Raw genomic sequence first — 72,089 nt, 5'->3', positions numbered from 1 at the left:
AAATTTAGAACTTTTTTTTTTCGATTTATGACGATTTTAATAATAATTTAAAAAGAAGAAACATATGTGATTAAAATATTACAATAAAAGTTTTAAATTCTTTAAAATTTGATTTAATTACTTTTCCTTATTTTGAACGGCACTTAATATAGTTCATAGAAGTTTACCTGAGTACCAGCGGTCAACGACCACATGACTAGGTACATGTACTTTTATTTTTAATATTTTGAAAAAAAAATAGGCTTTCTTACTAAAACTAGAGTAGCAATCGAAATCACAATTGAGGATGAGGATAGGTAGGTGTAGTGTAGAGGAATAGTCAAAAGCCAAAAGGCATGCTGGCGGTTGGTAAACAAAATACACCTGGTCAAAATTGTTAGACGCTATCTAAATTATATTGTCAACTGAAGAGGTAGGTTCCCGCAAAGCCCAGTTGGACCCGCAAGACTCACCTTGAAGAGGTACGTCTGCGCAAAGACCAACTGGATCCGCAGGAGCCACCATGCTCAGAGATGAAGACCTTACACGCAGTAAGCCAGCTGTCCCAGCATGAAAGCCCCCCTTGGTACAGTACCCTGCCTGTCCCCGCAGCTGTGGGTACAAGCCAAGAAGGAAGGCTACCCGCACTAACAGTAAGGCTACACGCATAAGGCACTAACTCTTATACTTCAGGAATGTCACCTGAAGAAGGAATGAGCAGGGCGGGAATATTCCCGCCCAAAAGAGCCAGTCCGTACGCTTCTAGAAGATCTTTTGTACTATTCCTACCAAGGTATGGACAAATAGACAATATCTGACAAAAGCAACCCATGAACCAATCACAGGGTGACAGCTCACTGACAATAGTACGAGGAGGAGCACGCTCCAGTACAAAATGTCATTATCAGCCGTTGCCTACCCACCAACACCCATCGTGGCACGAACGTAGCCCATAGTTGGTGGAAAAGGAATATTATATACAGCTGGCCGTACCTGCTTGGAAACCTACCTTCGGCTATAAATACTCCAACACCCTGGAACGGTATGATCATCTTCTCTCTAGCTATTTCTCTCTATATACACTTATATTCAGAGCAACCTAGTCTGATTTTCACGCCGGAGGGTGGTCACAAGGAGGAACCCCCCCCCCCCACACCTTCTCAGTGACGAGCTTACGGTGTCTGTTTTGCAGGTTGAGAAGAATAACCCTCGTGGGAAACATCTACTTAACCCTAAGATTATCCTTAATCTGTCGGGGTCACTTAGTGTTTCTTTATTGGCGCCATCCGTGCATTAAGCTAGAACTTTTCTTTTTCTCAGTTTTTTCAAACTTCTGGAAAGATGGTTAAGGTTACTCCGATGCCAAAGCCACCGTGTAACCAAGAAACTCCGGTAACCACAACCCCAGCTACTGGGTGGAATACCAGTGAATACACGATTGTTACGAACACTACCCCGGTTACCCAAGCCGGGGCAAGTGCAGTAAACAATCCTCTCCTGGGATTCATTGATACCCAGTTGGGGAGACAACAGACGAGACTTCCCCGACAAACACCAGAACAAGTTAAAGCTTGGGCGGAAGCACGTCAGAAAGAATTCCAAGCCGAGTTGGACGAACGTTTACGTTCACTCCAACAGGCCAATGATCAATTCGTAAGCACTCGACAACAGCTCAACATGAGCAATGATTGCGAGTATGTGGATGAAGATTGGGAAAAATCTGACAGTGACGCAAACCCACGTCATAAGGCGAAAGGGAAGCGTAAAGAAATAGACTTCTACTCGAGAAGAAATTTCGAAGAAGCTTTCGAATCAAAGAACACGGGGGTAACCCACGTGACTTCTCCAAAACTTTCAGACCAACTGTTGCGAATGCGGGAACGTCCAAATTTGCAAGGGACATTGCGGAAGCAATCGCTCCAAAGAGTGCCAAACAGATGTCCAACATAGGCACTTACGATGACATATCTGACCCGGACGATCACATGAACAGATTTATAGCGGGGGCAACCGTCAGTAATTGGACGGAACCCACATGGTGTTACATGTTCCAAATGACGCTCGTCGGGGCAGCCAGAGCGTGGTTTGATCGTCTACCGGTCCACCACATCTACGATTGGGCAGACTTCCAGCACAAGTTCAGCCAGCACTTCAGTCAACAAAGAAAATATACTGAAGAGCAATGGACGATCCTCAACTGCATCCGAGAGGAGACGAATCTTTGCTAGACTTCATCACTCGCTTCAACTCAAAGAAGCTAAGTCTGGGCACCATTAGCGAAGATCTTGTTCGCGCCGCTTTCATCCAAGGCACTGAGTACCCAGAGCTCATCCGCACGTTGACAGGTAAATACGGCATGCCATCCACGTGGGATGCCATCATGACGGCAGCTAAACGCTTTGCCGAAACGGAGAAGCAACTGGGTAGAAATCTTCCCCAGAGCACAAACCTCTACACTCAGAGAACAAGAGAAAATAACGTCCGTACCGCCCGACATAACAAAAAGAGGAAGCTTGGTATTTGGCAGTCAAGGGTTAACTTTGACACCTCATCCAGCTCTCGCCCTCTCTTAGGCGGAAGGGACAACATGCAGTCGTCGAACCGGAATCCCAGATGGACGCCACTCACCAAAAGCGTCACCGAGATATTTGCCACCGAGAAACTCCCATGGCCAAAGGCTCCAATAATCCGACAGCGTCATAACGCTGATCAGAGCAAATCCTGTGACTTCCACGGGACAAAAGGCCACACCACTGAAGAATGCACATACTTGAAGGATGTCGTCAAAACATTCATCAAAGATGGGAAACTCACGCACCTCGTGGCGTCAATCAGAAACGGAGGGAGAAAAGACATTCGGTACAAGGGCAATGGACGGAAGCCCGTCGACATAAGCATTCACATGGTTCATGGCTATCAGAGAAAGAAAACGACGAACAACAGAGCCAAGTGCGTGGAAGGAAGCAGAAGTGCGCTTCCCGCGTGTGCCAGGGGGGGCCCAGCAAAGAAGGCCCCATAGTCATCAAAAGCCAGCTGGGGCACTGCATCACCTCCCGCACCCTTGCTGATAATGGCGCTTCATCAACGGTCATGTATAGGCAGTTCTTCGACAAGCTAGACGACGAAGACAAAGAGCGCCTAGAAACAGTTTACGCCTTGATGGAAGGGTTTGACGGCAGCACAAACACCCACTTGGGAATCCTATCTTTCCCCAAGTCAAGGAACTCCTTGACGCAGGCATCGTAAGCGTTAGTAAATATCAAACATGGGTTGCAAATCCCGTCATGGTACCAAAATCCAACAAACAATGGCGCATGTGCATAGATTTCAAAGACCTAAACAAAGCATGCCCTAAGGATTGTTACCCGTTACCCAAAATTGACCTTAAGGTAGATTCATTAGCACCGTTTCACCTTAAATGCTTCCTTGATGCGTATAAAGGGTACCATCAAATCCACATGGCTGTTGACGATCAGGATAAAACCGCATTTCGTACGCCCGATGGCATATTTTGTTACCAAATGATGCCATTCGGACTAAAGAACGCCGGATCCACATACCAACGCCTGATGGACAAAGAGTTTCATACCCAAATCGGGAGGAACTTGGAAGTTTACATGGATGACTTGGTCATCAAAAGCCTCGAGCCAGAGGCGATGTTGAAAGACATCGAAGAAACTTTCAACACGCTCAGAAAGATAAACATGAAGCTCAACCCGAGCAAGTGTTCCTTTGGGATGGAAGATGGGAAGTTCTTAGGAGTCATCGTTACCAAAGATGGCTTCAGAGCGAACCCTGACAAGGTTGAAGCCATTATGAAAATGGAATCACCTACTACCATCAAACAGGCTCAGACACTGAATGGACGACTAGTCGCACTCAACCGCTTTTTGGCAAACCATGCGGATAGGTCGTTCCCATTCGTGTCAACATTGAGAAATTGTTTGAAGAAAACGCACTTCCGCTGGACACCAGAAGCGGAAGCAGCTTTTCAAGAGATTCGGTCACGCTTGGTCGAACTCCCAACACTCACAGCACCAGAAGTGGGGGAGGAATTAATTCTCTACCTCTCCGCCACAGACAGAGCAACCGGGGCAGTCCTACTAGTAGAACGAAAGGGCATCCAGATGCCCATCTACTATGTAAGCCGCGTCTTAACAGACGTGGAAACCCGGTACTCCACCCTGGAAAAATTAGTCTTAGCGCTTGTACAGGCTTCACGCAGGCTAAAACGATATTTCCAAGGTCACCCAATCACCATTCTCACCAACTTCAAACTTGCAAACGTTCTTGGCAAACCCGAGTTGTCAGGGCGCCTAGCCAAATGGGAAATTGAGTTGGGAGAATACGCGATAAAGTACAAGCCAAGACCAACCATAAAAGGCCAGGTCTTGGCCGACTTTATTGCAGAAGTCCCCGCTTCGCGGGAAAAAGAGTGCCAGGAAGAGGCTCAACCCTCTCCAGCACAAGACATTGACGATGTCTGGCGACTCTATACTTATGGAGCAGCCAACAATGAAGGTTCAGGCGCAGGGTTGAAACTAACTAACCCAGCAGGCCAAGAGTACACTTACGCTATTCGGCTGGATTTTCCAAGTACGAATAACGAAGCGGAGTACGAAGCATTCTTGGCCGGATTAAGAATTGCGCGTAAGATGGGGGTGAAAAACTTGGAAGCCCACGTGGATTCAATGTTAGTAGCCAACCAGATAAACGGGACATACATGGCCGTGAACGACACAATGGCCCTGTACCTCGCACAAGCAAAAACCCTTATGCGTGATTTCAACGATTGCAAAGTTGTGCACATCAAGCGAAGCGAAAACAAATCTGCGGATGCGTTAAGCAAGCTTGCATCGTTAGCCTTCACCCACTTGGGAAAGGACATCCGCGTTGAACTTCTTGGAGCACCATCAGTCCCGCATAAGGAAATTTGTGTCATCCAAACCGGCACGGAAACATGGATGACGCCAATCATAAATTACCTTGCGACGGGTGTATTACCAGAGTCAAAGACACATGCAAGAAAGATACGCTGTAAATCACTGAACTATCAACTTGTTGATGACATACTTTACAGGCGTAATTTTCTTGGCCCACTCCTCAGATGCGTTGACGACCAAGATGCCGACTACCTCATAAGGGAAGTACACGAAGGCATCTGTGGAGTACACGCAGGTCCACGCGCAGTTGTAGCTAAGCTAAACAACGCGGGATACTTTTGGCGGGGGAAGCGCACGGATGCGCTGGCCTACATCAGAAAATGTAGGTCCTGCCAGCTCTACGCACCCAACACGCATCGCCCGAAGAACGAACTTGTTCCAGTCACTTCTTCATGGCCATTCTAGAAGTGGGCCATCGATGTTACAGGCCCATTTCCCACAGCAGCAGGGAACGTTCAGTTCCTAGTGGTAGCCATCGACTACTTCACCAAGTGGATAGAAGCAAAACCCCTAGCCCAAACAACCGCAAAACATATCAAAAAATTTATTTGGGAATTTATTATTTGTCGTTTTGGACTTCCACAGAATTTGGTGTGCGATAACGGCACCAACTTTGCTGACCAGAAGCTACAAAGTGGCTGAAAAAGCTTCAAATCACCCACATCTTTACCTCAGTGGCACACCCGCAGGGTAATGGTGAGGTGGAAAGAGCAAACAAGAGCATCGTCGACGGCATAAAGAAAAGACTCTTGGAGCATAGATCCGGCTGGGTGGACGAAGTTCCACATGTCCTTTGGGCAAACAGAACGCTGAAAAAAGCAAGCACGGGCGAAACCCCGATCAGCCTCACCTATGGCACTGAAGCCATGGTTCCAATCGAGATTGGTCTACCCTCACCAAGAGTCATAACTCAACCAGAAGACAATGATGCGGAAAGACGGTTAGATATTATGCTAACCGAAGAGCGCAAAGACTTAGCCGCAACGCGTGAAGAGAACTACAAGCGACAAATGCAAAAGTACTACAGCACGCGGGTGAAACTCTGCAACTTCAATGTCGGAGACTACATACTGCGTAACAACGAGGCGTCGAACCTGGAGCGCCCAGGAATGCTGGCCCCGTTCTGGGAAGGGCCATACATTATTAAAGAAGTTCTGGGAAAGGGCGCATACCGGCTCGAAAGGCTCGATGGCACCCCCATCCCAAGAACATGGAATGGAGCTCAATTACGCAGATGCTACATGTAGATCAATTCCTAACTTGTAACGAACAGGCCTAGAGCCACTTCTAATGGAAATGATTCTCCTTATCACATTGATGTTGATAGCCTTACCTTTATACTTATGAACTGACCACACTGATATGCCGGTATTCACCGCATAAATAAGTGAGGGAGGAAGTAAGTCGTTGCGTGTGGAAAGCGGCACAACCCGTATAAACACAAAAATAGTAAAAATTTCTAAGGGGAAGATGAGGAAAACCTTCACGCAGGTTAGATATAGATGAAGTTTGGTCATCCTACTAAGTGAAAGTGACGGTCCTATCCGCACAATCATGATAGAGGAAACAGAACACTAACCTATTATCTGACACGCGTCGAAAGGTTAACTTATTCAAAACACTTAGAAAATTGCGAAGTTAAACTAAAATATGCATGAGCAAATCATATAATGTTTACAAGGCAAGACATTAACAAAACATTTATATTCACGATAAAAGCTGTTCAAATATTACAAAATGGCTAAGGTATCTACCCGCCTACAAAAAGTACAAATCTATCATAACGGCTTGGAGGAATCAAGATTCAGGCTTCGGGACCACTCCCTCCAAACCCACTTGAACCCGCACCATCAGTTGGCTGTGGCTGTTCAAGGAAAGCTTTGAGAACAGCTAGCCCGTCATCAGCAGCAACAACTTCATTAACCTTCTCCACAACCGGATGAGAGAAAGCAGCATACTGGTTCACAGCTTGGTCATAGGCAGCCTCAGTATCAACATCGTGTAAAGGAAATTTGGAAGGCGAGATGCCTTTCTCTGCAAATCCTAGGCCAAGTAAGAAACCAGCTTTCTCTCCATCCTCATGAGAAGCGTTGAGGGCTGCGCTCATGGCATCATCATAGGATGTGTTCGCGAAAATCCGATGCGCAACTTACAAAAAATAAAAAATAAAAAAACTTTTCTAAGTATAAAGAAAAAGAGCAAAAAGCAAAGAATTATGGAGCTATGCGTACCTGCGGCAACGCTTCTCGTAGAAGCCAATCGTTGTTGGACAAGGACTCTTGAAGGGTAGCTTGAGCTTGATCGTGTGCGCGTTCAGCCTCATTCTTATTAAGGTTGGCAAGCAACACTTCCTTGGCAGCAGCCTCCTCAACGCCTTTAAGCTTGCGCTCAGTGCGATCAAGCATACCCCTCTGATCAAAGAGCTCCTGTAGCTTCTTGGCGTCCTCCAAAGCCAAAGCCTCATGAGCCTGCTGAAGCTTCTCCAGTTTGGCTTTCAGTTCTTCATTCTCAGCGCGTAGAGGCTCAGCAACGGCTTCAGCTTTTGTGGCCCTTTCAGTGGCATTACGCGCCATTTCCTTAGCCAACCTAAGTTGTTCATTAACAACTTGAGTAGTCTTGGAACGTGCCTCATGCCTAGCTTGCATTTCGGCCTCAAGATCCTTAAAGGCCTTCTCTTTCTTAGCAGCGGTGGCGGCAAGCTTCTTGTTCTCTTCTCTCAGCGATCGCACCTGAGCCCCCTCCAAGCTACGCGCAGTCCTTAACTTATCGTTTTCACGACAAAGTAATTCGACACGCGGCTGCATCCAGGCAAGTAGAATTCGGAGCTCGGTGGACAACCTGCCTTCCTGGTAGCTAACCATTGCCTCCCCCAATGCACCACATGGAGCGGCATGGCGCGTCTAGTCGACGCAGTCTGCGGCCGTCCTGAGAGTTGTTCCTCGGCGGATATTCCACCTTGGAGCATAAACCTCATTGGAATCCGAAACTGCGAAAACAGAAAACAGTTAGGAAAAAATGACAAGGATGGATAACAGGCCAAAGCAACCCCACGCACCTGTAGGGTCGATAACAGGCCGATAGCCGCTAAACCCATCACCCGAACCTAAAGGATATCCATCCAAGAGGTCAAGGAGATGGGAAGGAGGCAAAGATTGGACCCCCTCATCAACAGAGGTAAGTCTAGAGGTCCCAACTCTAAACATACCTGAGGAACCGGCCAAGGACGAAGTAGTCGTTGACGCCGAATGTGACACTGTAGAAGCCACTGAGGTAAAGACCATCGGAGATGAACTCATTTGAGATGAACTCATAACCGTGGTAGCCGCTGCAGATGAGCTCACAGAAAAAGTAACCGCCGGTCCGGTGAATGATGTAGTAAATATGGCACTGACGGCCGGCGAAGAAGTTGAACTGCTCAACGCAGCAACGAAAGTGGACACCATCGTCGGCACAGCAGCCATGACAGACGACGTCATAACCGGAACAGTTGCTTCAACAGTATAAGCAACTGAACCAGTACCAGAAACAGGCGCAGCCGCCTGGGTCATCGCCTTGGATAGGTTGACCAAACCTGTCGTCGTGGGTCCCGAACCACTTCCTCCCACACCGCTCTCCTCAAAAACAGATAAGTCCACTCTTGCATAAAGAAAAACCAAAGATATAAAAAACAAAGGCGGAAGGAAATGCGGAAAAGGTACACAATATACTTACTGGTTTTCTTAATCTTGAAAGCCCTGACAGGCGGAGATGGACCCGATGAAACTGGCCTCTTCACGCCAGTTACCTTCGCAAAGCTTGGCGGCTCGGAAGTGACAGCCGTTGTCTCAACCTCTGAGACAATGGTCTCGTCACCACCACCAAGGTTCCTCGCCGCCTCCTCACTCTCAGTCTCGGAATCAGACTGATCCCCCAAGTCAACGAAGGGAGCAACATTCGTTTTGCCCTTCACGCCAGCCGCCTTCTTTTCCCTTACGATAAAAGGCCCATCTGCGGATCCCTCATCAGAAGATGACAAGATCAGAGGAATTCCAACAGAAGTGTAAGCATGAAGAGGACGAGGATTAAAGAACTCCTTACCTGGCCGAGTGGCACTTAAAATCTCATGGCCTGGCGGGTAGACCTCTACGAATCTATCCGCAGTCTTCTCTAAAATGGGCAACTCGTTCTCATCAAGATCACGAGTACCCAACCGCGCGGGACCACCAGTCTCCCGCGGGTGCAACAACGACTGTAAGTCGTTCCCCTCTGAAATAAAAATGATAACAATGTTAGAAGGAAATCCTAAACCAACACAAAAGACGGAGCATACATAAGGAATATAGTTCAAACCGTATTCAAGAACGATGGGTATTTGCGGCGTCCCAGACCTGGCGTCCTTCCACACGCGGCTCATCCCAAGCATGACCATCCCAGACTCCGCGAAGCGATAAACAGGAGTCCGAATCTGGGAAATCTTGGTGAACCACTCCGTCTCCTGGTAATTGGAAGCCGAAGGATTAGGGAGTGCCCTCCCATTCTTGAACGTCATCGCAATGGGAACGACGCGAGCGGAAATGTAGAAAAACTCACGCTTCCAAGAGTGGAGACTACGCTCGGTAGTGCAGATCTTCAAATCCTTGATCCGAGTGACAAGGGTATACCAACCCTGGACGCACCTCCAGGTATAGAAGGTCATCAGGCGGTCGACTCGAGGCTCGATATCCAAAATACGGCACACCCATTCGAAATGGCGAACTTTAGCAATTGCCATTGGGTGCACCTCTGTCAAATGAACACCGTGTTTCTCTAAAACACGGTATACGAACTTCGTTAATGGGAATCTTAGATTCCCATATATGAAGAACGAAGCGTAAACCCCTATCTTGCCCTTAGGGGCGTCGTATACCGTCTGGTCGGCCTCCGGGAACTCTGGCTCATAGGGCTCCAGCATGAACTTCTTGACGATGTAATGGTGTACATCGACAGAAAGAGTACACTGACACTCGCCAGCAGTACTCTTATCGTCCTTATCGGACGTAGACGTCGGGTTCTCGGGGTAAACGTCGGACTCCTCGACGTTAACCTCTGGGTCATGAGAAGAAGACATTTTTTAATGTTGAGGAAAGAAAGCGGTTTCAGGAGAATGCTTGCCGGAAAATATGAGTATTCGCCGGAAATCGCTTAAAAGGAAGAGTGAAGTGAAGATAATGGACGAAATACACCCTCTCCCCCTTATATACTCATCGCAACGAATGCGATGAATTTAATGCGGATGAGAGAGAGCGCAGGCGCAATGACACGGTGACACGTGGATAAAGCAAGCTGGCAACAGGTGTCGGAATGGCGCGTCATGAAACTCGCGCCCACGCGCCTGAAAAAGCGTCCTGATTGACCACATGCTGTCACGTCGTCATAACTTCTTGCACATCCTGAAACCGTCAGAAGACGCCAATGTCCCTTCAACCGTTTGGACTGTCCTTATCCTTTCACCAACTCTCCGAGTTTCAAAAAGATTCAAAAATAAGAGGGAATATACCCCCTTACCTTGGAAAGCAAGAAACCATAAGACAAGTGCGGGTACAGTGCCAAGGCGAAACCCTTAACATACTTAGCACTTGCAGGGAATTTAAACCAAGAAGATCGATCTTATGGGCCATGCTTGCGGAAAGAGAAATAACACCCCCGCATGGCGGGAACGTTGAGAACTAGATTGTTTGAAGCTTCAAGGTGGAATTGGTTGTTTAACATAACTGATCACTATGTCTAAAACTACCAAAACCTCGTGGAGAATCTACACAAGTGAAACTCAACGCTCCCGACTTGCGAAGAGGTTACGCACCTACCCGCATCATACCCAAAGATCAGGCTGGAAAAGTCGGGAATTTTCTGCAAGTGACATTAGGAAAACTGCGGGAAGAATCCCCACGGAGAACCTTAAAAAACGAAAACCCCCTTTTCGAAACCCCTTGCTTAAAAGTCCAAAAGTTCCCCTCACTTATTAACAATTCATGAGAAGAACAATGGACTGGGGGGACTTGAAGAGGTAGGTCCCCGCAAAGCCCAGTTGGACCCGCAAGACTCACCTTGAAGAGGTACGTCTGCGCAAAGACCAACTGGATCCGCAGGAGCCACCATGCTCAGAGATGAAGACCTTACACGCAGTAAGCCAGCTGTCCCCGCAGGAAAGCCCCCCTTGGTACAGTACCCTGCCTGTCCCCGCAGCTGTGGGTACAAGCCAAGAAGGAAGGCTACCCGCACTAACCAGTAAGGCTACACGCATAAGGCACTAACTCTTATACTTCAGCAATGTCACCTGAAGAAGGAATGAGCAGGGCGGGAATATTCCTGCCCAAAAGAGCCAGTCCGTACGCTTCTAGAAGATCTTTTGTACTATACCTACCAAGGTATGGACAAATAGACAAGATCTGACAAAAGCAACCCATGAACCAATCACAGGGTGACAGCTCACTGACAATAGTACGAGGAGGAGCACGCTCCAGTACAAAATGTCACTATCAGCCGCTGCCTACCCACCAACTCCCATCGTGGCACGAACGTAGCCCATAATTGGTGGAAAAGGAATATTATATACAGCTGGCCGTACCTGCTTGGAAACCTACCTTCGGCTATAAATACTCCAACACCCTGGAACGGTATGATCATCTTCTCTCTAGCTATTTCTCTCTATATACACTTATATTCAGAGCAACCTAGTCTGATTCTCACGCCGGAGGGTGGTCACAAGGAGGAACCCCCCCCCCCCCTTCTCAGTGACGAGCTTACGGTGTCTGGTTTGCAGGTTGAGAAGAATAACCATCTTTGCCGGACCTAACCCTCGTGGGATCCATCTACTTAACCCTAAGATTATCCTTAATCTGTCGGGGTCACTTAGTGTTTCTTCATGAACTTATACTATCTAAGATTCGGGTTACAAGTTAGAACCCAGTTGACACTAATGATCTAGTTTTGGGTCGGTATCGATTTGTACGTTTAACTTATTTTACCATAAGAAAGTCTTTAGTCTAACATTATCAAACTGTTAAATAAAGTTTTGTCCACGTGGTGAGGATTCAAATTCCGTTGGTGATAAAGAAAATTGTGTAATTTAATCCGTTCAAAAGAAAGAAAAAAAACCTGCTTATTTTTTACATTCAAAAACAGTTTATTAGAATTGAGTTTATTTTATATATTTAATTGTGTTTAAACTGACTTTCGCTCCTACTAAATTACAAACCCACTCAACTATTCTTTTGCTGGATGACCATCTTTGTTTCCATTTATGCTTCCGGTTAAGATATGTTCGGATTCGCTTATTTTATGATTAATGCTCATAGTAATAGTGTGCTGTGTAACACGTAACCTATTTTATGCAGAGAATCGAAAGACTCACATAAGCACGTGTAACTCTTTAACTTGTATACCGGATAAATGCGTAACGGCATCTTTTTTTCTCTCTATCAGTAGATCTGATTATGCACTTAAAAGAATAATCATGCCACTCATTCGAAAAAAATATGGAGTAATCAATATCGTAACAATCATTTGTTAGAACAAAATTTGTAAATTTAAACTAATAAAAAAATTCAATTTAAAATGTATAATCTAGGGTTATTCATTGAAATACCGAATTTGATTTTAATAACATAAACCATAATCTATTTGTCGATGGTAACACATACCAACAACATGATCAATAACACTTCTAACTTTCAATGATAGACATTCTCAGTTGAACAAGTTAGAAGTGCTATCTACCGAGTCGGTAGATAGCTGGCAATAAACTTGAATCCGTATGAATACTTTAAGTACCAGGTAATCTTGTACGAGACCATGAATGAAATTACTTTTGCACTTTTTTATGGATACGAGACATGCATGAGATATAGAACCTAGCCACAAGCTAACATATACTCATTTATTCGATTATTTACCCGATATAATTTTCTTTCTCTTTTACATAATTTACGTTTACATGTCATTTTAAACACATATACCATATTTGTTTCAAGTATACATACAGTATATATACCTCATAATTTCCTTTTTTTTCTTTTTATTTTAAATACCATATTATAAACTCTCAATAGATACCCATAGGGCTGTTTAACGGTTCGGAATCGTGAGAATCGAACCGGAATCGAAAATGACTAAAAAACAGAACTGTAACGTATTATAGTAAACTACTCGGTTCTGGAACCGGTAAGGTTGGTTCTCACTAATCGGTTTTGTGTCAGAATCGGTTCGGTCGTTTATTTATCAAATAAGTTAGGCAAACTTTGCAAATTGCAAAACAAATTTATATAATTGTATGTATTCTTTCACGGTAAAATTAATTTAAATTACAACATGAACATCATATTTTTGATTAAAACATAATTATTGAAGTTAAATAAATCATTAGCAACAATAGATTAAATAAAAATATCATCATTTTATATTATATAACCTTGAAAACTTGAATCAAAGTTGATCAAATAAATCATTAGCAACAATAGATTAAATAAAAATATCATCATTTTATATTATATAACCTTGAAAACTTGAATCAAAGTTGATCTTGGCTGCAAGGTATTGAATGCAAAGAAAAAATATTTGAATTTCAAACTGATTGAATAGATGTCGGTTAATAAGTTATCTTATTAAAAATGGGGATTGGTAAAATTAATTTAAAAAGGTTTTTTAATATTATGGTTCTTAGGTTTTACGTCTATAACCGTCGGTTTAAATGAGTTTTTAATATTATGTTCCGAACCATTTCTTGCTCACCCCTATAAACACGTTAGGTCATCAGATAGATACCCGATGAGTTTTGACTCATATTATGAATAGACTATGAACGAATTGATTAATTTCCATAAATCAAATTGTAATAATTTTGACTTAAAAATACCCATTATAATAATCATTAATCAAACACCCTCTTGGTGAAAAAAATAAATCATCAATCATTCAAACTTTCAAAGTACAAGAAACAAACTCTCAAACTCTATCATCAGATCATCTTCTTCAACCTTCACCTCTGCAATTAATCACCAGTCAACACTCAACACCCACTCAATTACACCCCTATTAAATCCACACCCACCTCTTCAATCACAATATTAATACAACCCCACCAACCAAACCAAACCCAATTCTTTTTTTTTTATGGATTACTCAGAAAAACCGATTGAAGAACGAGCGTTTGATTCTTTAGGATATGGGTTCGATTTCGCAAGCGATTTCAGGCTAAAGTTTGCGAAATGTTGCCCGGGTGGTGGGCGGCTGGTGGAGCTTGATGAGTCAAGAAAAAGAGATATTGTGTTGCCTGGAAGTGGTGCAGTGGTTTCTGGGGTGTCTGTGGATATTCATTGTGATAAAGGAGAGCATGTTAGGTTTAAATCTGATGTTTTGGAGTTTAATTAGGTATGTTTTTGTATCTTTTTGTATAAAGTTTTGATCTTTGGTTTGATATGAACCCTAAATATTTATAAGAAATTGTTTAATCTGAGAGTTTTGTAAAATGTTTTTTTTTCAATACTTTTCAAGAAATGGTTCAATTTTGACAAAATTGTGAATGTGTATGCAAAAAAATTGGAAAAAAAGTACTGTCTAAAATTTGAACTTTGGTAAGATATGAGCTTTAAAGATATGACAAGTTAAATATAATGTTTTGGAGTTTAATCAGGTATGTTTTGTGATTTTTTTTGTATAAATTTTGAACTTTGGGTAGATATGAGCCCTAAAACATATAAAAAGTTGAACTTTGATATGTATCATATGATAAGAAATTTAATGTGATTTTTTGGTATTATCTAGCTAGAATTTTGGAAAAAGTATTGAACTTTGGGTAGATATGAACCCTAAATGTATAAGAAATTTAATCTAAATTTGTGGTGAAAACTTTTAAGTTTTGTGTGTGTTTTAAATAATCTTTTTTTTTCAATACTTTGCAAGAAATGGCTCGATTTTGACAAAATTGTGAATGTGTATGCAAAAAAATAGAAAAAAAAATCTGTGTAAAAATTGAACTTTGGTTAGATAGGAGCCCTAAACATATAACTCAAAGTCTCAAAGTTTGAATTGATATGAAGTTTAATCCAAATTTTTTGTATAATCTTTTTTGGAGTTTTATGTATATGTGTTATATGTATTTTTTTTATTGGAGGTTGATTTATTGAACATATGTTGCATAGTGAAACTGTGAAAGCATGTAGTTGTTATTAAACTATTGGAGTGATTTTTGTTTTTGATATATTGGGCTTTGCTTTCGATTGCAAATGAATCATGATTTGGATGTAAAATCTGTAAGGACGCTATACTTTGCAAGAAATAAATCAATTTCGATAAAATTGGGAATGTATATTGTGTAAAAAGAAAGAAAGAAGGACATCTTTCTTGAGACGTATCGTCTAAAATTTGCTCATTAACATGTAGTTTATTCGCAACAGAATTTGAAGTTTAATGGGAATGTATATGTGCATAAATAGAAAGAAAACAACACATCTTTCTTGACACGTATTGTCTACAATTTATTCATTAACATGTGGTTTGTATGCAACAAAGAAATATGTATAATGAGAATGTATGTATGCGTAAAAAGAAAGAAAAAAACACATCTTTCTTGACTCATGCTGTCTAAAATTTGCTCATTATCGAGTTATCGGTTTATCATGTAGTTTATTTGCAACAAAAATTTAAATAAAATGGCTTAAAAAGTGAAGTACTTTGCTATAATGATAATCCTTGAACTTGATTTGGTATTGAGCGTTAACGCGCCATTTTTCATGCTAACTAAGAATTTCCTTTTCCTCGTCTTTTTAATAATATTATTTTGCAGATGTCGGAGTTACTTAATCAAAACGCATCGGTACAAGGAAAAGTGCCTTCAGGGTACTTCAATGCATTCTTTGATTTAAGTGGCGCGTGGTTAAACGATGCTGCAGAAGTTAAACATCTTGCCTTTGATGCTTATTATATCTCTATATACTCTTTACACCTTACCGCATCTCCATTAGTACTCTGCGACAAAGTTAAAAAGGCGGTTCCTACTCATTGGAATCCAGCATTATTAGCCAGGTTTAAAAATATACAACATTTATATTGTTTCTAATTGTAGATGCTATATAATGGATGCTTATTGGTTATTATATACATGTATGGCAGGTTTATTCAGACATACGGGACCCACATTATAGTAGGGATGAGTGTCGGCGGTCAAGATATTATTTGTGTAAAACAGAAACCGTCATCCACAATTTCACCGACCGAGCTTAGAGGATATTTAGAGGATCTTGGAGACTGTTTGTTTTCAGATGGAGCGAGTCCTTCTTTACCCGAAAGGAAATCAAAAGATGGAAAACGAAAAGTATATTTTTTAAACCGCTACACATATTAAAAATTCCATCTTTTTTAATTTTCCAACATATTCTTGAATATTATTAATTTTTTTTTCAGGTTCCGGAGGTTTTTAGCCGTATGTTGCAGCCACACACCATGCAGTTCACTAACATCACAGAAACTTCAAGCAAAGATGTAAGTTGAAAATGGCTGGCGGGTGAGTCAAACCCGTTTGACCCATAACAATATGTTTGACTTCGAGCGGTTAATAAAATGGCAAAATCTGGAACAGGGTTTGACGATTATCGGGTCTAAGAGGGGCGGGGATGTCTTTTCAGACAATCACTCCAAATGGCTGCAAACAGTTGGTGCGAGTCCCGAAGCAATACGTTTCAAATTTGTACCGATTACTTCTCTCCTTAATGGCGTTCCTGGAAGTGGATATCTTAGCCATGCAATTAATTTATATTTACGTTGTAAGTTATACAAATTCAAATTAAATCAATTTGATTTTTGTTTACTTGAAGTACATTCGGTCATATATTATAAATATTATCTTTCTTTGTTGGTCCTTTGATTTAAGGAAGTTTTACTAGCTATTTACGACGGTATTATCTTTGAAATTCAGACAAGCCTCCATCTGAAGATTTACAATATTTTTTGGAATTCCAAGTTCCGAGACAATGGGCGCCACTATTTTGCGAGTTACCTCTTCGACATCAACAAAGAAAGACTTCATATCCATGGCTTCAGTTTGGTTTCATGGGCCCAAAATTGTACCTTAGTACAACTCAAGTAAGTTGCATCTAAGCCATTAGTGGTAGAAACTTTGGCCCGTTTACTTATGAAAGGGTTGATTCAGATAACATGTTGAAAGTTATCTATAGCCTATTTTAAATACAGACAGACGATCTTGTAAATCGTTTACATCCAAGGATAATATCATATATCCGCCTCAAAACTTGGTATAATATCATATTTTTCCAAATTAAAAGTTATAATACCAGTATACCCATATTCAAATTGATGGCATTTATACCCTTCCTTTGTAACTTGCATTAGGATGTCAGACTTTGAAGTGTAAGGATAAAGAGAAGGGTATACCGGTCATATTAATAATTTTATTCGATAAAACGGGTAAATATGAAATTTGAAGTATTTTATCGGGTATATTTGATATTAATTTTTTTTTGCTAGGATATACAATATTATGCAAGTTTTCAAACGTATATTTGAAATTGCCCTAAGGATTTACATTATTTTTGTAATAATAGTGTCTTTTAACTATACCTAGCACGCTAAATGACCTGATTCAACAAATACATGGAAACGACTCATTACCGGCCTGACCCACTGAATTTGCTAAATCTAATATAATTTAATTAAGATCTTATATAATTAATATTTTTCAGGTCTTAACCAGCAAAAAGCCGATTATTGGTCTACGCCTATTTTTGGAAGGGAAAAAGAACAACCGATTAGCAATCCACGTGCAACATCTCTCGAGCCTTCCCAATCCTATGACACACACACCATCATCAAAAAGACCATGCACGTGGCGTGGCTCAGACGAATACGAGCCAGCCGCTCAGTTTCTAGAACTGATCAGATGGAAAAGCTACTCAAACATATGTACATCCGTAGTCAAACACGACCCAAACTGGTTACCATCCCAAGAAAACGGTGGAGTCTTTATTGTCACCGGGGCCCAGCTCGTAACCAAAGGAAAATGGCCCAAAACCGTGTTACACCTTCGGTTACTCTACACCCACCTCCCTCAATGCACCATCAGGAAAACCGAGTGGGCCAATGCACCGACGGCGGGCCGGAAGTCGAGCATCTTCACGAACCTGAGCTCAACGTTTACTTTCACTCAACGATCAGTAGCCGACGCACCGAAGCAGCTTCCTGCAACGCTTAACTCAGGGGTGTATCCTGAGGGACCGCCTGTCCCGATCCGGACCACTAAAATGAGGAAGTATGTGGATATTGAAGAGGTGGTCCGTGGGTCGCATGATATGCCAGGCCATTGGTTGGTGACCGCGGCTAAGTTGGTGATGGAAAGTGGTAAGATTGGCCTTCATGTTAAGTTTGCATTGTTGGATTTTCCTCAGGAAGTAGTGTTGTGATATGATTGTGTATATAGAGAGGGGGTGTGAGGTTTTATTTATTTTTTTATAGAGATATATGTACATAAAGAAATTGAAATTTTAAGTATAGGAGGCTGTGTGGAGTTTCTTATATAAGAATTGATAGTAATTTTATGTGTGAAACGGGTAACTGCAGACTCTGCAGTGTTGTAGAGTTCGCTAGTCGCTAGTTGGGCGGTGGGATAGTGACCGATGAATAGTCGGATCGGAATACTATATGGAAATTTTCAGATACACATATAAACCTAATTTTAAATATAAACTTTTAAATTTGACTCTTTTGACAACTTTACAGAATACTTACATTTGTTACAGGTGATATAAAAGCAATAAATGAAACATTATAAACTTTTACTTATTATGCTTGTTATATTACATGACTAGGATAAGATAATTATTATTAGTACAATGTTACAAACCATAACTCTTCACAACGGTTGCGGTTGCGGTCGCGTCTGAACAATGAACACGTCTTTACCGACCACGCATCCTTCCACATCCTGAGCGCACCCGAACTTTCGCTCAAGGAACAAACCGATTGCACCAAGCTTCTGCCCCAACTGTTGCCGGAAAACCGGGTTCACAGTCAACGGCTTCTTGCTATAGTCAACGGTCAAGTGCACCACCTCCCCGTCCGCCACACCGCCCACCACCATTTCCTCACTGAAATTAGCAAATGCTAGTGTCCGAACCGCACCGTCAAACTTCCCGGAACAAAGCCGCCACGGTGTGCCTCGGGTTCCTGCCGCTAGCGTCTCCCCGAGCCCCGGTGCAATCTCCGCCTCCACCAAGTTAGTGTCGTTGTCTGTTGGGCTTACGGTGTGCAACACAAACGAGAGGTCCGGTGACAGCATCTCCTGGACCAAAACCGCCATCGAAGCCGCCTTTTGTGGCACGCCTACCACCCTCCGGCTCAAAACCGCTCTTCGTGTGTATAATGATGCCCATACCCGACAAACCGCGTTTCCAAAACTCGTAGTATTCGAAAGGGTAACATTGGGTATTGAGTCATACAGCCCGGCAGCTGACATTCCCGCCAGATCCTCTACATTAGCACTTGACCGGACAATTAAGCGAGCATCTAGTTCGAACAACTTCCCTAAACTTTCAACAATCTGGCTCGGAAGTTGCAAGGACGTGATTAAATTTTGCAGCTCGGTGCATATTTTGTCGAGCTCACCACCGTCCATTTTGGCGGTTTCGAGTTGTTCAAGTCGTGATACAAAAACTTCTGTTGACTTGTTTGACTCTATTGCAAGTTCCATGGTCCCGAAAGGAATCACCGCCCCATTTGGGACATTAAACGAAGCTGGAACTCCCTGATCACTATAAGCTGCAACCAAAACAAAGAAAGATATCATTTTTTTTTTAATTCAATGGATGTAAATCTATAATGCCATTGTTGATATTTTACATAAAAATAAAGAAAGATGGTATTTTTTAATTAACCTTTGGCAGAAACTGCAGCAAGAGATGCTAAGGTGCCACAAGCAGCTGCCTTTGCACCCGAGGTTTGTAGATCTGCATCAGCAAGTGCTATAATGTCGCAAGTAGAAACACCCTTTAATGAAACAAAACAATTTGAACTTGTTAGATATATAAAAAGTGCAATTCATCATCAGCATCAGGGTCAAGAAAGTCATTTTTATTACCTGGCTTGAGTAGTCAGGCTTAGGAACAGAATCAGTCGGTGTCCCGTTAGATAAAGTGTTCACGGAAAGTTTATCGATTCGGTCCTCGTTGGAGGATGGAACTACATTCACACCTGTTGGTGATGCCTCTAACCTGCATCATAATAGCGGGTCAATGATGGTTTGACCCGATAACACATCCATTGTTCAAACTCTATGTTACAAGTAATGAATCACAAAGAAAAGGGTTTGCATGTTTACAAAGACTAACCTCACATACTTCCCTTCTAAATTTTTAATAGTAGCAATTTTATCATCGTCTTCACACGTCACAAAGGAAACTTTCTCCTGATTAATTACAAGAAATGTAGTTATGATAAAATAGACAAAATAAAATATATAAATATGATTGAGGGGACCTAAAAATATGGACCTTATCCATTACTGGGAAAAAATATATACAAGACTTACTTGTCGGGCCCGAACACCAAGATGAGATAAATGAGGCAACTCCTGAAGCAGAATAACCCCCACTATGTTGTTCCCTGCAGCTGTTACCTGCAAATCGCATCAAATGTCTATTGAGATTGTATATAATTAACCATAGAAGATAGTGTTTGATGTACATCTGTTGTTTGAAGTAGTTATAATATGATAATTAGATATTTAAATGTTAGAAAAGTACTAAATGCTTGATAACTAATTCGAAAACGCAAAATCCATACACACAGCCTCTACCTCCTCGTCACCATCGGCTTTGTTGACTATAAGAATAACGGGTCCCTCAACAGATGATGGTAGTGCACCCGGTATTATTTTTTCGACCTGATAAAATAACATATGAAGAAATGCAAAAATGGTTCAGTTCACTAAAGAGTTGCATATTTTAACATACAAGTTTAATAATAGAAGGTCACCTGTATCAAAGTTCCATGAGCCAACCCAGGAACAAGAACATCAAAACCTTGAGACCCGAGTGTGGTTCTAACCGCCTTGAGAAGCATAGTGCAGAGTTTGGAAACCTGAAAAATTATACTGCAGACCAAAGAAATTCATTTTAATATGTACGAAAAATTACCCATTTTGACCCGATACCAAACCCGCATGACCCACTGGTTTTCCTCCAATATTATCTAGTATATATAGCTTATCGTCTTACCCAGCACGTATCTCTGCTTCGGTGAATGTTCTCACACTATTTTCAGGTATTCCAAGAGCCTTGCCCAACGTCTACAAGAAACATAAGGCTAGTTTAGTAGTTTAGTTAATCTGAAAATATTTTAGAACTCCTTTTTTCCATTTTTACCCCCACAAAGATGGATATTGATACACTATCATGATTGAGAAAACTTCCATATTATAGAATAGAATATGATAGGGGTATTCAAGAAAGATAGTTAGCTAATTGCTTCTAAAGGGTATAGATCACATGACAACAATTTTTGGATGAGTTTTTTAGTTTACACATGTACACCAAATTCTATGTAAAAGCTACCTATATGACAATACACCTAAGCCGAACAAGACACTACTACTTATATTATTCCACAATGAAATTCTTCAACTTGTGACAATAAAAGGTTATCTATTTCAATGAATTGAACTATTGAAGTGTAATCTTAACCTCCACTAAAGACTTTGATTCATCATCGTCATCATCGTCGTACTCAGTATATCCCACCAATAGCAATGCTATGGTAGGGTCTGAGGAGGGTAAGATGTAGACAGCCTTACCTCTATCCCATAGGGATAGAGAGGCTGCTTCCGGTGAGACCCCCGGCTCGATAGTAGTTTTGCATCAAGCCTTGGACATAAGGCACATAGTACTCAATCATCGGGACACCGGCTGATTGGTGCATGTGCCCTTGTCTTTCGGCTATCAACGCCACCACATGATGCCTGATTAACCTTCCGCCACTTTTAACGCTATTTTCACGAGATTAGTAAAATAACGTCAAAATTAGTGCAATTTTACTTTTGCCCACCCGAGGGTTCACACATATATACATTATATGCGCGCACCGCAAGCAGGGCGTAAAGACTTTGATTAATTGATCATATTAAAAACAAGAATAAAATTTAGGAAAGTTAGCATCTTTACAAAAAAGTAAAGTTGCAATTTTCAGGAATATCCCACATAAGTAAAAGTGTTTTTTCATGGTACCTCAACTTTTGGAGGGAAAATTTGCAGAAGTGCTTCGGAGTATTCATCAATGAGCCTCTTAGATCTATCTAATGTGGCTTTAATCCTTAATGCCCATATTGTCTTCCCATCTTCACTACCTTAAGAATAGATACAAATCACACAATGGTTGTTACCTGTTAGTAGAAGTGTAGAATCAAAGTAAACTATATTATTTAAAACAAGGTTTTATAAAAGAAAATGTTACCTTCTTTCTCCAAAAGACCTTTTTCTTTCCAAGCAAGAAGTTCATTTTCAATTGCTTTACATTCTTCTAATTTCCACCCGGATAACCCTAGTTGACGAATGCCAACAACAAGGGCGCCAATCGGATCATTCCATGAGTTAACATTTTTTTGATTAACATTCTCTGCAAGATATTGGGGGCCACCCGCAGCATCAAGTGCATTGAGGTATCTACAAATGTCAGTCATATTCAAATATATTAGAGATTTCCTTGTTGACTTAGGTTGACCTTGCCTAAAGAAGCACCTTTTAAGTCATATTGAGCTTGAAATAGTGTGCAACCCCCAACCCCACCCCACACACACAAACACACTACTTACCTACTCATTAGAACAAATGCATAGTCCTCAAGTCCAATCTCAGCAAGACGCCACTGGAAATACAAAAACAAGATTTACAAAGAATGAGGTTTTCTTCTTAATGTATACTTTAACATAAAGGTCCCGACTTTAAATCCCAAATGACAAAATAGTGAACTTGAAGAAATAAAATAAAATAAAATAAAAAATTCCAGATTTCGTCAAACAACTAGAAACGCACACGACCTTTTGGCGCATTGCTATTGCAGTATCAGGGGCGTCGTTACGGATACCACTTTCAAGACCTTTTGTGATTACTTCTCTAAGACCATTTAATGATTGTATGGTATTGATTAATATTTCTATCCCATTTCCTTTCAAAATATCAGGTGTCCCTTGGAAATTATCCAAAGCCTACAAAAATCAAATCAAAACTTTCATTAAAGATCTATGCTTTTTGTCACATATGTAGAAAAGATCTATGTTACCTTCTTGCAATCCAAGAATGATGAAAGTCTAGCATTACTTTTTTCATCAAAAGATTCTTTAATTGAATCAAGTTGTTCAGTAAGGCTGCAAACGAATGATGAAGTGATTGGGGAACCCATTGACTAGATGTAAAAACACTGAACAGGATAAGGTGAAATATCAAACCTTCCAGCATTGAAGAAATCCTTGAGTTCATGATGGAATATTTTAAACTGCTCAACAAATGCTTCATTGTATTCTCCCGGTTTCTTGGTGATTCTTTCAAGCATTGCAGCAGTTGCAATTAGATCTTCAGGGCCAGCACACCTGTGAAGCTTGTTCTGTATTGTATGCTTGATTTCTTGCTGGATTATGCACATTATCCAAAAAGTTAACATTGTATTAAATGACCAAAATACCCATAAAACCAAGGGTTCAGTTATGCTAACACCTTGAGGTCATGTGGGATATCGTTTCTGTGAGCAATGTCTCTTATTCGAGTTAAAGGAACTGACGCAGTGAATTCTGCTTTAAATGACGGTAAGCATGGATGAATTTTTCGAATTACAAGTAACTCCTGCATATCGTTAAATAAAAGCATATAAAATAAGGTTTTATTTATTAATATCATATACTTAGGTGCTCCGTTTACCATTTGTCTGCCCATTTCTATTAAAAAAATGACTAGGCTGGTGAACAATCTGAACAGACACGAACGGAGCATGTTCGTTTAACTTTACCCGAACACGAACAATTAAATGAAAAGGATTTTCTTTTTCGTATTCGTTTGTTAAAAAAATTAACATGTTCATTTGTTTAATTAAACGAACAAAAACTTTTTCATGTTCGTTCGCTTATTAAATACAATGAACATAAACAAACTTTTCACAAACTGTTCACTGAACGTTTCAGTTCATTTACAGGCCTATTAATGATACAAGCAAATGGAATTAATCACCTGTGGGGAAGTATCTTTCCTACTAGATATTCTTTCCAATTCCCGAAATATAAGCCTAGAAATTTCTGCATGCCTATTAGGCCTGTGATGACCACCATCCTCAAAACAAGGAATTTGGCCCGTATTTATCCACTGCAGTAAAAGATAAAATTAAAAATAAAGAAAAAGTAACAAAACGTAATAGGTGAAATAAATGATGCACAATGAACACAAGACCTTAAGATAAATGGCTGCATATATGAGAGCATCCAAACGTTCGGTCCCATCCGTACTTTCAACCACTAGCTCACGAATAACTTCAAGCTTCACACATGACATTAATGCAAATACAAACGTTAAATTCTGATTATTGCGACCTTATAACATCTCAACATGAACCAAAAGGGTACCTTTCGCCACCAATTTCTGCCATTTTTATCACCTTCAACCAACTTTAATGCGACCCCTTTAAGCCCAGAGGTATCCCAATGTCTCTCTCGTTCTCTATTTCCATGCTCATTTGATCTCATGAATGATGCTTCTTTCCCTTGCCATTGATTCACAAACGGACTCGTTGCACCCTCTAAAACCGTAGAACCGTTATCGTCCTTTTGCTCGACTACACTTTCCACTTCCACCTCATATTCATTACTATCCAAAGGAAACAGATTCACAGGTTCATTAGTCGTATTCCAATGCAACACAATCTCAAAACTCCCAGATTGTGGGAGCTTCAATACACGATTCTCGCCACCTTCCCAAACCATGCTTTTGTCTAGTTGTTCAACAACAAATTTGAACTCAATAGTTTCACCGCCTTTACATTCCACGTTACAAACCCAACCGGTTTCCGTCCAGTTTAGCTGTTTCTTGTGTTTCCATGAACCAAGTTCTTTTGTTGAACCCAACACTCCAATGTGCTCACCAAATTTGACTTGATGATCTAACCGCAGACTCAGCTGCACCATCCCACGAGCCGTCTTAGACTTCATCTTTGCTTCCCCTGTCTCTTCTTCTCTGGAAAAAAACATACAATTTGAAATTAGTTTTGCATTAAACTAATTACATTACATTCATAGATCTCCAAATGCACATATAAATGTTGATTAACATATTAAAAAACAGATAAAGATTAATACGTTTTACGTATTCAAAACCCCTAAATGGTAACAAGAAACTTCCTAATGAGAAAAGGTTACAAACTTGGAAAATCCAAAAGAAAAATGTTAATCTCATGGGTTAGAGAGTATAAATTATATAGTTATATAACATACAAGAAATCGCATACTCTCTCTTTCCCACATCAACTGTCATCATGGTTACTTGACGGCATTGATTTCGAGTTCTACACGATAAACATGTTCTTGTTATATTAGTTACATCACATTCACAGGTTTCCAAACGAACACATAAATGTTCAAATTAACATTCTTGAAAACCGATAAAGTTCAAAACTTTAAGTAATTCTGATCAGTTTAACACCTCTAAATGGTACGAATTAATATAATTCTAAACCATACAAAAAATATCACACTCTCTCTTCCCAATAAACACCAAATTTCTCTGAGGCATTTCATCAAACACCTTACACGCACTAACAAGAAAACCTCAAATTCACATCAAATTTCTAACAAAAGAAGGCAAAACCTGGTCTGGGTGGACACAGCACACACAATGGGAACCGATTGCCGTCGTAATCCCAAATTATGCCCACGGCGATGAGTAAATAGAGGGTTTGAAAGCCCTAAAATTCGTTGCCGATGGTTGAGAAGAAAGAATCTGAATGGCTTTGGTAAGTGGGTTTGTGGAATCTTGGTGGCAGAGTAAGAATTGAGCACACGCACAGAATCCATTGCAAAGATGTCAAGAAACTGTTAATAATAGTAAAGTTTGAAGCTTTAGTAGGATAGATGAGACGTGGAGTGAATCAAAAGCCCATGAAGGAAGGATCTCAAGATTTTTTTTGTGTTAATTGAAGGAGACTTGACCCTACATTGGTGGATATATGTATTTGTATAATATTATGAATGTGTGTGTGTATGAACACTTTTATGTGATGACCTCGTGTCGTGATGCATCTCCCCCAAAAACCATATCCAGTTATATTAATCAACTAGTTTTTATACTCTGTTTGTTTTATATTACTTGTTCTAATATTTATTTATTTTTAGAATTTATATTTTTTTTATTGTATGAAAGTTAATAATATACTTATGGTTTGATGATAATTGTTTCACAAATAAATTAGATGTTATAACCCGGTTTAAAAGCTATATGGTTTTGATGAGACCCTAGAACCGTTTTTTTTTGCTATAAAATTGGTTTTTTAATTAGAAATAATATTTATGAAAGTTAATAATATACTTATGGTTTGATGATACCCAAGACCCGTTTATTTTTTTTACTATCAAATTGGTTTTTTAAAATATATATATCTTTTTTAAAATAAATAAGATATTAATTTTTATTATATCCTATTTTATAAGATTTTTACATCAATAATTTGTTGTGAATAATTTTTAATTTAATGAGATGTTATAACCCGTTTAAGGAATATATGGGTTTGGTAAGACCCATACCCATGAATTCGGGTCAAATGCATGAGAAACCTCTATTTAAAAATCAAGCAAATCTGGTGACTCCAAAAAAAGGGGGAGCGACCACATCGCGACACATAAGATTTTTATGTATTCGTTTATATATATTATAGATTATAGATGCATAAACGTCCAACAATAACTTATTCTTTAATATTTTAAGACGGAATATCGGTCGTTTATAATTTTTTGACCTTTTAAACGTAACTTATCCAAAAACATCAGTAAAGATAGAACCCACCACCCTATACCTTAGACAAAAAGCTAGTTGTGATAACTTATTCTTGTACAAATAATAATAATAATTTAAAATTTGAATGGAAAATATTTGAGTATACATGTGTTAAAAAGGTGTTTTAGTGAATGCAAAATCAATTGTTTTATATGTATTGGGCATTGGCGGATTCAAGTGTAGTGGATAGGGGTCGGCGGTTTACTGTGGGAAGAAAAACTATAACTACTATATATGCGTTAAACATATATAAAATCCCGACTGACATTTATGAAAAAATATACGTATGTGTTGCTCTTAAGGATTTCGTGTACATAGACGCATAGTCCTAAAATCAATCAAATCAACACAAATCTCTAATGCTAAATGTCTAAATGCATGGCACATTATCATTCACACTCATTCTATTTCCTCCCACTCACTCTCTTCCATTTCTCTCTTATTCACTCTCACAAATGCTTACACTTAGCCAACTTATTTCCCATGTCACAACTCACAAGTGCACCCCAAATCCATTGGGATTTTGGTCTTAGTTATGTTATCTTTTGCATGTACTTTAATTTTTATGAAAGCTTGAAAGATGTGTGGTCTTTTAGGCTGTTTTTCATTGTAGAATGACATGTAGCCATACTGCTCAATCTCTGATCAAGCCATGTGGAAAGGATACAAACTTTTGTAATACATTAAACATATATTGCTCAATGTCTAATCAAGAGATGTTGGAAAGATTCAAACTTTTGTAATACATTGTTTATTTGTGTTATATGAAAACAATGAAGTTCAGCTGGATATGTGTATTTATGATCGCGTGATTCGGACATGGGGTGGGTTTTGATTTATCTGTTTACATTGCCTATTATTTGCCAAAAAAATGATGCAACGAAAAAAGAAACAGTTGTTGTCACCGTGTTTGAAGGCGTGTTTGAAGGGGGGGGGGGGATTGTGGGGAGTGGTTACCGAAGCCGAGGAAGGGATGTTGCCTTTCGTGATGAGAGTGACGAAGATGAAAAGGATCCAATTTGGGAGGTTTGTTTTTTAAGGTACAAGAGTATCTTGGTTTCATTACATTAAGTTTAACAGATTTTTAAACATCAAATAATGAAGACAATGAAACGTGCTAAAATTTATGAATAGTGAGAAGCACATATATAATTTTTGAAAACAAAAAGAGAGAGCTTTCAGTACATACTTAGTCGGTGATTTCCATCCATATTAACTTGATATAATGATATATTTGATACCATTTCTTGAATGATATTAAAGATTTGAAGTATAATATGTACATTTTAGTGTAATTCACACACCATTTTTAGGACATTACTTCTCAAACAAGTGCTGGTATTAAGTATACATGTGAACAGAAATTGTAATAACTTATAACACAGTAGATACTGTGACTCAACACTATCCGACCAGTTTCAATGCGTATAATTACAAATCCAAAACTTGTGACGTAAACTTCAAAAACTTACTAGAAATTCTAGGACAAGAGGAAATAATAGTTTTTCTCTTGTCATTTGAGTTAAGCTCATCAATCAACTTCTGATCAACAAGGATGCTTCCTGCCACTGCACTTTTGTGATTTTAGTTCGGGGAATCCAGGCAAGAAGAATCTTGCAAAATCAAAACATAACCAACAACCTTAGACTAATGCGCCAAAAATAACGAATTAACATATGCTAAAATGGTGGTATGAGCAAGAGCACCCGTAATGGGCGCCACCCATGCCCCATTGGCATGGCTCCGCTGGATCAATTAAAAAAATAACTAATGATTATAAGGGCTTACGTGTAAAATTGAAAAAAAAAACTCATTGTCTATGTGATAGTGATGTAACAAGAAGATATGCGTTTTTTAATCACACCATTACGGATGCATTAATGGTCAAAACGAGTTGTTGGATTGACCTAAAAGTGTAAAACACACAGATCAATAATAGTCACGCGTTGGGGTTTTATGCATTTATGTTTTCGCGTGAACTTCAACCACATAGCAATTTTTATATTTGACTAGTTGATACAAACACAAACAAAATCTACAACCATATCATCTAAGGTATGAATCCTCTGGAGTCATCTTATATAGTTCCTGCTAAAGTTATAACACGAAAAAAAGGTAAAACATTCTAACACGCTACCCGTCCATCTTAACATAAATGTAAACAATAGAGTGTTTTTAACAAATTTATCAAAAATTGCGTTTACCGGGAGTCGAACCCGGGTCTATTGCTTGAAAGGCAATTATCCTAATCGTTGGACTACAAACGCAACTACGACAATTTCGGAATTGAAGCTTGTTATCACTGTTTAGAAAAATTAACAGTTTGTTTATCAAGTGCGTTGGGCTTCATTCATTTTGGAAAGATATATAAGTTGTTTTATAAATAATATTATACAAAAGTCTGTAAACGGATACGTACATACATCTATTATTATAATAAACAAAAATGATGTGTGACACTCGTCAAATTTCAGGTTAACTCCGTTAATCCAAACTCCGTCAATTCAAACTTAAGATCACTAGAACTATAACGCACATCTCATTACATTTAAACTAGGGTTTTAAATGACGCTCGACAATCACTACACATGTAGTCTTTCGGGATTGCATCGAAACGCAAACGAGTTGACTCAAACCATTGGTGAACAAACGACAAATATCAAAAGATAAATACTTGATAATTATGTGTTAACCTATATGTTACTTGATATGTATGTGAAATATTAAACGCAAGAGACAGGAGTTATTGTTTTACACTAGAGTTTGAACAACTAGAAGTAGAGGGACCATTGTGTAACATTATTAATATTAAATAATAACAAAACCCTAACCCCCTAACCCCTCCCCATAACCGATCGGCCTTCACCCCCTCTCCCTCTCCCTCTCCTTTGGCAGCCGTGAGCACACACACACATACATACAACCTTGTTTCAAGTTTTGTTGAAGAATTAAGGTGCTAGGAAGGTAATTAACAACTACTCTATGCATTCTATGTGTTTAATTTTAATATTGAATGGGTTAATCAAAACCCTAATTCTCGAAATTGATGATTAAGATGAGTTAGGGTTTGATAGCATGTTTGATGATGATTTGCTAGTGAATTGATAACTAGTTGTGTTACAATTGCTTGTTAATTACTTGTTCTTTGATTTTAAACTTTCAAGTAAAACCCTAACTATGTGTGTAACGTAAAATTGATATGCATGGTTGGTAAATCTTGTGTCTAGAGTGTTATATGCATGGATTATGGTTCATAGATTGTTGTTATGTTGAGTTTTGATGTAAACTGGTACTGGACAGATTGTTAAATTGATGTTTAGACGACTGTAACTGGATGTTAATGTAGTAATTGGTCGAAATTATTAACACTACAGTGTACTAGGTTGAGTCTAGTTTCTAAAGAGTCCAAATTTGTAATTTTTGGACGTGTAAAAGTTAACTTTTATTATTTTACAAAACTGTAGTGCAAGTCTGAATTGTGAGGTCTGCTGTTAAGCTGTTTTGAAATTATCATGTCTCATAAACTACAAGACCAAATGGGTTGGTTCCACTTCTGGAAGTTAACATTTTGAGTTAAGAATCTAACCCAATTGGTCTTGCATTAATTGAATTTACCATTTAACGGGAATAACAAATATCATTCTGTTGCGCATGATTTTGACTGCTGTGAGTTTACTGTAATGTTTTGATTATTGTGAGAAATCTATGTGGAATAAAAATACAATAAAAAGAGTTCTGGAAACCTAGCTCATGTGTGCTTCTGTGACGATTTTTGGTAAATTAATTGATATGTTATGATCTGTTGAATTGAGTAATCTTTCCAAGTAGAATTCTGTCTTGATAAAACTAGCTGCTGAACTATGTGAAAATACATGAAACGTGTTTGTTGATCGATATTTGCTATGTTTTTGACTAAATTGCCTTGTGGGGAATAATTACTAGTAATGTACAATGTTAGTACTTGATACTTATGTAGTTGTTTACACATGTAACGTGTCACCAATGTGTTTGTCGAGTCACACATAATTCACAAACGAAACACGAAACGTATCTCATGCATAGGTATTATGTGCTGAGTCTAGAGACTCAATAATAGTTCCAATACTTAGAAAATCCCATTCTTGTTTTAGAGCGCTAGTGAGGATTTTCTGTGACGCGCATCTCTCGGTTGACTTGTTTTTGAATTCTTCGCAAACAGTGAGTTTCACGTCCCCTTTTTACTCTTTTAAACGCTTTTATTAGGGGGAGATAACATACTCCAAACGCTTTAGATTTTGTTATTAGTTATATATCACTTGTAAGGCTAAGTGGCAAACAAACCAACCAAAGTCCTTCATAACATCGAACCGTTTAGTATTTGTATAATAGCGAGTCACTGTTGAGTAGTACTACTGGGTTTGACAAACCCTACCCAACTCTAAACTCGACGGCAGGTCGAGAGGGGGTAATCTTGGCTAACACATTTTCCATGGTCGTGGTAGACATGGTGGCAAGACAATTGATAAACAGTCAGCTTCGGTGTCGAACACTTAGTAATACTTGTTTTATAGGCTAGCTACCTATCGATATATAATTGACTTAACATTATCTGGTAACGCAAATGCAAACACGTAAACGCAAACATTATCTTTTTTTATATATGTAAACTCACCAACCCTGTGTTGACACTTTTAGTATGTTATTCTCAGGTAGCCGAGGCGGACGCGCGGTATAGGAACATGCATTTCATTGAACACTATCGTTTTTGCAAACTTGTTTTTAAACTGTTATTAATTGGGTTTTAAGTCGTCCTGCGTGACGCAACACTTGGTTTATGATTTACGCTTCCGCACGTATTTAAACTTTAATATTTGTGGTTTAAAAAAAAACTTTGAATATGGTGTTTGATTATAACTAATGATTCCGATCCTGTTAGTTCACACCCTCTGACGGTAAAACTCCGTTAGTGGATTTTGAGGGTGTGACATGATGGTTGAACCAATCACCCCTAATTGGCCTAATATTTTGCCAAGTGGCACGCTTCGCTATATTTGAAGCTTTAGGTCATAAATATTTATTATTAAATTAAAATGAAGAAATTAAAACCTTCCATATACACAAGTAAATGTATTCCTTGATTTTTGAATTCTTTCTTCTGTGGAAATAAAATTTCATTATCAAGCAATAATTAGTGATTTCCTTTAAGTTGCATATCACTAATTACGTATATAACTAATAATCTAATATACAGTAGCTATTAGTTAAAGTAAAATTTGTTTATTTCCATTAGTGATTTCCGTCAACAACAACAACGAAAACTAAATTTCTATGGTCTTCTTCATTCCTTAGGACTAAACACATTTATTTGATAGTGTTCATACTCACAAACACACATGATGAGACTTTCATAGCTATGTTCCCCTTCAATCAATTTACCTTATATACAACAAGTCCTACATCCAATTACGTATTTTATATTGTGCATCATATATTAATATTGCATTCTTCACACTTTTAAGTACATGTGAATTACATGTATATCAACTAGATGTCTTCTTGGTTGCCTTTAAAACCAGTAAACCGGCCAAACTTACCATCTTGAAATGAAATTCGTCTTTAAATAAGTTGTTTATGTTTATACTATGTTATACATATATTATATACCTGGGTTACAAACACCATATTACACGTGATTTTTATATAAAATTTACATGTACCTATTGGATGATAACTTTTTTATAGCTCTCCTAAAAAATATGCAGGAACCATTTCATTATTTCATAACTAAATAAATATATAAAATAAAATTTAATTAGGCGTTAAACTAGAATATTAAAATGAAGTTGTTTTATAAAAAAACGACCGTTCATCACCGATACAATAAACATAAAGGCGGTACCCCCACTAAAAGTTGTGTAAAATCATGACCAACGGTTTGGTTTACGATTTTTATATTTATGGGCCGTATAAACCAAACCGGACTGTATGAGGTGGTGGGTCAATATAAATTTTCTTCATGTTATTTACACTTTAAATTCATCGTTAATGCTATTTTATACTTCTTCTACCTTTCATATGAATCCTTTTTATAAATGTATTTGTTTTGTCAAGTGATAAGGCGATGTCTAGAAGATCAAAAGCTTATCTTATAAATTCGGAGAACGATATTACATGCTTATAATTAAATTTTAGGGGATACATATTTATTTTATTTTACAACTAACATATTATTTCAGTTGATGCATCGACTACAGGTCCATTGTCATATATTTCAAATGTATTCCATTATTATTTAATTTAACTTGAATTTAATTGGAAAAATAAAAATAAAAAATAAAAATTTACATTTACTAAACACATTTGTTTTAGTTCCATCTAAATAGTTGTCTTTCTTACAGTCTTTAATACGAACAACCTCTATTTTGGTGCCGCTGAAAAGAGAAAACATGAAAAATCATCCTTAATATAATAAACAAAAATATAGTTATGCCACTTGACACCTAATTTAACCATCTTTGTATCACTTGGCACTTCAAGGTTTCAAATAAAACTATATCTCATCTCATATTGCTCTAATGAGAAATCAAGAAGAAAACCAAAAATATAGTCGTAGTATAAACAAAAAGATATCGAAATTGTTTCGTTGTTTCTTACTATGTACTCACACTATGAAATCGCACACTACAGGCGGTAACCAAACGAAAAATAAACTCAAAAAAATATAACCAAATTCATAATGGTTCTCATATGGGAAACCTTTAAGCCCACAAACCAATTTATTATTTGGAGTTAATAATTTCTTAATCACAAATCAAATGTTTAATATTTTAGCTTGTTATCAATTGAAACATGCAAAATTTAAATATATATAAATTAATTAAAAGTACTATTAAATTAAAACGAATATATAAAATATTTATATAATTTATGTTCAATTTAGCTCATATTAAACATCTTTACACTTGAGCTTAGCTTTGTTTGTTCTCAAGCAAACTCTCAAACTACACTCCAACTAACATAAGCAATAAAAACAGATAAAGCAATTCCTAGCAGATTAGCGATCCCAAAGCATAAACGATTTTTAAAGTGTAGACATGTATTAGTACAAACCACCAGAGTTAAAATGACTTCTTGAATAACAAAACAACATTCAACAAAGTGCACTAGGCTGTATGATTCTTTTTAATTTTTATTCATTAACTTACAGTACTCCTCACAATTTTACTTCACTCGGTTTAATTTCTTTATCTAGTAAAAATTTACTAGTATTTACGTGTATCGCTCATCGCCTACCAATTCATGAAACATTGTCATTATATGCTGCTTGTAAGAGGATCAAATCTACACCAACTTACATGAAAAATCACATAAATCAAAGGCTTTTAACTAGGTTGTAATAGGGCTATGGTATATAAAGTGGCTAAGGTTGCAACAACCCAGCATAGCCAGGCTAAAACGATGTACTAATATTAAAACTTTAAACTTCTATTAATTAATATTTGCTAACTCATTTGAAACTTTATAAACTCCTTGGTGTATATTGCAATATAGCCCCAGTTCTCTTATGAGAGGTCTAATGTGTCGCGAACTCTTATCTTAAAACCAACCATATTCAATCCATGTATGAGGGCTCCAATGATGTCTAGTCCCGAGTAAATTGACACCGAAACTTTCTTGGATAATTTTGTCATCAAATGTGTGATACCTGCATGTGTTGAGAGAATAGAACACCTGCGACTTGCGTAATAATCTTGGAAAGTAGATCTTCTTCCTCATTTGTGGTAATTTGGCTTCGAGGCAGATGCATGATGATTCAGAAATACAGATCATGTGCGTTCCTAAACTATCTATTTTCTCCCATTCTTTTGTAGAATCGTTTAGTTTGAACACCTCAACGGATTCTCCAAATTCGCTCACAATAACAAGTAAAAGATGTTGGATCACATTTTGATAGATATAACTTTGACCGAGTTTTGCAACAACTTCCAGGAGCGTTGTCTTGAACAACCTCCCAAGAGAAACCTTCTTTACCAATGTCTCTAAAAGCAACAATCCTTCCATTGTTACACAATGCATAAATATCCCGGCCACTGAAAGTAGGAAGGTGAAAAGAAAATGGATCATTAGTGCCAAAATCCAAACGATATGCATGCCATGATGGTGGTTTCCGAGACATAAAGTGGATGTAGACATGAAAGGGCTCGTGTGTTGCGAACCCAACAACCATACAATCGGGAGAGGTAGGTGGTGTTGAAAAACAAATGCTTCTAAAATCACCAGGCATCTTCGGAAGCTTACGGATTTTACCTATAAATGGGTTAAAGAACACTAGCTCCCATCCAAGAAATTTAGATATCAACAGCCAACCATACTTGGAACATAATATCTCGCACTAGCAATCACCCGTGAGTTCTAGAGGCACGTTTTTAAAACACTTGTTACTGCAGATTGGATCTACGAAAATGAGGGTGCCTGTATAATTGTCTAACACCAAGAACCATGGTGAACACATCTGCGGTCTCCATAATCATCATCATCATCATCGTACTCAGTATATCCCACCAATAGCAAAGCTATGGTAGGGTCTGAGGAGGGTAAGATGTAGGCAGCCTTACCTCTACCCCATAGGGATAGAGAGGCTGCTTCCGGTGAGACCCCCGGCTCGATAGTAGTTTTGCATCAAGCCTTGGACATAAGGCACATAGCACTCAATCATCGGGACACCGGCTGATCGGTGCATATACCCTTATCTTTCAGCTATCAATGCCACTACATGATGCCTGATTAACCGTCCGTCACTTTTAACGTTATTTTCACGAGATTAGTAAAATAACGTCAAAATTAGTGCAATTTCACTTTTGCCCACCCGAGGGTTCACACATATATACATCATATGTGCGCACCGCAAGCAGGGCTCCATAATGGTGTTGCTAAATAACAATATTTGCATGTAGCACGGAAACTCTGGATCTCAGCGTCAGAACAACGCTCCGAAATCATTTGCAAAATATGAAATGGAACATTGAGCAGGTGTGACTCACTTGTTGTGTTATCAAATTCAGTCTCATCACGGTTAACTGATCGTATGACTATCTCAATGTCCTTCTCCTGTTTAGCTTCATGACAGTTAGCTTCTAACAACCTACGCAAAACATGATGATAAGTAAACACATTCTAGCTACAATTTGTTTAAGAAATGTACCTAAAATAAATAAAAGCAATACCTGCATTCAAGCATAGCCCATACTAACACCTGGCTTTCTCGTGCCATATAGGGCGTTGGAGATCGAGACATGGCTCTATCTTTGACATGGAAAGAGATTATTTTGTTCTCCCAACCAAGAACATGAACGCAACCTCCAATCCGTGAGCCAACTGCAGACTTGTAGAATGCCGAGTATGAAGATAATTCCAGGAAAAACGAAGCACCTTTGAGGTCTTCCAATTCCTTCCACATCATACCAGTCATATCTAGTTTAAACAAACGTGCCTCGAGAATCGTCATTTCATCTTTAAAACTTATTTCAATGTAGAACAATTGTGTACCATATCCTTTCAAAAAAGAATAGATGGTGTGAAAACTAAAATCTGGAGCATCGGGAACTTTCACAACCTGCTTTAGACTTATCACGTCTTCTTTATCTTTAACCACAATGCCAACCTCTATAACATACCTATAATAGGGCCCCAAGCTGGTCATGGCATATACTTTGCCATTCAACAAGTTGGACATTCTAGGATACGGTCATCTACACCGCTTATGCTCTGGATCTGTTTAGCATATGACATCTTAGTCCATTTTAGCCCCTTTCTTTTACGGTCTAGCAGACAGAAAACAATGCCAGGAATTGCTTTTGATAACAACAGAAAAACCGATCCTGGATCACCAGGAGGAGATGACAAACAGCAAGCATGATCAGAAGAACCAAACCAAGGTGGGAGAGCAATCAACTTAGAGGTACTCGGGTTCCAAAGAGACATCAGGACATTATCTGGATGGTTGGAAAGAATAGCCCATCCATGGAAACATGCTCGGATTCGTCCATTAGGCTTATTGATTCCACAATAGGATTCCAGCACGTCATCCATAAACAACTGGTAATTTGCATACTGATCATTACAAGAAATCTGCTTTAGCTCCATCTACCATAACAATAATTCAAACTATTTTAATCAACAAAAAAAGAAAAATAGGGTTATTTAATCAAGAAAAAAAACCCTTTTCTTACCAGTTTCTAAATCGGACTCGTATTTTTTTTTCTCAAATCAAATATATGGGTTGTTCGAATTAGTTACATGGGTAAAGGATCAAACAATAGTAGGAGATAATATATAAGGGGTTATAGTTGAGTTGGGGCTTTGTACTTCGTAGGTTAAAAGTACAGCCCTGTTAGATCTAGGATTTTTTTTTTTTTTTAAATGAAGTAGTTGGTGCTCCCCACTTTGAGGATTCCATTCCAATATGTAGAAACATAATATTACATCAACATAGCAGGCAACAAGCTGCGCCGTCACCCCTTTCTGAATTGCAAACCCTAACCTGCTAAAGACATACCCCTGCCCCTTTGGAGTCGACACATTACTATGCACAACCTGTTGGACCCTGGTTAGAAAACGGATAGCTTCCGGTGCCAAGGAGCCAAATGTATCAAAAGCCAGAGGGACAAAAACATGTTGCTTCTCTTCGCAGGCTTTAGCATGTTTCTCCACCTTCTTCGTTTCAGCCCTTTTCATTGCTTGCCCAGCTACAAACCCATTATCCCTCAAACCAGCTAAGGGAGATACCCCTGTGAGGTCAACACAAGTGTGTTTTCCCCCGGCCCAACCAAAGACGAGCAAATCTGCCGGTCGTAGAGTGGATCTCCCTTCCGTGGGGTCTGTAAGGAAGTTTATGGGGGCTTCCTTTTTAGCTGATATCCCAGCTCGCCTTAAGATGTCCCAAAGAACGTCCCGCACCCAATCATGTCGGTATTTGAACCCAGGCATCTCCTTGCAATGAACCGCATGCTCTCCGAATTTATCCAGGCAAGCCTTACGGCATATCGGACATGTTTCGTCTTCTGGGTACATTGGGACCATCAAACGGTACTTAAGAATGGCCCTATACTCGACCGCAGACATGCTTTGACCCAAGCCATCAATCGGGATGACGGTCAGAAAATCTTGGGCATGAGGACCTTGTAAGCATTCAATAACCGCCTTTTGTCGGGGGACAATCCAAAAACTTCTCCCAGGCTCTGAGTGATTTTTCCAAAAAGGGCATTCGCCAAAGTTTTTTGAGGCTTTGGTGGGGCGGTGTCCATATTAGAGAAACCGCCAATGTCAAAGTCTGGGAGAGCGCCATTTAGGCGTTCCAGGGCCTGCACGTAGTCTGGGTCCAGGTCGACAACTCCACTATTCCTTAAGATGTGATTCTGTAGCTTCCAAGACTGAGCCCTCGACGCTACAAAAGCGTAAACCCCAACATCATGAGCCGAAAGAAGGCCTAAACCCCTTAAGCACATCGGTAAAGATGCAAGTCGCTACTGAAGATCACCAGGCCTCCACATACAACTATGTCTTCGATGGCTTCTCGTAGCCCCTTATCAAAACAGGATACGGCATCATCCATCATATGGGGGTGGCATGTTCGTAACCCAAAAAGCAACTTAGCAACCCCCATGCAAGACCTAAGCAGGAGGAGTTCGCTCTGGGGATCCCTATGGCAAGGTAAGAGTTTCATAAGATCAACCGCACGAGATGCTCTCCGCCTCGCCAACTCCTTAATAAAGTAGGGATTTCGACTAACAGCCCCTCCAAGGAGTTTTACCCCTCTCTCTGGTCTACCAATCCCACTAGGGAAGAGCCCATCTTTGACTTTCAACCCATTACACGTTGGCCAAAAAACCTCAGTTTTCTTAATATAATATATTTTTTTAACATTATAATATATATTTTTTTAATCTTTAAATTTAGGGTTGTTCAAAACCGTATATCCCAACCTTTCGGATAGTGATCGGATATCAGAACCCCATACATCATCATCTTAAGAATTCAAATTTCCAAATCCAATAAATCATAAATACGGTGGACCGGTGGTGCTGGAGACGTACGGTTGATTGGCTGGAGACGTACAACAACCAAATACGGACGACGGCTGACTGGCTGGAGATGTACGGTGGATCGGTGGTGCTAGACGGCGACTCTGCTTGTGCCGCCGTGACTCTGTTTGTTATGTGATGGCTGACGGCGGTGGACCTGCTGGTGTCGCCGGAAAAGTTGTGGTGTTATGACCGATGTGGTGTGAGTTAAAAAGACGCGTCTGCTTGCTTGTCGTATGGCTTAGTTATGTTAAGGCGTGATACTGAGATGATGAGATCCGTTATAGGGTTTTGTTATTATTTATAATATATAATAAAATTTTAAAAATATTAAAATTAAAATACCGGATAATTCGGATATTCGAAAAATCTGAAAGCTGCTATCCGAATCCGAATTTTTGGATATCCGGGATTCGGATATCCGAATTTTCGGTATTCGGATAATTCGATACGGATTTGAATTCGGATAGTTTTGAACACCCATATCTTTTATAATTGATAAAACTATAAAACTTATTTAAAATTATATTTTCCAAAAGTATCTTTGCTTTGCTTTCCTACTTTAAACATTTAGACAATGTGTTGTCAAAGCGCTTTATCATCCCTCAGTACCACATAGGAAACTGATTTTAAGCAAAATTACGGGCTTGTTTACATTATTCCTTTTAATATTTATATACTAGCTTTATAAAAACCCGTGTATAACACGTGATAAATTAATGTATAAATTACAATTAATAATTTAATACAAATAAAAAATAATAATTAAGTCTCTTTATATTATGTAAAAAAAATGTATTACAAATATAGTCGTTTTATATCATGAAATATATTTGAATTTTAAATAAAAAATGAGTTGTTTTACCATCGATATACAATGATGAAGCAATGCTACTGAAAGCAACATTTATAACAATGAAGCATTTCGATGTGAAAGATGTAGCTAAAGTCTTTCACAAAAATGTTATACATTCCATACTTGGCCATAGACAAAAAGACACAAGATATTTCTTGTTGAACAACTTTTATGTTATCCTTATAAAAACGTTGTTGTTCAACTATCACAATAGACTTATAATAAATATAAAATATGAAAAATTAGTCTATGATTTTTAAGACTGAGTATTTAAAAAAAAAATAAAAAAAATTATTATAGTTTTCTTCGATATGAAGATATCTTAAAGAATTGAATGTTAATGTACATTTTATATATATTATTTGTCACACCCCACCCAGGATGGGGCACTAACAGTGACCAGTCGGCACATACTTACAGCGGAAACATAATCTTATATAAAAAAGGAACTACTAAAATATTTGTTACATGTCTAACTATTACACATACTACAAAACGTAACGGTAATAATATAAAACGTCTAACTATTCCAACACTTAGCAGCTAACTCCATGCCCTTATTTACCAACCTGAAAAACATGCTCGGGTAAAAATACGTCAGCACACAGCTGGTGTCACATAAACCGACATATTTAATAAACTTATACTAAAACAATTTTATTGATCAAGTATGAGCTCATTGCATGTCATGCCATAATTATAACCCGCCCGCTTCACGTTAAAGCCAGGTCAACATTATATATTCACACATACAGACTTTACGTACGTCTACTGCTGTATTAAGTGTGTCCCCTCGGGAAAATATAATGATCATTATAATATATATAACACCTTGGGTGCCACACCATATACGCCATGCAAATACCAGATCAATCACAGTCCAAACAGTTTTATGAGCATGTATCAGAGTTTTGAAAATAGTTTAAGTAACTCACCTGAACAGGCTTTTTTCAGCCACTATGGCTTATCCCACTTTAACTTGAATCTATAAATTAATAAACTAGGTTACTTATTTATATTTATGAGATAATATCCTAATAGTTGTAGGCCTTTCGCATAACAATTGTTATTATCGTGCACAGCTATTCAAGTCCAGACATATTATGGTTCAACAACCATATCCAATCAATTTACATTTTATCTTAACCATTCTTGACCAAAATGGTCATACCAGCCAACAATCTAGTTGTGCACATACTAGACTAGTTATGTTAAGGTCTTACGCCCTATTCTAATGGCTTGCTACCCTTAAACCTTTCGATAATCTATTATTCAAATATAAATAAAAATTGTATTAATAATCCTACGATCAACTCCGTATTAAAAATTTATCTTTAATAACTTAATATATAAATAACTAAAAATATTAAAAGAGATACCTTTATGCTGTGCGTCTACTGACGAGAAAGAAACTTTGAAAGGGATTTTTTTTTGAAATAATAAAGAAAGAAATGTCTAGATATATGAAGGTAAAGTTAACCGACTCGTTTACGTCGGTTTAATTTACTAAATTCTATATAATAATAAAATATAAGTCTTAATAGGGAAGATTCATCCCTCTACGTGGACTTGAAAGATTTTTATGATCGTATTATTATTATTACTATTATTATTATTATTATTATTATTAATTTAGCTCAAATATTGTTTTTCTTTTATAACTTTTAAAATATAATGTTTTATAAAATTACAAATATGTCGTTGAAACATACCCATTTTTCTCTACGTTTCGACCTAAGTTTCATTAAAAACGGAACAATGTCAAATATAATAAATTTATACGGTGTCTTCTAATACTAACTGCTTGGCCTCAACATCTCATACCTCATGTAATCATTTTACTCGTTTGTCAATATTTAAAACATACACTTTATATATTTTATTTATAACCATAAAACAAGATGTTACAAATATCCCCTACCAAATGAGGGTTTCGTCCTCGAAACCATTTATGTAGAGAACAAGTGAGGATAATTCTCTCGCATTTCTTTTTCAGATTCCCAAGTTGCCTCAGATCCTTTTCTATGTTTCCATTGTACTTTAACTTGGACAATTTCTTTATTTCTGAGCTTCTTCACCTTTTGATCTAGGATAGCCACAGGCTCTTCTATGTAGTTGAGTTTGTTGTCCACCTCAATATCGTTTAATGGTACGTAGGTACTTTCATCGGTTAAGCATTTTCTCAAATGTGACACATGGAAAGTATTATGGATACCCTTCAATTCTTGGGGTAGGTTTAAACGATAAGCTACCTTTCCTACGCGTTCGATGATTTTGAAAGGTCCTATATATCGAGGGCTTAATTTTCCACGTTTTCTGAATCGAATAATTCCTTTCCAAAGAGAAACTTTTAACATGACTAAATTTCTGACTTCAAATTCAATTCGGCGCCTACGCTTATAAGCATATGATTTTTGTCGATCCTGTGCAGCTTTTAATCGAGCTCTAATTTGATCAAGTTTCTCGGAAGTAAGTTTTACCACTTCAATACTTCCTAGGTCCTTCTGACCTATCTCTCCCTAACATATGGGGGTTCTGCATCTCCTTCCATATAACATTTCATACGGAGGCATACCAATGCTAGAGTGATAACTGTTGTTATAAGAAAACTCTACTAATGGTAGATATTTATCCAAACTACCTCCAAAATCCAAGACACATGCACGTAGCATGTCTTCTAAGGTCTGGATAGTCCTTTCACTTTGGCTATCCGTTTGAGGGTGGTATGCAGTACTAAGCAATAAACGAGTGCCCATTTCTTCATGAAACTTCTTCCAAAATCGTGAAGTAAATCGGGTGTCTCTATCCGATACAATACTTACAGGTGTCCCGTGACGGGAAACTATTTCCTTAATGAATATTTTGGCTAGCCTTTCTGAAGTGTAACTTTCTCCTATTGGCAGGAAGTGGGTGCTCTTTGTTAACCGGTCTACTATGAACCAGATACTATCGAAACTTTTAAGTGTACAAGGTAACTTAGTAATGAAATCCATTGTCAAGTGTTCCCACTTCCAAGTAGGAATTTCAAGAGGTTGTAACTTGCCATATGGTTTTTGGTGTTCGGCTTTAACTTGTAGACAAGTTAAACACTTTTCTATGTACTTAACGATGTCATGTTTCATACCGGGCCACCAATAATCTCTTTTTAAATCGTAGTACATTTTAGTAGCTCCGGGGTGAATGGAATATCGAGATTTGTGAGCCTCATCAAGAATTCTTTTCCTTACTTCTCCAATTTTCGGAATCCATCGGTCATACCTTAACTTAACACCATTTGAATTTTCATTTAAGTCCTTAACTTGTCCAAATATCCTTTCTTTCTTTACATTTTCCTCCTTTAAAGCCTCGGTCTGAGTTGCCTTTAATTGTGTCATTAGCTCAGAGCTCAAGATTAACTTATACAATCTGACCTTAAGAGTTGAATATTTTTCTTTTCTGCTAAGAGCATCAGCAACTACATTTGCCTTCCCTGGATGATATAGGATTTCACAATCATAAACTTTTATTAACTCCAACCATCTACGTTGCTTCATATTCAAATCCTTTTGTTCGAAGAAATACTTTAAACTTTTGTGGTCTGAGTAGATGATGCATTTGGTCCCATATAAGTAATGTCTCCATATCTTCAAAGCCAAGACCACTGCTGCAAGCTCCAGATCGTGAGTCGGGTAGTTAGACTCTGATGTAGATAGAAATATACATCTTTTCGGCATTAAATAATCTCTAAAAACTGCAATTTCTATCCAATAACATAGCATAAAAGGCTACTTATCATAATAAAACATAATTTCAGGTGAAACCAAACCCCAAACAAAGAAACGAGCAAAAAGACGAAGAAAAACAGAAGAAAACATAAGAAAACAAAGAAACACGCCCCAGTGTCTCAAGAAACACGCCCCCATGCTTCTGACACAAGAAAAGACAAAATCTGAGAAACAAAAACACGGGGCCGTGCTCAGCATGCACGGGGCCATGGACGGAAATGCAGAATAGACAAAGAAGAATTGAGCACATGTCACTAAAAACCACGGGGCCGTGCCTGCTAACCACGGGGCCGTTTCCACCTCACACAAAAGACAAAACAAATCTGGCACATGTCATAAATGTACACGGGGCCGTGCTCGTCATGCACGGGGCCGTGCCTCATCATCAAGATTGCCTATAAATAGTGGCTCATGTTGCATTCATCAAGTGTGCCTTGAAAAGAATCCTCTCCGGTTTTCGCTTATAAAAACACACACTAACACTCACCTTGAAGATCTAGTGAAGAGTTTGAATGTTTGGAGGTCATCACCACTAATCATCATCATCAACCATCATTACCATCATTAAGAAGAAAGATTCATCTACATTTGGTTAGATTGTTCCAAGTTTAATCATGTATTTGTTATTATCAATCATCTTAATATTTATCATTATGCTCATTATGAGCTAAACTCCTTTTACCATCTAAAATCTATGAAGAAGCTTTGTTTTACTTGATAATTAATCAAGACATGTGATGTAGTCTAGTAAAGTACATGGTTATATTACAATTATCTTTTGATGAGAAATGTTTCACCATCTTAAATCACAAATTCAAAGTTGGTGGTTGTCAATATCATTGGCAATCGTTCATGATCGATTCATGTTCTTGAAAGATAGAAATACTTTGATACATTATCGAAACATGGATCCTTATATTGTACTTAGAAATGATGAGATATAAGTTATGGTGTATTTTTCTAAACCTTGGTAATCCGAAAATGGCTTTGCTTAGGATATCAAATTAGTTAAAGAAACCACATGTTACCGGAATGTGTAATTATAACCTACTTAAATCAACCAAGGGGAGGTTGTGTGATGAACTACAACCACCCGAAGTTGTTAGAATTGGTATTCGAGAAATTGAAGTCAATCCTAATCTTTCTACTTTATGAAACTACTTGCCAACTTAAATTGACATCATTGAGATGGTATGACATTAGGAAAGGGTGGACTTTAAAATGCGCATACCATCTCCTTAGTGCCAAAGATGCTCACTTAAGGTTTAAGGAGCTATCTATCATATATTACTACGGCAAGTTTATCACATGTCTACATATTAATTATCAATGCTAAAATGGAGTGGATTCTTGATCTTAGATGGTAACCTTCGCATAATTGAACAACTCGTTTGGAATTTCTTGTCTTGGTCACCTATATATTATATATATAAGTATTTACAATTTATAAAAATTTCAAAAATTAACCCCAAAATGACTAAAACCTCCGAATGAAGTAAAACAACGATTTATTATTAGAAACATTTGTGTCCACGGATCGATACTTGGTTCTTACCAATACTATTCTACATATAAGATAGGTACACTTGCCTATTTTGTGTGTGTTTAGTCTTTGTAGAAATCACTTTTATAAATTTAAAACACGATCTTGTGCAAAATCAAATCATTCCATCCATCATATTTTATACTACTACACGCACACGCATCAAAGTTTTTGGCGCCATTGCCTGGGACACGGTACGTTTCTAAGTACGATCCAAGTTTTAATTTAATCATTGTCTATAATTGTACAAATTTTTAACTTCTATTTTATTTTATCTTTATTATACCAAATAATATAATTTTACGGCTAGCCTACTTTTTACCTTTGTTTACCTTACCTTACTTTAGCTTAATTAGCTTAGACCTTAGATAGTTTAGAATAGCTTAGCCTAACTCGTAGTTTAACTTAGACTAACCTTTAGACTAACTTTAGCTAAATTTTACTCTAGTGTTTACTTTTGATTTATTCTCATGAATGTCCTCTACTTTTGAGCCTGAGCTTGTTTCTCCAATTTCTGAACCGGAACGACTCTTTCATCGACGAACTCGTAAACGGACTACAGAAACCGCAGAAGCAATCAAAGACGAATCAGTAGACGCCACCACATCAGGAGAAAATCAAACCGAAGAAATGATGGCGGCCCAGAACAATGAGCCGAACATGAGCCAGTATGCCAAGCCATCTCTAGAAGGCTACGACAATGGAGTGGCTCCACCAGAAATCACCGAAAATTTCGAAATCAAATCAAGCACCATTCATATGGTGGAAAATTCAGTTCAATTTCATGGTCTCCTCGACGAAGACCCTATTTCTCACATATCTCGATTCCTACGAATCTGCGGAACCTTCAAAATCCAAAACTGTTCAGACGATCAAATCAAGCTTAAACTCTTTCCTTTCTCTCTAAGGGGCCAAGCCCTAGAATGGATAGAATCTCTTTCCTCTGGTTCCATCACCACTTGGGACCAGATGGTGAACAGTTTCTCCTCAAATATTTTCCTCCCGATAAAACTGCCAAATACCGAGCCAGCATTACCGGATTCCGACCCGATGATGATGAATCGTTACACCATCGACCAAATCGCTGGTGGAGACCTGGGATCCAAATCACCTAACGAAGCATTTGAAGTTCTGGAGAAGGCCACAAAGAAGAGTTTCGCTTACAACCCACCAAGATCTACACCTACCCATAAAGGAATACACCACGTTGATTCCAACACTCTTGTCACAGCACAGCTTGAAGCTCTTTCTAAAAAATTCGAACAACTTCAAGCTGAGCTATCAAAAACCAGACTCGCCTGTGACACTTGTGGAGGAAATCATAAGACGAATGACTGTAAACAAGTCATTATGGCCATGGAAGAAGTTGATTTCATCGCTAGACAAAACAATGATTTCAGCAACAACTACAATACAGGATGGAGAAACCACCCGAATTTCAGCTGGAAAGACGGAGGTAACACTCAACCTTTACCCGGATTCGAAAAGAGACCAATGAATCAATCCTTCCAGCCTAAACCTCAATACCAAGATCAAAGTTATAGTAGCAATCAAAACTAAAGCTACTATAAGATCGAAGAAATGTTAATCCAACTAATGACCAAAACAAATGAAGCAGAAAAGAAAGCCGACTCAAGAGCTGTTGATATCAGCAGAGTATTATTAAAACATGAAGCCTATCTCAAAAGTCAACAAGCATCACTTCAGAACCTAGAAACCCAAATCGGACAAATTGCCCGACAATTATCCGAAAGACCACCTGGCACTCTTCCAAGCAACACAATCACCAACCCAAATGCAACAGCTAACGCCGTTACACTCCGGAGTGGTACGACCACTGTTGTCTCACCAACTTCAGAACCAGTTATGGAAAAGAAGTCTCCTGATGAAACGCATGAAAGACTGACCCCAATAAGCATAATGCAGCATAAGGAGCCAGTCCGAACCTATGTTCCACCTATTCCATACCTTGGAAGACTGAAGCAGGAGCGATTGGAAGCCCAGTATGGGAAGTTTCTAGAACTCTTTAAACAACTCCATATCAACATCCCTTTTGTCGAAGCTATTACTCAGATGCCAAAATATGCCAAATTTCTCAAAGAAGTGCTGACAAACAAAAGGAAGCTGGAGGAGCTCTCGCATGTCACCCTAAGTGAAGAATGTTCGGTTGTCCTCCAAAGCAAGCTACCGACAAAGATGACCGATCCAGGGAGCTTTACTATCTCTTGTCTCATAGGAAATTTATCTGTTAGCAATGCTCTGGCTGACCTAGGAGCTAGTATTAATTTAACGCCTTATGCGGTATTTGCAAAACTAGGGATAGGAGAACCAAAGCCCACCCACATGAGCATTCAGTTAGCCGACTGATCCGTTAAATATCCTCGGGGCATTGTTGAAAACATGCTTGTTAAAATTGACAAGTTTGTTTTCCCAGTAGATTTTGTGATTCTAGACATGGAGGAAGATAAAAGCGTACCTCTAATTCTAGGAAGACCCTTCTTAGCCACTGCAAAGGCTATCATTGATGTTTGCACCGGTAAACTCACTCTCAGGTCAATGACGAGGCAATCACTGTTGACATAGGAAAATCTATGCAATATCCGCAACAACACGATGACACCTTATATTGTGTTGACATTATAGACTCCATCGTAAGTTGCTATATGCGAGATTCCTCTATCAATACTCCCTTAGAAACACAAGTCTTAGACAAAACACTCAACAAACCCATTTTAGAGAACGAAAATTTCAATAATAACCACCAAGAAGAATCAGAAATAATATGCGAAATCATTGAAAACAATGAAAAATCAAAACCATCAATCGAAGAACCACCAGCCTTAGAGTTAAAAGAATTACCAAAACATCTCGAATACGCCTTTTTGGAGAAAGATTCCCAACTCCCAGTAATTATTTCATCTCACCTTTCCAAAGAAGAGAAAGATGAACTTCTTAAGGTTCTCAAAAACCATAAGAAGGCTATCGCATGGAAGATCATGGATATCAAGGGCATCAGTCCTTCTTTCTGTACTCACAAAATCCTCATGGAAGAAGAATACAAACCCGTGGTCCAACATCAAAGACGTCTCAATCCCAACATGCAAGATGTGGTGAAGAAGGAAGTAATCAAATTACTTGATGCCGGATTAATCTACCCGATCTCAGATTCACCATGGGTTAGTCCTGGTTAGGTAGTACCCAAGAAGGGAGGAATGACGGTCGTAATGAATGAGAAGGATGAGTTGATACCTATGAGAACCATCACAGGCTGGCGAGTTTGCATTGATTATCGGAAGCTTAATGATGCCACGAGAAAAGATCATTTTCCACTTCCTTTCATAGACCAAATGCTCGAACGATTATCTAGAAAAATGTTCTATTGTTTTCTTGATGGATTCTCCGGATACTTTCAGATTCCCATTGCTCCTGAAGATCAGGAGAAAACTACTTTTACATGTCCGTACGGAACCTTCGTTTACCAAAGAATGCCATTTGGACTATGTAATGCTCCAGCCACCTTCCAACGTTGCATGGTGTCCATCTTTCATGAAATGATCGAAAACTCTATGGAAGTTTTCATGGACGACTTCTCAGTCTTTGGAGACTCCTTCGATCATTGCCTGAAAAACCTAGACAAAATGTTAGCTAGGTGTGAAGAAGTAAACTTAGTACTCAACGGGGAAAAATGCCACTTTATGGTAAAGGAAGACATTGTTTTAGGACACAAGATTTCTCAAAACGGACTAGAAGTTGATAGGGCCAAAATAGAAACCATATCCAAACTTCCGCCGCCAACTTCAGTCAAAGCCAATAGAAGTTTTCTAGGTCACGCAGGCTTCTACTGCCGCTTCATAAAAGACTTCTCAAAAATTTCAAGACATATGACCAAACTTCTGGAGAAAGACGCACCATTTGTCTTCTCCGAGGAATGTATTGAATCATTCAATACATTAAAAGACAAACTTGTCAACGCACCAATCATGACCACACCTGATTGGACCCTTCAATTCGAAATCATGTGCAATGCAAGTGACTTTGCAGTTGGAGCCGTACTCGGACTACGCAAAGAAAAACACTTTCACCCAATTTACTATGCTAGTAAAACTCTTAACGATGCACAAGAAGATTATACCACAACAGAAAAAGAGTTACTAGCAGTAGTATTTGCCTTTGAAAAATTTAGATCCTACTTAGTTCTTTCCAAAACCATAGTTTACACCGATCATGCCGCAATACGATACCTATTCAACAAACAAGATGCCAAACCTAGACTCATCCGGTGGATCCTACTACTCCAAGAATTCGACATCGAAGTTAAAGACAAGAAAGGAGCAGAAAATGTATCCGCAGACCATCTTTCACGTTTAGAATGTCCAACTTCCGAAGAACTTCACAAAGAAATTATTAATGATAATTTCCCACATGAAGTCCTCATGCACATTCAAGAAGTGATAGAAGAAAAGGACGAAAGCCCTTGGTATGCCGACTTCGCAAATTACTTAGCTTGTAGGATACTCAGAAAAGGACTCACCCATCAACAGTGGAAGAAATTCTTCTCCGATCTTAAGTTTTACTTCTGGGAAGATCCATACGTGTTTAGGATAGGTGCGAATCAAGTCATTCATAGGTGCGTAGCAGGCAAGGAAGCCTTAGACATTCTCAAACACTGCCATAAAGGACCAACAGGCGGACACCACAGTACCGCCACCACGTTTAGAAAAATGTTTGATGCAGGATTTTTCTGGCCCACTATATAAAAAGATACACATGCTTTGATCCAAGCTTGCTGTAACGATTCCGGCAAATTCAGGTATACCCTAGCCGGAATATACTATTTACGTGTTATTCAATACTGAATATATGAATTATAACGTGTTTATACGAGTATATAAGATTCACAGTAAGAATTATACTCGAATGTACAGCTAGTCGTATTGAGATTACGATTAATCGATGAACGGCTATTGAAACCCGAACGAATCGGGAATTACATTATAGACGAAATATATAATGTTTAGTGATGTTTACGAAGTATTAAAGCTTCGGGATAAGTGAATTATAGCACAGAAAAAGGATTTCGATTTATTAGTACGTCGGTACGATAAACGAAACCTTTAATATCAAACCAAGCAAGAGACGATCGATCAAGCCGAAAAAGGATGCACAATTACCGACAATACGATGTGTTAAGTCATTAAATGTCATGGTTTAAGTTTTTTTTTAGTTTTTAAATCAGTTTTATATAAATTTCATTTTTAAGCCGAAAAACGACCTTTTTGGCCTCGTTTTGAGCGGAATTTAACGTTTAACCGAAAAACGAACTGAACCAGATTATCCACAACATTATCCAGATTACGTAATCTGAATGTGTGGCCATGGTTGGAGTTGTGGGCCCCCCTCCCCACCTTACTATGGACCGATCGGTCCATAGCCTCACACACACACATTACATTTTCTTTTTTTCTAATATCCAACTCTCCAAATCCTCTCTACATTCTTCATCATCCATCCAAAACCCAAGTTTTTTAAGCAAGATCATAAGGTAAAAACATGATTTTATTGGTTGATTCTTAGTTTTGATTCCATAATCTTGAGAAAAGAAGGTTTCAAATGAAAAATGGGTGAAAACCCGAGATGAAACCGATTCTCGTGTGATCAAGGGATGTATACAAGTTATACAAAGGATCTTGGTCCAAGAAAGTAGTTAAAAGAGTCAAAAACGAATTTTTACGGTCAAAATCTTTGTTTTGATGTTTTAATCGAAACCATGAAAGAAATGGCTTGATTGTGGGTATAACTTGCTTGGTGTGGTGTTTTTGTGCTTGTAAGTGTTGTATCTAGTGGCTAGCAAAGGCTAGAAACCAAGATCTTTGCGATCTAACGCTAGAAAACACAAAGTAGTTCGGTTTTCGTATGATTTGTGTGATTTGGACAGATTGTGGTAGGCTTTGAGTTGGGTCACGAAATTTCACAGAGATGATATACACATGAAAATATGAGATCTGTGAATATTTGGTAATTTTTGGATAAAGGATGAATATTTGGTGAATTTAATGCTCGGTTTTGGCCAAAAATGGTGAAAAATAGCTAAACATCATGAAAAATTCTGGAAAATTTAAGATAGGCTTTTTATAACATATAAAAGTCACACACAAAATTTCAGGTTCATTGGAGAAGTCTAAGTAGGCTTTTCGGTAAAACGAGTTCTAGGGATTTCTAGCTCGGTTTTGTTAAAAATGGCATGAAAAATGAGTTTTTGGTTCTGGAAAAATTACAGGGAACTATGTGGGTGACAGGGGTCATCCCAGAAAAATTTGGGATTTTTCGAAGGTCGTTTGGTATTTTCGACATATTTGGTGTTTAAATGACGTTTAAAAATGGTTAAATAAATTTTAGATATAAAAATTAATTCTGGAAAAATTTTATGAAATTCCTTACTGTCAAAATATGGTTTGTACAAAATTTCAAGGTCCGAGACTAAACGGATATTTATTTGTGCTAAATGGAACTTAAAAACAAACTTTTAAAGCTTAAAACGAGTAAACCGGCGAAGCTCGCCTAAGCGAGCTGACTGGTGTTTGAAAATCTTAAAAATGGACTATTTTCATGAAACTAAGTTAATCAAGTAAAAATAAATCATCCGAAAATAATTCGGATGATTTGGGTAATTTTACCCGATTTAACCGTTTCCGGTGTATTAAAGGCGGAAACGGGGTGTCTAACCGAGCTCTAATTTCACCACTTTAATGAAAATATCAATAACAACTATTTTCGGGTCGTGTGTGGTCAAACTCATTTTTTGAAAACGTAAAGACGAATAACCGTGCTAGGCACGCAAAACGGAAAAAAAACTAACGGTAGTTTTGACTAAAGAACTCTAAGTGATATCACAATCTAAGTCCTAAAAAGTATTTCGGGGTTAACATTGTCCCCGGATCGTGTACGGTACTGGGTCAACAGTGTCCCCAGACGTACCGGTTACCACGAATTTAAGTTATATTGATAGTAATTGTGTAGTAACGATTTGGGGGATCGTATTACAGATTTGTACCAGTAGCCGTGCACCGTAGTACATCGTGCTCACAGGAAGGTGAGTTTTCACGAGCCCCTTTTACTGAACTGTTTTAAATATTTTCCCGGGGCGGAAATCATGCTTTTATCAAAGTGTTTAAGTACATGCCGATCGCATGGAAATAAATGTATTTATTTAATGTTTATTGTACGGGAATCGTACGGTAATGTATTAAGATGGTAATTAACTGAGTTGCTAATATTGTAAGGCCCGAAACAGTGTTCTGGGTTAACAGTGTCCCCAGAGGTTATTAAATGTATTTCTGGGTTAACAGTGTCCCCAGAGGATATTGGAAATGATCTGGGTTAACAGTGCCCCCAGAGGTTATTAAATACGTTTCTGGGTTAACAGTGTCCCCAGAGGTTATTAGATATGTTTCTGGGTTAACAGTGTCCCCAGGGGTAACTTGATGTGTTTCGGGGTGAACCGAGTTTTCACTTGTGAACTCAGTATAATTACATCGCTTATTTATGATTTTTATAATGATTTGTCATGGTTTATTTAAATTAGTGAAACTCACCAACTATTCGTAGTTGACCCGTTTTCTTTACATGCTTTCTAGGTACACTCAAACTGGAATAAGTGATATGTGTTCGATGCTGTGTGCTATTTTGTGGAAGTCTAGAGATCTATATTTTGCATTAAATATGTTAATGTACTATCGGTAACACTTATGTGATAACGCTTAGATGGTTATGAAACTCAGAACAATGTAATACGTTTAAATTAATGTAGTGGTGTTTTCTTTATAAACAATGCTGTTGATATCAGATGTGTCTGTTGCATCCCGTGTACGTTTCCGCTGCGGTTACGGGGTGTTACAGAACTTGGTATCAGAGCCATTGGTTATAAAGAATTAGGATGTCTTTAAAAGATACCTAAAATATAACCAGTAGCTCAAGTATTATAGGATCTGAATATCAACTAATAATATATTGTGACGAGATCGGGATGAACTTGGATGGACAAGTGGGTTATTATGGTCCGAAACATAATAACAGACTTGTCTGCACGAGGGAATTCAGGGGAAGTCACGGGGGACTTTAATAGGTAAAATTGGCAACATACGTGCAAATATGTAATAATATTGTTATGTGGTCAAGTTGTATAAGTAAGTGTATATTAATTTGATTTTGATTTACACTATGGAAAGAACTATATGTTTGTTAACTTGTGTGCAGGTAAAATGTCAAGAACCCCCAGTTTGTCGATTGAGGAGGACCCGGAGGAGGTCAGCTCCGGGGACTCTGGGAGCCCACTCGTAGCATCTAGCACAGAGCCTAGCGAGGCTAGCCTCGCTAGGAGTTCCTGCCAGTCCTCCCCAGCTAGGATTGCCAGATCCCCTACCCCACCTGCACCACAGGCCGCTCCTGCACCCCCCGGATTCGGACCCCGCCTCACGGCGCGGATCAGTATCCCACATGTCCGACCTATCTCGCCCCCACCCAGACCTGCTACCCGCAGGGGCGAGTCCTCCCGCTCTCAGCCCGAGCCTGCGACTCTACCTGTGTGGGGTCTTCCTAGACAGGAACGGGACGCGACGGCCTGGCTCCGAGTGCTCACCGAACAGGTGAATGAGCACTCCGCCGCCCTGACGGTGGGAGTCCAGAGGAGGATGTACTTGGGGGATTGCATACTGGACCATCAGTATGCGATTGCCCAGCTGAAGAGGGAGTGCTCATACTCCCAATGGATGCTCGGCCGGATGGAGGTGCGCGTCCGGGTTATGATGGCTGTGTTGGTGGTGTTGGTGGCGATATTGGTGGGGTTGGTTTACCACCGTGTTTAGTTGTGTTGGGATGGGAATAGACAGGGACCGCTTTTTGATACTCTGTGTAAGCAGTTAGTGGTGATGCTAACATGGAGTGAATCTTGTTTAGTTATAATACAACCACTGGCCCGTAGGAGGGTCTCTTTTGGGGCATATCATTATAGATACTTTTGGGTATCATTCAAGCACTGACCCATTGCGGGTTATGTCGAGATGATGCCAACATAGGCCCTATGTATGAAAACTTAACTTATGTAATGATGACATGGATGTAATATGTACTAAAGTTTATTAATGAATGGAATGTTTGTTGTGTTTTATGATTGGAACTTGTATTAATTATATATATTTCTTGATTTTGTGTAGAATGGCACCAAAACGATCAGCTCAAATGTCGGAAGTAGATGTGAGCCGTTTGATTGCTCGACAGTTGGAGGCGGCGATACCAGATATAGTATCGTGCATCGCCGCCAGTATTAACAATTCGACCAATCCAACCCCTCCGAGCAATCAAACGACCACCGATAATGACGGGGAACGAAATACTGATCCTCCGCAGAATGATAACACGATTCCGAGTAATGACGCACCGCCTAGGGTGGTCGTTACAGACAGTAATGGCCCTATACCTACGGTAGAGACGAACCGTACTGAACCGATTCGTGCATCCAGGGGATGTTCGATCAAGGACTTTATGTTGTGCAAACCTCTAGAGTTTAGCGGGTCTGAAGGACCAAATGGATTAGTTAAATGGATCGAGAAAATAGAATCCGTGGTGAATATCAGCAACTGCCTCGAGGATTGCATTGTTAAGTATGCTGCCTGCACATTCACAGACCATGCCTTGACATGGTAGAACACGATAGTGCAGACCCGGGGCCAGGCGGCGACAAACCGCATGACCTGGACGGAGCTCAAGGCTCTCGTACTGGAACATTTCTGCCCGAAAAACGAATTACAAAAATTAGAAAATGAATTGTGGAACCTGGAGATGCAGGGGGCAGACCATTTGGGTTATACGAACCGGTTTAATGAGTTGTCGCGATTGGTACCATGGTTGGTCACCTCAGAGTCGAAGAGGGTGAAGCGTTATATTTGGGGGCTAACTCCAGTGGTAAGGAGTATAGTCAATTCTGGGGGACACCAGACATATGAGGGTGCGGTGACGCAAGCGGGTATCGTAACGTACGATTTCGTAAGGAGCGGGTCACTGAAGGTGACAGGAGAATCGCTGGGGGAAAGCGGAGTACGCATGACCATAGGAGCCGGGAAAAACAGCAAAGTAAACGTGCTAGACCCACTGCCCAGAACTACGCCATGACTGGTTCGGGTGGAAGGCAAGAACCGCAGAAGGGAACGTTTCCTAAGTGTGGGAAATGCGGTTACCACCATGGTGGCATGTGCAAAGAGGTGGTGTGCCACCGGTGCGGCAGGATTGGGCACTACCCACCGAGTTGTAGGACAAACCTGAACAACTTGAACCGGCAACCGCAACCTATCCGTGCGCAACCATTTAGGACCCAATCAGCCCGACAACAAAACCCACAAGGAAATCAAGTGATGACCACCAGTCGTGCTTGCTTTGAATGCGGTAGCACGGATCACTTCAAGAAAAACTGTCCGAAGCTGAACCAGGGAGGAAATGGGCGGCAACCCGCGGGTCAGGCATCGTCGTCCAATCCAGCGCGAGGCCGAGCATTCGTGATGGGGGCGAACGAGGCACGCCAGGACCCCAGCGTAGTGACAGGTACATTCCTCGTCTCTGATCATTACGCTTCTGTATTATTTGATACGGGTGCCAACAGAAGTTTTGTCTCCGTTAAATTCCTGTCGATAGCAAACCTGCCGATTAGTGAAACTATAGAACCTTACACCGTAGAAGTCGCTAACGGTAAAACCATGATAGTTAATCGGATAGTTCGGAATTGCCCTTTTATTCTGAACGAACAATCCTTTCTGATTGACTTGTTACCGGTAGAATTGGGTAGTTTTGATGTGATAGTGGGAATGGATTGGTTAGCACGTAACCAAGTAGAAATAAACTGTGAAAAGAAAATCGTCAAGATCCGGGTGTCGGATGACGAGGAGGTATTAGTGCAAGGAGAAAAATCCGGCACCATGATACCATTTATATCCCACCTCAAGGTGTTAAAATATATACGTCAGGGATGTGTGGCGTATCTAGCGAGCCTGACGGCCACTGATTCTGAGGAAAAACGGGTGGACGATATCCCCGTGGTACGCGAATTTCCACAAGTTTTCCCAGAGGAACTTCCTGGATTACCGCCAACCCGACATGTCGAATTCAGATGCGACTTATTACCTCAAGCTGGCCCTGTTGCTAAGGCGCCCTACCGACTTGCACCATCCGAGATGCAAGAATTATCCAACCAGTTGCAAGAATTGTTGGATAAATGATTTATACGTCCCAGTTATTCCCCGTGGGGTGCACCTGTACTATTCGTGAAAAAGAAGGATGGGAGCCTTAGAATGTGCATTGATTACAGGGAATTGAACAAGTTGACAATCAAAAATAGGTATCCTCTCCCCCGAATCGATGATCTATTCGACCAACTACAAGGTGCGAGCTACTTCTCAAAAATAGATCTTAGATCGGGATACCATCAGGTTAGAATTCAGGAGGAGGATATCCTAAAAACCGCATTCCGGACTCGCTACGGTCATTACGAGTTCTTAGTTATGCCTTTTGGGCTAACAAATGCGCCAGCGGTATTCATGGATCTCATGAATCGAGTCTGTAAACCCTACCTCGACAAATTCGTCATCGTGTTTATTGACGACATTTTGATATACTCGAAGAGTAAAGAAGAGCACGAGCAACACTTAAGATTAATTTTAGAACTTCTAAATCAGGAGAAGTTGTATGCAAAATTCTCCAAGTGTAACTTCTGGTTACAAGAAGTGCAATTCCTTGGTCACGTTATAAATCACCAAGGAATACACGTTGATCCAAGTAAGGTTGAAGCAGTTAAGAATTGGCAAGCGCCTAAATCACCAAAGGAAATCCGCCAATTCTTAGGTTTAGCTGGATACTATCGTCGATTTATAGAGAACTTTTCCAGCATCGCCCAACCTTTAACCCTCTGACTCAAAAGGATCGGAAGTATGAATGGGGTGAAGAGCAGGAAACGGCGTTTCAAACGCTAAAACAAAGATTGTGCCAAGCGCCAATCTTAAGTCTCCCCGACGGAGACGATGGTTTTGTCGTGTATTGTGACGCATCCCGGAGAGGGTTAGGATGCGTGTTGATGCAAAATAGTAAGGTTATAGCCTATGCTTCTCGACAGTTAAAAATACACGAGAAAAACTACACCACTCATGACTTAGAACTGGCAGCAGTTATCTTTGCACTTAAAATATGGAGGCATTATCTCTATGGTACAAAGTGCACCATCTTCACCGATCATAAAAGTTTGCAACACATATTCGATCAGAAAGAACTGAATATGAGGCAACGAAGATGGGTCGAGTTATTAAGCGACTATGAATGCGACATCCGTTATCACCCCGGCAAGGCTAACGTTGTAGCCGATGCCCTGAGTAGGAAAGATCGAGTTAAACCATTGCGTGTGCAAGCGCTAGGGATGACTGTCCAGTCTAACCTTTCAGATTTGATTCGAGTCGCTCAACGCGAGGCGTTGAAAGAGGAACAAATGGAAAAAGAAGGACTTTACGGTAACGAGAAGAATTTCGAACAGCGCGTGGACGAAATTCTCTATTTCAAAAATCGAATTTGGATCCCGACCCTCCATGACCTTCGTGAATTAATCTTGGATGAAGCGCATAAATCGAAATATTCCATACATCCGGGATCGGATAAGATGTACAAGGATGTGAAGGAGTTCTATTGGTGGCCGGGTATGAAAAAGGATATAGCCACATACGTCGGCAAGTGTACGACGTGTGCGAGGGTTAAGGCGGAGCACCAGAAACCCTCGGGAATGTTACAACAACCGGAGATTCCTGAATGGAAGTGGGAGCAGATCACGACGGATTTTGTGACACATCTCCCTAAGACGTCCCGTGGACATGATGCAATTTGGGTAATCGTGGATCGATTAACCAAATCGGCACATTTTATTCCGATTAGAAATAATTATAACACGGAGAGACTTGCGCAGATTTATATAAGTGAAATTGTGTCTCGTCATGGTATACCCATCTCGATCATCTCCGATCGGGATAGCCATTTCACCTCCAACCTTTGGAAAGCTGTCCAAGAAGCGTTGGGAACGCGTATTGATCTAAGCACAGCTTACCACCCTCAGACCGACGGTCAGTCTGAGAGGACCATCCAAACACTGGAGGATTTGCTTCGTGCATGCGTACTGGATTTTAAGGGAAATTGGGATCAACATCTCCCACTCGTTGAATTTTCCTATAATAACAGTTACCATAGCAGTATAAAGGCAGCGCCTTACGAAGCATTGTATGGTCGGAAATGCCGATCGCCACTCTGCTGGACTGAAGTGGGCGACACACAGATTATTAGATCAGATCTGGTCCAGGAAACGACCAGCAAAATCCTTGAAATTAAGAACAATTTGAAGGCCGCGCGGGATCGGCAGAAGAGTTATGCCGATACCCGTAGAAAACCGTTATCATTCGAGAAAGGTGATAAAGTGTATTTGAAAGTATCACCGTGGAAGGGTGTGGTTAGATTTGGCAAGGCGGGGAAGTTAGCCCCGAGATATATTGGACCATTCGATATTACTGCAAAAATCGGTCCTGTAGCATACCGATTAGAACTACCTGATGAACTGAGTGCAGTTCACAATGTGTTTCACGTGTCAAATTTGAAAAGGTGTCTGTCGGATGAGACATCGGTGTTACCCTTAGAGGGTGTCCAAATAAGTGATAAGCTCAACATTGTAGAGGAGCCCATAGAAATAGTGGATGGGAAAATGTAGGTTCCTGAACGCGGATCGTACACGGGAAATCTCTAACAACGCAGGTGCGGAATCCCTGCGTATATAGGTACGAGTGTAGATATTGTAGAGATTGAATACACGAACAATGAACACGAGCTATAAGGTAAACACGTTATATTGAATAACTAAACACGTGACAGTAAGTCACTGTTACAGAGAACAAAACGAAACAAAGCGTAACCAAAAACCCTAACTCACGTCCTCTTCTGTTTCGGCTGAAACAGTGTATTTAAACACGACAACTTCGCCACTGGCGAAGTTGTCAGTAACCTCGCTAAATCAGCAAGTTCGCCATAGCGAACTTGCTGATAACTTCGCTAGTTTACAAAACAAAACATAAACAAACCATTAACTATATTACAGACTCGATAACAAATACTAGACTATGAACTACTGACAAACATGTACCAACAGACTCCCCCTTGGCAGTAGCTTCATATCTTGATCTCTGAGTCTTGTAATCTTGCACTTTCACGCGTGCGCCCCTTCTCTCACACAAACCGACACAACTCCTTGATATTTCCTCGCTTGATCCTTCCAAGCAGGAATGTAGAAGATCTTCTTGTTGTTCAGCACTTCCAGATCAGCCTGCGATAGATTAACAAGATGCATCGGGTCATAAACCCGAAGAACTTCTTGTTCGTCCTCATCTTCCATAACCGCCTCAGCTGTCTCGCAATCCACATACCACCATTTCAGATCTGTTAGGACATTCTTGGGCATGACTCTCATTGGTACTTCCTTCAGATGTCGGACTGGTTTATACTTCATAACCATCCATGGTTTTCCGTCAGCCCTCATTCCCCTATCTTTATCTTCTATCAATCTTCCTTTCTGAGGCTTTAGCAGTTCAAACTTTTTGTCTTTGATGGCTTCTTTCCAGACGATCTTTTCAATAATTCTCGCCATATTATCGTTACTTCTGTTAATTAGCCCCAGTCTTGCTAACTCTTTCACCTCGCATTCCGGTAGGGAGTTTAGAGATCTCAATAATCTTTTAAAGTATTGAATGCCGTCGTACCTTTTGATCACAAATAATTTCAACTCTTTGTCGTACAACCAGCATATAATACCTTTCTTCGACTCTGCATAGCCCTTTATATTATACGTCTTTCTAAACATTGTTGGCACTGCAGGCTTCTTAGTTTTAACAAACCATTGAGCACACCCTTCTTTCCAATTTGGTTGCTCCTCCCATACCGTATCATCTACCACATTCTCATCTCCCAAATCTGCTCTTTCAACAGCTGGAATCTCATGTTCCACTGCGTCATCCACGATCTCTCCTTCTTCCAACACATTCACCACATCAATATTTTCTCCAATCCTTTCAATTTCCTCCACGGGCAACACATCATCGTCATCATCATTCACAAAGTCATCAACCTCCTCCTCATCTAACTCCTTCAAAGCATCGATGACGTCTTCAACATCAGCATCGTCATCAACATTCACAACATCATCACCCGCTGCATCAGTTGACTCCCCCTCAGCTGTGGAAGCCCCAAGATCCTGAGAGGTTCTTGGCAGCTCACCACCTGCACCCGAAGGTGCGTTGGGATCATCGTCATGATCTTGTCGTCTCTTTGTCCTCAACTCATCGCCCCTGCAAGTCGTCTCCCCCTGAGATGCCAAGAATTCCTTGAAGGCATCGATAGTTCGTCCGTGTTCTACCAGGAGGGCGGCTTGGATTTGATTGGCTTCCACCAGGCGGTCAATGGTCTTCGATTGTACAGCAACAATACGCTCCAGCGAAGCAATCCGTTCAGAGTCTGAAGCAGGCGTTGGAGTTGGTGGAAAAGTAGCAGCTGAAGTGACCGCAGGTGGTACACTAGGTAACCCTGCAGTTGTTGTAATTGTTGAGTCGACGAAGCGTGCAACTACCACCGGGGGATCAACCAGTTGGGGTGGTAGCGACACAACTGCTGGTGCCGACGCCTCGACCGTAGTAACCTGTGCAGTAGTAGGCAATAGAGACATACCTGACAAGGCAGGCGGAGCAAATCGTACGAACCTTGAAGTCTCCCCCGCTCCAGTGGCCATACCTTGTCGTTCTCGACGTGAGCGTTTCAGCACAAGTCGGACTGCCTCTTCCTCATCTTCATCATCTTCATCCTCATCCACAGCCCTCGGCCGCTTACCCGATATCCTCTCCCGAGTCACCAACAACCGTCTGGCCTCAGCAAATGTTTCATCCAGCTCGGTTTCAGCTACCGAAGTAGCCGCTGAGGTAGTACCCAAAATCTGAGAACCCGAGAGATCCATATCGAACAGACCGTGTCCACTGAAGGCAGCATCCAGATCAATGTTTGCAGCAGCAGACACAGCCTGCGATGAAGTAGCTGGCACAGCAGCAGAAGTGACAACAGGCGCAGCTGATACAGCATGAGGTGCTGCCGCCTGATGTGGTTGGGGATCCCTGAACTCGTCCCCTCCTGCAGGAACATACTCCGGGTTAATGAGATACCCGAACAGTGGAGTATGCCTTGGACGGCGTTCAGGGTTGCTTCGAGTGCTCGACGTTCTGCACTGAGCAAAGATACGTTTTGTGACACACTCAACGAATCGTATCGGGCGCCTTTGCGGTAGAGACGGAGCAATGTGATTGATAATCATCTGCAAGAAGCGCGGATACATAGTGAATCGCTCGCGCGCCGCAGCCCGTATTTGGCGATCAATCTCATAGAATATCATCTGACTAAATGAGTATCTGCGATTATAAGTCAGCGCAAGCATAGCCGATTGCATCGTTGCCCCCATTCCGTCTGTCCCTCCCTTCCTGCCGGACATGCAAACAATCAACACATGCATCAAGAACCGCCATTGGTCCAGCAGAAGGATTTGAGGTTTTATGTTCGCCGGAAGATTTATGAAAGAGCTACAGTGTTGAAACAGAACATATATAGGGCGGAGTTGTGTCTGGCGAAGTTACGAATAACTTCGCCATGGCGAAGTTAAGCACAACTTCGCCAAATTCAACAACTTCGCCAAATTCAACAACTTCGCCAAATTCAACAACTTCGCCAGTAACTACAAAATCAGCCCTTTAAGTTTGAAAAATTTGTCATTTAACCTTGGAAGCTTCCAAAAATAGTTATAACTAAAATGGTCATGTCCAAGTAACCAGTCAAAATTAATACAACTTAAAAAATAGGAAAAACTTATTTTACGAAACAAGGGATCAAATTTCAGTCTAGTCAGGGGACCACCATGTTTTAGAAAAGATCCTAACAGGAATCATACTAACTACGTGACTGTCACTTGGATCCGTGTTTGGCTGTATTATGACATAGAGAAGCAGGTTATAAGCATGTAATAACTTAAATGGTTTTCATTGTTTCTGTGATACGGATTAAGGTTCAGTTAAGCTCAAAAATTTAAGTTGGCAACAACTCAGAGGTAATGATGCCTTCTATCTATTCTCAAAGCGTATTTGGCTATACCCAAGTCACCCCGAATTGACTTCGACCCATAGTGTCTGATTAACTTGTAGATACTCGTTGTCTGCTTCCCGTTTTCTTCTTACTCCAAACTTGAGAAATCTTGAGAAGTGTCGGTTCTCGTGTTTATTGTCACTACTTCTCATAAGTACATTTTTTTTTTTTTTTTTTTTTTTTTTTTTTTTTTTTTTTTTTAATCACACATAAGAGTTTTCATCGGAGTACTAAACTACTGCAAGTCCCGAATCTGGATCACTGCAGTGTCTTGAAATGCTTTCTTCACGGGAATCAGAACACTCACGGGCTCGTGTATGACTGGGTAGTTGCTTTTCTGCCTATCCTTCGAAAAGATATGTATGAAGACATGCAAAACTCTTAAGGAGTTTCCACATTAAATTCGAGTAAATTTAGGTTAGTATCACATACACTTTTACGCACCATTAAAATTACCATGACATACAATGACTGTTCTAAAGCCTTTTAAGCTTAATAACTTCACTAGTTAGGCACACATAGTCAGTATATATATCATTTTCCAAGGGTGGATCAATTTTCTTTTAAACACAGCAAAGAACTTCTTACGAAGTAATAGACTTGAAAAGTAATTTCATTTCCCAGAATAAAGTATTGAATTCAATTGCCCCAATCATGTCAAAGTCATCAGGTAAACGGCTATCCTGAAGATCCATTGGATCAGCTGGACCGACCACATGCAAGTATGTGTCCTTCTTACTAAGAATGACCGACTAATTTTCAGCAACTGAAAGAAAAACATGTCAACACTGCCCCAGTTACTTTCAGTCTTCCGGTTAATGGCTATCCTCATTTCCTAAGTCGAAAACAAGGACCAAAACATATCCGAGGAGATGTCCATCAAACCGAGGTAACCGACTAATTTTAAGCAATAAAGACTCATTTTTTTTTTTTTTTTTTTTTTTTTTTAAATCAAAAACAAAGACATGGTTACTCGGGATTGATCATCCCATTTAGTTCAATTAGGTTTTGAAATCTGGATTTATCAAACGCTTTTGTAAACAAGTCAGCAAAATTTTCAAGTGTATCAACTTTTTCGATCTTGATCAGTTTCTTCTCAGCACAATCCCGTATGAAGTGATGACGAATGTCAATATGCTTAGTTTTACTGTGCTTCACGGGATTGTTAATTACTGAGATGGCGGCAGTGTTATCAATTAAAATAGGAGTGAGTAAGAAATTCAGACCATAGTCGCGCAATTGTTGCTGAATCCATAAAACCTGAGAGCAGCAGTTGGATGCTGCCATGTATTCAGCTTCGCAAGTTGAAATTGCGACTGATGTCTGTTTCTTGCACTGCCAGGAAACTAATCTTCCTCCAAGAAACTGACAGCCTCCTGTTGTTGACTTCCGACTCTGATTACAACCTCCATAATCAGAATCAGTATATGCCACCAGTTCAACGTCTCCTCCCTTTGGGTACCACAATCCTAGTTTCGGCTTGCCCTTGAGATACCGCAAAATCCTCTTCACACCTTTCATGTGAGATTCCTTTGGGTTTGCCTGAAAGCGAGCACAAAGACAAACAGAAAACATTATATCAGGCCTAGAAGCAGTTAAATACATTAAAGAACCTATTATCGCCCGATACAGAGTAGGGTCCACATCTGCGTCACCATCTGATTCAGCTCCCAATTTGTGATTGACGCAGATTGGAGTGTCATATGGAGAACTGTCCTCCATCTTGAATCTTTTCAGCACATCATGAACATACTTTGTTTGATGAATGAACATTCCATCTTTCTTCTGATCAACCTGCAATCCTAGAAAGAAAGTTAGTTCACCCATAGCACTCATCTCGAATCGTTTCTTCATGACAGCCTCAAAATCTTGACACATGGATATTCTTGATGCAGCAAAAATGATGTCATCCACGTAGACTTGAACCAGTAAGAAGTCACATCCTTCTCTCTTCACAAACAGCGTACTGTCGATCAAACCCCTTTCAAAACCATTTTCCAGCAAGTAGTCCGATAACGTTGAATACCAGGCACGAGGTGCCTGATGTAAACCATATAACGCCTTGCTCAACCTGTATACATGATCAGGAAAGTCTGGGTCAGGAAAACCCGGTGGTTGCTCAACATACACAACCTCGTCAACTTTCCCGTTAAGAAACGCACTCTTTACATCCAACTGAAACACCTTCATCTTTTTGAAAGCAGCAAACGCCAAAAACAATCGAATCGCTTCTAACCGGGCAACAGGAGCGAAAACCTCATTGTAGTCAATACCCTCTTGCTGATTAAAACCTTTAACAACCAGCCTCGCCTTATTTCTCACAATAATCCCCTTTTCATCTCTCTTGCACTTGAACACCCATTTCGTGCCTATAGCGTGCACATTCTTTGGTTTTTCGACCAAAGTCCAAACTTCCATTTTCCCGAACTGAGCCAACTCTTCTTGCATAGCTTCGACCCACGAGCTGTCCTTCAAAGCCATTTGATAATTTTTCGGTTCAATTTGGCTTATAAAGCAGGAGTACAAACATTCATTCATTATACCTGTTTCTTTTATGCTTGAATAAACACAGGTGTGCTCATTCAGGCTACTTCTGGTTTGTACACCCGAGGACACATCACCTATAACATTCTCCAAAGGGTGATCTTTGTGAATTCTCGTGGTCGGAACAGCACCGACATGTAAATTGTCTTCCAAGTTTGAAGAGATCTCATCTATGGTAGTTTCAGGCTGAGAGTGAAAAGGATTAATAAACTCATCTTCAGTTGAGGCCGCAGGGGTATCGATAGGGTTTGATGTGGAAGGCTGAGATTTTTCTGTCATCTGATGTTGCACTAGCTCCTCTTCCTCATCAAATATCATCTTCGTCACAACTCTTTCGTCTTCTTCAGCAATTTCCAAATTAGGTACGTTAAACGACTTAAACAGTTTAACATAGTCAAAAAGCTCAGCAGGTCCATTGCTTGGTTTTGGCGGTTGATAACTAGTAATGTCGGTGTTACAAACCACCTCCACCTTGCAAGTTGTCGTATTGAAGACCCGTCTGTTGGGAGTCCCAACAACATAACCGACTAGAATTCCCTCATCGGCTACTTCACCAAATTTCGAGTTAGTCTTCAAAATCGAACAAGGAGACCCAAAAGGTTCAAGACCACACAAGTTGGGCTTCCTTCCGTGCATAAGCTCGTAACAAGTTTTTCCAAGTCTCTTAACGGTTAACACCCGATTCAGAACATAGCAGGCTGTAGCAACTGCTTCAGCCCAGAACATCACAGGTGCGGAATCAAGCAACTTAGACTATGAACTACTGACAAACATGTACCAACAGAAAATCAAGCAACTTAGACACAATAAGATCTCGTTGGTCAAAGTTAGATGGAACTCGCAACGAGGCCCAGAATATACATGGGAACGAAAGGACGAATTTCGGAAGAAATACCCCCATCTATTTCCGCAAAAGGAAGTAGTTGATGCGTAAAATTTCGAGGACGAAATTTTTGTAAAGGGGGGAGAATGTAACGATTCCGGCAAATTCAGGTATACCCTAGCCGGAATATACTATTTACGTGTTATTCAATACTGAATATATGAATTATAACGTGTTTATACGAGTATATAAGATTCACAGTAAGAATTATACTCGAATGTACAGCTAGTCGTATTGAGATTACGATTAATCGATGAACGGCTATTGAAACCCGAACGAATCGGGAATTACATTATAGACGAAATATATAATGTTTAGTGATGTTTACGAAGTATTAAAGCTTCGGGATAAGTGAATTATAGCACAGAAAAAGGATTTCGATTTATTAGTACGTCGGTACGATAAATGAAACCTTTAATATCAAACCAAGCAAGAGACGATCGATCAAGCCGAAAAAGGATGCACAATTACCGACAATACGATGTGTTAAGTCATTAAATGTCATGGTTTAAGTTTTTTTTTTAGTTTTTAAATCAGTTTTATATAAATTTCATTTTTAAGCCGAAAAACGACCGTTTTGGCCTCGTTTTGAGCGGAATTTAACGTTTAACCGAAAAACGAACTGAACCAGATTATCCACAACATTATCCAGATTACGTAATCTGAATGTGTGGCCATGGTTGGAGTTGTGGGCCCCCCTCCCCACCTTACTATGGACCGATCGGTCCATAGCCTCACACACACACATTACATTTTCTTTTTTTCTAATATCCAACTCTCCAAATCCTCTCTACATTCTTCATCATCCATCCAAAACCCAAGTTTTTTAAGCAAGATCATAAGGTAAAAACATGATTTTATTGGTTGATTCTTAGTTTTGATTCCATAATCTTGAGAAAAGGAGGTTTCAAATGAAAAATGGGTGAAAACCCGAGATGAAACCGATTCTCGTGTGATCAAGGGATGTATACAAGTTATACAAAGGATCTTGGTCCAAGAAAGTAGTTAAAAGAGTCAAAAACGAATTTTTACGGTCAAAATCTTTGTTTTGATGTTTTAATCGAAACCATGAAAGAAATGGCTTGATTGTGGGTATAACTTGCTTGGTGTGGTGTTGTTGTGCTTGTAAGTGTTGTATCTAGTGGCTAGCAAAGGCTAAAAACCAAGATCTTTGCGATCTAACGCTAGAAAACACAAAGTAGTTCGGTTTTCGTATGATTTGTGTGATTTGGACAGATTGTGGTAGGCTTAGAGTTGGGTCACGAAATTTCACAGTGATGATCTACACATGAAAATATGAGATCTATGAATATTTGGTAATTTTTGGATAAAGGATGAATATTTGGTGAATTTAATGCTCGGTTTTGGCCAAAAATGGTGAAAAATAGCTAAATATCATGAAAAATTCTGGAAAATTTAAGATAAGCTTTTTATAACATATAAAAGTCACACACAAAATTTCAGATTCATTGGAGAAGTCTAAGTAGGCTTTTCGGTAAAACGAGTTCTAGGGATTTCTAGCTCGGTTTTGTTAAAAATGGCATGAAAAATGAGTTTTTGGTTCTGGAAAAATTACAGGGAACTATGTGGGTGACAGGGGTCATCCCAGAAAAATTTGGGATTTTTCGAAGGTCGTTTGGTATTTTCGACATATTTGGTGTTTAAATGACGTTTAAAAATGGTTAAATAAATTTTAGATATAAAAATTAATTCTGGAAAAATTTTATGAAATTCCTTACTGTCAAAATATGGTTTGTACAAAATTTCAAGGTCCGAGACTAAACGGATATTTATTTGTGCTAAATGGAACTTAAAAACAAACTTTTAAAGCTTAAAACGAGTAAACCGGCGAAGCTCGCCTAAGCGAGCTGACTGGTGTTTGAAAATCTTAAAAATGGACTATTTTCATGAAACTAAGTTAATCAAGTAAAAATAAATCATCCGAAAATAATTCGGATGATTTGGGTAATTTTACCCGATTTAACCATTTCCGGTGTATTAAAGGCGGAAACGGGCCCCGCGGCCAAACGGGGTGTCTAACCGAGCTCTAATTTCACCACTTTAATGAAAATATCAATAACAACTATTTTCGGGTCGTGTGTGGTCAAACTCATTTTTTGAAAACGTAAAGACGGATAACCGTGCTAGGCACGCAAAACGGGAAAACAAACTAACGGTAGTTTTGACTAAAGAACTCTAAGTGATATCACAATCTAAGTCCTAAAAAGTATTTCGGGGTTAACATTGTCCCCGGATCGTGTACGGTACTGGGTCAACAGTGTCCCCAGACGTACCGGTTACCACGAATTTAAGTTATATTCATAGTAATTGTGTAGTAACGATTTGGGGGATCGTATTACAGATTTGTACCAGTAGCCGTGCACCGTAGTACATCGTGCTCACAGGAAGGTGAGTTTTCACGAGCCCCTTTTACTGAATTGTTTTAAATATTTTCCCGGGGCGGAAAGCATGCTTTTATCAAAGTGTTTAAGTACATGCCGATCGCATGGAAATAAATGTATTTATTTAATGTTTATTGTACGAGAATCGTACGGTAATGTATTAAGATGGTAATTAACTGAGTTGCTAATATTGTAAGGCCCGAAACAGTGTTCTGGGTTAACAGTGTCCCCAGAGGTTATTAAATGTATTTCTGGGTTAACAGTGTCCCCAGAGGATATTGGAAATGATCTGGGTTAACAGTGCCCCCAGAGGTTATTAAATACGTTTCTTGGTTAACAGTGCCCCCAGAGGTTATTAGATATGTTTCTGGGTTAACAGTGTCCCCAGGGGTAACTTGATGTGTTTCGGGGTGAACCGAGTTTTCACTTGTGAACTCAGTATAATTACATCGCTTATTTATGATTTTTATAATGATTTGTCATGGTTTATTTAAATTAGTGAAACTCACCAACTATTCGTAGTTGACCCGTTTTCTTTACATGCTTTCTAGGTACACTCAAACTGGAATAAGTGATATGTGTTCGATGCTGTGTGCTATTTTGTGGAAGTCTAGAGATCTATATTTTGCATTAAATATGTTAATGTACTATCGGTAACACTTATGTGATAACGCTTAGATGGTTATGAAACTCAGAACAATGTAATACGTTTAAATTAATGTAGTGGTGTTTTCTTTATAAACAATGCTGTTGATATCAGATGTGTCTGTTGCATCCCGTGTATGTTTCCGCTGCGTTACGGGGTGTTACACATGCGATGCTTGTCAAAGAGTCGGAAACATCTCAACCAAAAATGAGATGGCTCAAAAAGGCATTCAAATTTGTGAAATCTTTGATGTATGGGGGATAGATTTCATGGGGCCATTTCCTAACTCATTCGGAAATAAAAACATCCTTGTAGCAGTTGACTACGTATCTAAATGGGTAGAAGCACAAGCTCTTCCCACCAACGATGCTCGAGTAGTTGTACGATTTCTGAAAAAGTTATTCTCAAGATTCGGAACGCCAAAAGCCCTCATCAGCGACAGAGGTACTCACTTCTGTAACACCCTGATGGACAAGGTCTTAGCACGATATGGGGTTCACCACCGACTGGCAACACCATATCACCCGCAGATCAGTGGACAGGTGGAAGTCTCGAATCGAGGAATTAAGAGAATTCTGGAAAGAAGTGTGGGGATGAATCGCAAAAATTGGGCAGAAAAGTTAGATGACGCATTGTGGGCCCTTAGGACGGCCTACAAACCTGCCATAGGAACGACACCCTTCAAGCTCGTTTACGGGAAAGCATGTCATCTACCGGTAGAATTAAAACACAAAGCCTACTGGGCCCTTAGAGCAGTGATCTAACGTCCGCCGGAGCAAACCGGGAAGATCAAATTCGTGAGCTCGAGAAACTGAGAAAAATGGCCTATGAAAATTCATTGTCCTACAAGGAAAAGACTAAACGCATACACGACGCTCATTTAAAAGGAAACAAAAAATTTCAAGCCGGCGATCGTGTACTGTTATACAACGGTCGTTTAAGTCTTTTCCCAGGAAAACTGAAATCCCGATGGACAGGTCCATACGTGGTTGAAACAGTTTTTGACTATGGAACCATCGAAACTTCAAATTCAAACGGCCAGAAGTTCAAGGTAAATGGACATCGATTAAAGCATATATCGACGGTCCATTTAAAGAAGTGTTGGAGGTATTAACCCTCCAAACTTCTTGATTAAGAAATTAAGGAAATAAGGTCTGGCCAAGACCTTTGCAAAACTAGGCCCTGTAAATAGCTAAAATTTTAAACTGAAAAAAAAAATAAAAAAAAACACGGGGGCGTGCTTCCAAAAGCACGGTCCCGTGCCTAAAAATGCGGGCGGGCATCTTCGCTGCAAAAATCTCAGTCAGACTGGCTTGTAACAGAATTGTCAGAACAAAAACACAGGGGCGTGCTTCCAAAAGCACGGTACCGTGCTTGGTTTCCTGTTTGGTTATAAAAGGCACCTTGTTTCATTGCATTTCTTGCACAAACCAAAACCAAAACCAAAAACCTCTGAAAATTCAGCATGCCAACTGAGATGAATGAAGCTATTCCCGTTTCCCGACATCCAAGAAACGATGCCCGCCATGTTTCCAAAACCGAGCTTCTCTTGAAACTTCAAGAACTCGTGAAAGAACTCACCGAAATGAATCTCCTTGCGGAGATGCGTCTCGTGCAACTCACCGAATCGGTGGAAAACATGAAAATGGAACTCCGAGACATCAACGAGCAACTCCAGTTTCAAGTTCTCGGTTTCACGTATTTTCCATCACCAGGACCATTCAGAGGAGGAGAGCCTTTCGGGGAACTCTAGGAAACTTAATTTTATGCTTTTATATGTAAACAAGTGCATTAAACACAATGTGTTAGGACTTCGGGCTTAACCCGATTATTTTCTTTTCTTAGGAAACCCGGGCTTATCCCGAAATTGTTCTAGTATCTTTATTTAATGAAAAGTAATTTTTAGATGACCAAACTTCCAAATTATCACAATAAACGTCATTCTAAAAATTCTGGATCTTAAATCGTGTTGAAAATTTAAAAGAAAAGAATCACTGTGACAAAATGCACGGGCCGTGCTTTCCTAAGCACGAGGCCGTGGTCACCCCAGAATCTTCAGCATGATACGCGCTGACTCCGTACAATTCTCTGACTCAGAAACATTTATTCCTCTAGCAGCACGGGGCCGTGCTTCCAAAAACACGGGGCCGTGTTCAACTTTCCAGTCTCTATATAATGCATGCATAAATTCACTATTCCATTCACACCAAACAAAAACTACCTAAATGGAAGGAAAACGGGTTGAATGGAGGCCAGTGAAGAAGGGGAAACAACATGAATCTTCCTTCCTCGAGGAACAAATCATGAAACTCCAATGGATCATAAGAGATCAAGTTGAGAGCAACATGCAAACCGAGGCTCGAGTAGTCGAGTTGATTAACAAAGTCGACCTGCTTAGGTTCGAGAACTTCCATGTTGTGGATGGCCACCACAAGGATGTGACTTCCAAACTTAACTTTCTCAACCGAGAAATCGTCACGCTCAACAAAAAGCTTGACGAACTTTTGGAAGCTAAGCGAGCACCACCACACATCCAGGACTTGTTCGGGAGTGGTGGCCGTTGAAGTTCTGACTTTATTTCATGTTTAAGTTGTTTTTTCTAGTACTACGTGTTAGGACCCGAGAATTGTTGTTGTACTTTTCATTTCGTCTATCTTTAATTATGTCTTTACTTTTATGTTTTTAATGAAATTTAGGATGTTTTTACCAAGTTTAAAATAACCAGAAAATAAAAACCAAGTTAAAAACAGACCAGCTCGATAAATAAACAAAACAGTAGTGTCTGCACTTAGCAGCACGGTACCGTGCTTCTAAAAGCACGGGGCCGTGTTTTTGGTCAAACAGCAGTTACGAGTTTTTACTTAATAAAATAACTTTCTCACACAACCAACCCTATTTTTCACTGCATTCTGAACCGAAAACCGCCGACCTTCAATTGTTTTGCTAATTTCTTCATCAATTCATCAATTCTAAACCTAAGGTATGTTAATTTAACAATTGCATTGTCCAAATTCGTCATTCTAGGTTTAGATTAACCCTAGAATTGTTCAAATCGACCAAATTGGGTTAAAACCCGAAAAAGGGTATGAGTTATTATGCTTGATTATGATGAATAGATTGTTGAATGTTGAATGGTTAGGGTTTAATTGAAAGAAACAATTCGGTTTTTTGGGTTTTGACATAAATATCCAACTTACCATT

The 72,089-nt window shown here is 39.5% G+C and overlaps 2 protein-coding genes, 1 non-coding gene and 1 pseudogene across 3 annotated transcripts; 1 reads left to right on the top strand and 3 right to left on the bottom strand.

Moving 5' to 3' along the window:
- Nucleotides 1-14,556: 14,556 nt before the first annotated feature.
- On the top strand, nt 14,557-18,486 carry LOC143573930 (MACPF domain-containing protein At1g14780-like). Its single transcript, XM_077058693.1, has 7 exons — nt 14,557-14,568; nt 15,721-15,959; nt 16,047-16,248; nt 16,338-16,415; nt 16,513-16,696; nt 16,849-17,015; nt 17,633-18,486. The coding sequence occupies exons 2-7, from the start codon at nt 15,721-15,723 to the stop codon at nt 18,347-18,349; spliced, it is 1,587 nt and encodes a 528-aa protein (XP_076914808.1). The 5' UTR covers nt 14,557-14,568; the 3' UTR covers nt 18,350-18,486.
- Nucleotides 18,487-18,782: 296 nt separating this feature from the next.
- Nucleotides 18,783-26,130, bottom strand: LOC143573929 (phosphoglucan, water dikinase, chloroplastic-like). The gene is made up of 19 exons (XM_077058692.1): nt 25,781-26,130; nt 24,544-25,150; nt 24,371-24,457; nt 24,155-24,286; nt 23,648-23,773; nt 23,383-23,561; nt 23,217-23,301; nt 22,975-23,142; nt 22,750-22,802; nt 22,392-22,600; nt 22,166-22,284; nt 21,161-21,231; nt 20,919-21,036; nt 20,740-20,826; nt 20,473-20,559; nt 20,273-20,349; nt 20,023-20,155; nt 19,820-19,931; nt 18,783-19,703 (listed from the first exon to the last, which is right to left on the bottom strand). The coding sequence occupies exons 1-19, from the start codon at nt 25,984-25,986 to the stop codon at nt 18,799-18,801; spliced, it is 3,561 nt and encodes a 1,186-aa protein (XP_076914807.1). The 5' UTR covers nt 25,987-26,130; the 3' UTR covers nt 18,783-18,798.
- Nucleotides 26,131-29,157: 3,027 nt separating this feature from the next.
- On the bottom strand, nt 29,158-29,229 carry TRNAE-UUC (transfer RNA glutamic acid (anticodon UUC)). Its single transcript has one exon. It is a non-coding gene; the product is annotated as a tRNA-Glu (tRNA).
- Nucleotides 29,230-34,372: 5,143 nt separating this feature from the next.
- On the bottom strand, nt 34,373-37,084 carry LOC143573937 (uncharacterized; annotated as a pseudogene).
- Between the last annotated feature and the right edge of the window lie 35,005 nt (nt 37,085-72,089).

Source organism: Bidens hawaiensis, unplaced genomic scaffold (genome assembly GCF_021521415.1).
Source record: "Bidens hawaiensis isolate Kalapana, Puna unplaced genomic scaffold, B.hawaiensis_p1.1 tig00026727_1, whole genome shotgun sequence".
Lineage (NCBI taxonomy): Eukaryota > Viridiplantae > Streptophyta > Magnoliopsida > Asterales > Asteraceae > Bidens > Bidens hawaiensis.
This window is presented reverse-complemented; position numbering and strand designations above follow the sequence as displayed.

Excerpts from the sequence above, each read along its gene's own strand:
- LOC143573930 (XM_077058693.1), top strand. The coding sequence starts at position 15,721 with ATGTCGGAGTTACTTAATCAAAACGCATCGGTACAAGGAAAAGTGCCT. Across the intron at positions 16,249-16,337 it reads CAAAAGATGGAAAACGAAAA|GTTCCGGAGGTTTTTAGCCG; the intron begins GTATATTTTTTA and ends TTTTTTTTTCAG. Across the intron at positions 16,697-16,848 it reads AATTAATTTATATTTACGTT|ACAAGCCTCCATCTGAAGAT; the intron begins GTAAGTTATACA and ends TTTGAAATTCAG.
- LOC143573929 (XM_077058692.1), bottom strand. The coding sequence starts at position 25,986 with ATGGATTCTGTGCGTGTGCTCAATTCTTACTCTGCCACCAAGATTCCA. Across the intron at positions 25,151-25,780 it reads GCTGTGTCCACCCAGACCAG|AGAAGAAGAGACAGGGGAAG; the intron begins GTTTTGCCTTCT and ends GTTTTTTTCCAG. Across the intron at positions 20,827-20,918 it reads CTCATGGAACTTTGATACAG|GTCGAAAAAATAATACCGGG; the intron begins GTGACCTTCTAT and ends TTATTTTATCAG.